Source organism: Carassius carassius, chromosome 1, assembly GCF_963082965.1.
Source record: "Carassius carassius chromosome 1, fCarCar2.1, whole genome shotgun sequence".
Classification (NCBI taxonomy): domain Eukaryota; kingdom Metazoa; phylum Chordata; class Actinopteri; order Cypriniformes; family Cyprinidae; genus Carassius; species Carassius carassius.
The window spans coordinates 17,795,600-17,867,688 of NC_081755.1; the positions used below are offsets into that span (position 1 = coordinate 17,795,600).

The 72,089-nt window shown below is 38.3% G+C and overlaps 2 protein-coding genes across 3 annotated transcripts; both read right to left on the reverse strand.

The window, feature by feature from the left end:
- Nucleotides 1-11,908: 11,908 nt before the first annotated feature.
- Nucleotides 11,909-13,954, reverse strand: LOC132140607 (suppressor of cytokine signaling 3-like). Its single transcript, XM_059549427.1, has 2 exons — nucleotides 13,800-13,954; nucleotides 11,909-13,429 (listed from the first exon to the last, which is right to left on the reverse strand). The coding sequence occupies exon 2, from the start codon at nucleotides 13,346-13,348 to the stop codon at nucleotides 12,719-12,721; it is 630 nt and encodes a 209-aa protein (XP_059405410.1). The 5' UTR covers nucleotides 13,349-13,429; nucleotides 13,800-13,954; the 3' UTR covers nucleotides 11,909-12,718.
- Nucleotides 13,955-30,964: 17,010 nt separating this feature from the next.
- On the reverse strand, nucleotides 30,965-54,479 carry LOC132140615 (cytohesin-1-like). Of its 2 annotated transcripts, none has more exons than XM_059549440.1 (13): nucleotides 54,239-54,479; nucleotides 45,194-45,276; nucleotides 42,534-42,598; nucleotides 41,796-41,862; nucleotides 41,581-41,699; nucleotides 39,848-39,928; nucleotides 39,268-39,380; nucleotides 38,374-38,522; nucleotides 37,985-38,096; nucleotides 32,174-32,250; nucleotides 31,987-32,055; nucleotides 31,701-31,855; nucleotides 30,965-31,086 (listed from the first exon to the last, which is right to left on the reverse strand). In XM_059549440.1, the coding sequence occupies exons 1-13, from the start codon at nucleotides 54,264-54,266 to the stop codon at nucleotides 31,008-31,010; spliced, it is 1,197 nt and encodes a 398-aa protein (XP_059405423.1). In that variant the 5' UTR covers nucleotides 54,267-54,479; the 3' UTR covers nucleotides 30,965-31,007. The 2 variants fall into 2 exon arrangements, with proteins under 2 accessions (XP_059405423.1, XP_059405432.1); XM_059549449.1 differs by lacking the exon at nucleotides 54,239-54,479 and adding an exon at nucleotides 49,745-49,903 and having other exon boundaries at nucleotides 32,174-32,252; nucleotides 37,984-38,096.
- Nucleotides 54,480-72,089: the final 17,610 nt, after the last annotated feature.

Consider the following 72,089-nt stretch of genomic DNA (forward strand, 5'->3'; position numbering starts at 1 on the left):
CTTTGTAAGTCAGGGTCCCAGAGTCTGGAGGAAGAGATGAGAGGCACAAAATCCACATTGCTTGAGGTCCAGGGTAAAGTTTCCACAGTCAGTGATGGTTTGGGGTGCCATGTCATCTGCTGGTGTTGGTCCACTGTGTTTTCTGAGGTCCGAAGTCAACGCAGCCGTATACCAGGAAGTTTTAGAGCACTTCATGCTTCCTGCTGCTGACCAACTTTATGGAGATGCAGATTTCAATTTCCAACAGGACTTGGCACCTATCAGAGCAACCTGGGCTCTCATAACACCTGAGCAGTGCCACAGACTGATCAACTCCATGCCATGCCACATTGCTGCTGTAATTCAGGCAAATGGAGCTCCAACTAAGTATTGAGTGCTGTACATGCTCATACTTTTCATGTCCATACTTTTCAGTTGGCCAAGATTTCTAAAAATCCTTTCTTTGTATTGGTCTTAAGTAATATTCAAATTTTCTGAGATACTGAATTTGGGACCTTCCTTATTTGTCAGTTATAATCATCAATATTAAAAGAAATAAACATTTTAAATATATCAGTCTATGTGTAATGAATGAATATACGTAATATACTTTCACTTTTTTGAATGGAATTAGTGAAATAAATCAACTTTTTGGTGATATTCTTATTATATAACACCTGTACTTTTATAATAAAAAAGGAAAAAAGCTAATAATGACAGCATTTTTTATTTTATTTTTGTGTTGTCTTCCAGTATTAATATAAAAAAAAAATAAATACATTTACTTGAGAAGCATAAATAAGTAAATTAATGAATTATTTTACATTTCACAGGCATTTAATGAACAGAAATGGACTAACACTCTTTCTATGGACTATGGACTTTCTTTCTTTCTTTCTTTCTTTCTTTACATATATATATATATATGTGTGTGTGTGTGTGTGTGTGTGTGTGTGTGTGTGTGTGTGTGTGTGTGTGTGTGTGTGTGTGTGTGTGTGTGTGTGTGTGTTTTGCTTCTCAAATGTATCTTCATTTCAGATATTTGTACTGTAAAAGTTAGTTAGTTAAGCCCAAACTCATTATAACCAACTAAAATTAGTTAAGCCTCTGTTGTTTCACTGGGACTGCCATCCTGCTCTTGAACATATTCAGGTAGTCCAACATTGAAGAGGAATGCAGGTACCCGGCCCGGGCGTCTTGTAGCCAGTCTGAAGCATGATCTGAGTGTGTGCAACACCTACCTAAGTTCGGGCAGTCGTACATTTTACAGCACTCTCGAACTGCCCACTGCTGCTCACTGACAAGAGAGGAGGGTGATCGGGATCCAGGATTGCCACTTCTCCCTGTAAAAAAAAAAAAAAATAAATGACAAAAAGATTCCCTGAGACTTGGTTTCAATTCTCTGAGATGGTACTCCTGAGATGAGCTCTGAGAACAAGTGCTTTCCACCCCGAGAAACCAATCGTCCATGCTGTGGAGACTTCCATAAACCCCAGCCCTCCTGGCGGCCAGGCTAAGCATAGCCATCATCTTTGGATCCGAATCCGAAACCACTGCCTCTGAAGCATGGTACTGCCAAAACCAGAGCTCTTCAAAGAGCATGCTGAACTGATTCAGTCATCCTCAAGCAGAAAAAATTGCTTTGGCTTATTTAGTTTACACTCAAAGTGGATTGGTCTCTAAGCGAGATCCCAATTTCTTCGGTCGCCGACATGACTCCTAGTGACCTACTGAAAGCTAACTAGCGTTACTTATTTGAAAGAATATCTCAGATATTTCGTTGTTGATTTAAAGTAATGCCTTACTTTAACAGTTACTTGAAAAAGTAACTCGTGTTACTTGTCATGCATTACTTTATTAAAATTGAGCAAAACTTGTAGTGAAGTGCTTTTAATGATGACTCTATTGGCCTGATCTGCAATAACAGTTATTGATCAGGCATAACAAGCAATTGTCCTGTGGATTTCAGATCAGGGGAGCTTACTGGAGGCACTAAAAAGGCTGTCAAAGGCAGCGTGTGAGCGTGCCCACTTCTGTGGCGTAAAGGCCAGTTAGCATGCATCATGTACATAATTTCTGAGAAAGAGGAAGTCCCTGGCTGTTGACACAGCAGCTGATGTATGAGAACTTTCGGTTGTTCTTGTAACTACAATTATACTGCATTCCACAAAGTTAAACATGAGGGCCAGGACTTCCTGTGTTCTTTCAAATTAGATCAAGTCAAGTTTTTTGTTTGGTTAAAAAAAAAACTAAAGCGTGAGATATGTGGGTTGGTAAAAGATACTAAGAGTACACATTTTTGAAACTGAGGTACCTGGAATTTGCATTTCATAGTAACAACCTTTTTGCTTAATTTTCTACATATTAATGTATTGAGAAATACAAAAATAATGACTAAAATAATGATTTACTGTAACTGCTTACCTTCTGCTGATTGGCAAACACTGTTACAGCCGATATCTGATTTACTGGTAGTTTGTATGCCAATCTATATATATCTATATCTATATATATATATAAAGAAATAGTTTTGTTACAAATGTGTTGTTGGATTTTAACTTTGTATTATTTACTTTCTTCTATGTGTAATTCCTTTTTAACATATGCAAGAAGGTTATTAGGTAAAAAGTATTCTATGCACAAAACTCTAGGCAATTTTTTTTTATGCCACTTCACAATTTATTTTTTACATGATTCATGATGTCCACCCTTTTTCTTATCCTATAACTGTTAAGATCAGACTGAAATGATTGAGGACCCTGTTCACTGTAACTTCAGCTACAACATAGAAAAAATAATGCATCATAAATTACAAGTGTTTAAGAGAACAGCTTTCTTTCTTTAAATTATCTCTTCTTTTATCGTTACCCTCTTTAATTTCTAATGTACTGATGATTGTTCAACATCATACTGCAGTGACACAATACCTTCGCATGCTATGCAAGTCAGCATCTTCCCCACTTTTGAAATATTGGCCAATGCTAAGAGTATTCCACTGTTACAAGAGAACATATTAAAAGAATGCTATTACTGTACTTTTGGGAAACACGGCCCGTATCTTGTCTTTTTCATGGTTTCAGATACAGATCTTTCAAGTATGTATGTATGTCCATCCATCCATCCATCTTCTTCCGCTTATCCGGGGCCGGGTCGCGGGGGCAGCAGTCTAAGCAGAGAACCCCAGACTTCCCTCTCCCTAGACACTTCCTCCAGCTCTTCTGGGGGGACACCGAGGCGTTCCCAGGCCAGCCGGGAGACATAGTCTCTCCAGCGTGTCCTAGGTCTTCCCCGGGGTCTCCTCCCAGTGGGACGCGCCCGGAACACCTTCCCGGGAAGGCGTCCAGGAGGCATCCGGAACAGATGCCCGAGCCACCTCAGCTGACCCCTCTCGATGTGGAGGAGCAGCGGCTCTACTCTGAGCTCCTCCCGGGTGACTGAGCTTCTCACCCTATCTCTAAGGGATCGCCCAGCCACCCTGCGGAGAAAGCTCATTTCGGCCACCTGTATCCGGGATCTTGTCCTTTCGGTCATGACCCAAAGCTCATGACCATAGGTGAGAGTAGGAACGTAGATTGACCGGTAAATCGAGAGCTTCGCCTTGCGGCTCAGCTCTTTCTTCACCACGACAGACCGGTACATCGACCGCATTACTGCAGAAGCTGCACCGATCCGTCTGTCAATCTCCCGTTCCATCCTTCCCTCACTCGTGAACAAGACCCCAAGATACTTAAACTCCTCCACTTGAGGCAGGAACTCTCCACCAACCTGAAGTGGGCAAGCCACCCTTTTCCGACTGAGGACCATGGCCTCGGATTTGGAGGTGCTGATTCTCATCCCAGCCGCTTCACACTCGGCTGCAAACCGTCCCAGTGCATGCTGAAGGTATGTGTATAGAGAAAAGAAAGCAAAATGAGCTCCGCTTCTTTGTGTCATTATTGCGTTGGGATTTGAAAGTCTTTGCTTTCACAAATGTTTTTTTTTTCTATTCAGACTTCAGAATTAAGTTTACAACAGAAATTCACCTCAAAATGAACATTCTCCTATTACTTAAGGATGGAATAGATTACACAACTTTTGGCCAGATTTTTGCCCTTATTTCTGAACAAGTTGATGCTAATATCAGAAAGTCCACGTTGACAGTTTTAATGGAAAATTACATAATGTATGATGGTCATAGACTTCGGACTATGATTCCATCCAGTCTGAGGATATTGAATAATGTCATGCATCTCCTAGTAACAAGGCATGTGTTTCAGCCTCAAGGTGACATATCATGAAAATTGGACTTTTCCATAAGTGCAATAATCGGGTCCCCAGTGTATCTACTAACCCAGTAAACACGGAAAAGTACAACCCAGTATTTTTTTGTCTAGTAAGCCTTTCTCTGCAAGATTGCGAAAAGATGGGGTGCTCAGATTTAGCTGCCCCCTGTGATGTAGAAAGGTGATATTATTATTATATTATCTCCCATTAATTAATCTGCAAGTTTCCAACCAAGGCACAGCCATTGTGTGTTTTCACAAGTTACAACGGTGTACCAGTTCGAGGAAAGCATGCAAACTGTTCTGTCTTTGGCTACACTGACGAGCACAGAACACTATTTAGAGTCCCATCGTCAGAGGAGACAACAGAGCAGTGGTATTATTTATCCTCTTTTATATGATGGTTTCAAGACAATAGCAGCAATACAACAATATCTGATTTTTTTGCAGGTGGGCAGCTCGTTTCCATGAATGCACCAAAGGCTGTGTTTGTAATGAGCTTTGTGCTGTGAGGTTTCCGTTGACGTCAGAGTCTCTGGCTGTAATCTGGAATTGTCACCATGGTTGCAGTGTATTTTTATTTTTTTCCCTTTCTCTGGGAGTAGTTCCAAGTTATTGCTTGTCTTTTCCAGTTAAAACAAGCAGGCCCCTTTTCTCTCTCTCTCTTTGGCTTGATCTTTTTTGTTTTGTTTTTTGGAGACTGACTCAGGGTCAGAGCTTTAATTAGGTATGTTAGCGAAAACTTTAACATGAGAAGTGAAAAAATAAAATAAAATCACTTATCATTCAATTGTTCCACACAGAAAAAAAAAGAAAAAGAAAGAAAAAAGGAAATTGCGAATGTTAAAAATTCTATGTGATTTATGTTTTAACCTGTTCTATGGAAGAGTCTTGGACATTCATAGAGAAATGGCATTCTCATTATTGTCTGGGCGTTTTATCTTAGACTTAAGGAACTTAAGGACTTAACTTAAAGAAGCTTTATAAAATAACACAAATATAGAAGAAACTACAAACAGTGAAACCACTGACATTTAAGAGGTAATGCAGAAGAGGGGAATTATTGTGTGCTAAACGCACACGATGGCACAGTGCTTTCCTCATTTATATGTATGAGCTTTATGTTTTTACCTGTATTGTTTAATTTTAATAAGTTCGGATTTGAAGCACAACCTTTTAAAGTGCGTAATTAAATATTAATGCATATTTCAGGAAAGGCTGTTTAATTATTCCATGTTTTAATGAGCAATGTTGATAGAGTCACTAAAAATTACATTATGTAATAGTTCTCACACAATACATGCTTTACATGACAAGCATGACAGATGAATTATCATACATAAGACAGGGTATTCAATAAATCTTTGATCTTTGAGAATCACTATGAATAACCTTTTTTACTCTTTTTCATCTTTTCTTTTTTTGACTTTCTACCTTAACCTCCTTGGTTTTCTTTAAAAACTTTTACGGTAAGCAGAAACTACCCTGCCTGCCTGTTTTGAAAATGAAACAAAGGGCATGAAATATTCTGACCTTTTCTATGTTTCTTTTGGTTTCATGAATGGCATTCATATGGTATTCATTGTGGTGCCACATGCGCACATATATGAGCATTTAGCCTTTTCTGTGGAACTAAAATAAATAGAAACATATAAGAGGTTTTCTGGGGAGAAATGACTGAACAATAGATACATAGTTAAAAATGAAGACAGCGATGCATTGTGACATTTCTCTTCAAATATGAAAAACTGGCTTCATATATCCACTTAAAATCACCAAAACACTGAAAAAGTGTGCCTGTGTGAAAACAAATCTTGTTTTAGGCAAAAACTAACATCATTCATTCATTCATTCATTCACTGATTGATTTAAGCAATAAGCCCCAAGAATCCATGGATTACAGTGAATTTATAACAGCTAAGGGGGTCCGTTTCGCATCGTGCCTAACAATGCTCCTTAACTGTTGAAAATTCACTGTAATCCATGGCTTCAAGGGATATACTGCTTTTATAAAACAGTTATTCCATACACGTAGTAAGGTTTCACGAAATAAAACAGAACAAACAAAGTGCGATCATAATAATAACATTATTTTTCCACCAAACAATGTAGTTCCTCAGAAACGGTTGTGGTTGCAACAAAGTGGTTGCCGAGCAACACACAAATGTAAACAAAGGTGTATGTTTGTAGAGTAATTTACAGCAGGTCTGAACGTGGCTCAGCCAATCAGAGTCAAGGACCAGAACTATTTGTTTTATAATCATTTATTCATTCCAGAAAACAAGAGTAAATATCTTAAACCATTTCTCATTTAAACTGTATCTTGAGACGAGACAAAAATTGTCTTAGTTTAATCTGTTGCATGTTAAACAACTACATTTAATTTGATATTTGTTTTAACTTCAATTAAGTTACGTGAATGAATATGTGAATATTAGATGTGTTTTGATCAATTAATAAATAAATAAATATAAACATTTTTACGGGTTGGTAATCTAAAGCTGTGTAAATACAGGTTGTGAGGTGTGGTCTGCTCATTACATGAAGGCAATGCATGACTTAGTTCAAATAAAGAACTGAACGTCCACATTTCTAATTCTGCCCTGTCTGAACACGTAATTGAACCACATGTTTCCACGAGAAAGCTAAATAGAATGAGTGGTTTGGAGAACATAACTATTATATTACCTTCCATCCAAACCAGCTGATGTGGTCGTCTGCCTGAAGTTATAATTAGTTCTCTTATTATAAATAGAAGTATTCTGTCGGATGAGGAAGGAATCTAGTGTGGCGGTTTCACTGGACCGTCGGGGATTCCTGTGAGCTCTTTATCTCTGCCTCAAACCAAAACAGAAGAACTGAAGCGTCTCAGGCCTTTTGACTGGTCCGTCTGGTATTTTTACCGTCATTCCCAGCGAATTTCCTCTGAATCAGGGCTTTTTCAGGGAAAACACCGCTTAGTTGTTTTCAATACAATTTTCCAAAATCTCAGACCAAATCTGCATTCAAACTTCCATGGAAACTTTCACTGATAAAAGATGGCAACATGCTTATCTACTGTACGTGTTCTGAGGTATTAATAGTCCACTGTTTTATAAGTTATGCAAATTGTTCTTTATTTAGAGTAATAAAACCCAGGTCAGTTTGCGAATGGTGGCATCAGCCTTCAGTGTTTCCATGAACTTTGTTACGCTACTAGATGTTGCAATGCTCATTTGGGTCTTCATATTGAGCAATGATGACAGATATGAACAGAGCTATAATGTCATCTAAGATGGTTAGTAATCAAGATTAGTAACTTCCTGTATGAGAGCATTTGCCCAATTTCACAGAAGCCCTCTTTGAGAAAGATTAGCTTACTTAGTAGGGATTGCAGTAATCTAAAATTCAGTGAAAAAAAGGCATCTAAACTCATCCCAAATCATTTGGCTTGTTGAGGATAGCAATTCTTAAGATTTTAGGCCAGCAGACACGTTATACATTTCAATGAAGAAGGGGCCTGAGCCATATACATCAGAAAGCCCTAGAGACCTCCCAAAGAAGCCTAGCAATAACTAGAAATTCCCCATAGAACTATATACACAGATGCCTCATTAGTGGATGTTTTTATGGGCCGCTATAAGTAAGCTGTCAGCCATATTGGAAAGGTCAAAGCAGGTCCATGAACACTTGAGAGCAAGTTACCATCCATAGCTATATGCATATATATGAAAAGAAAACACAGTAGTTATTTTTCCTCATGTAATCTGTAATCAGTAACTGATTACAATGTGTAAGTAATCCACCCAGCAATTGATAATATATATATATTTTTTCAGTTAATTGCATGATTTGGATATTATTTAGTCATAATAAAAAACACTACTTACATACCATTTGTACTGCAAATTGGGACACAGCTATATTTTTACTATAATTTTTAAATATTTCAATTAAAACATTAAGTTTTTTACATCAAAAAGAAAATCTCACCATTTTATTGTGTTTTTGAGAGCTCAGACTGTTCTGTGATTAGGTAACATGTCCTCACATGCTTAGCATTGTCATAAAACACATATAAGGACAATGAGCATGATGTATATGTAGGTGTGTTTATGTCTGCGTCTACTGCACTTGTATGAGTGGAAGCCAGACTTACCCTGCCTGACTCACTCTACAGATCCATTGACTACTCTGTATCACGGATACACACCAAACAAGCAGTCTGTTCATAATGGTGTGCTTTAAGTTATACACGTTTGGGGAGTAACCAGTCACAGTGTTTAAACACAGAGAGCACTTTCAAAATGTTGATGAAAAGCCTCTCACGAAAGCATCTTCCCTGTATAGAGATTACATCATTTCCCTATCGTCATACAGGAAAAGTGCAGCCACAGCTGCAGAATGAGAAGAATGACAATGAGGTGCTTGTAAGGGGCAGTCCCTTTGAACGAGACCGACGTCTTTCAGTGTAGTACATATTTTCATGTCGTAAGCATCGGTTATCTTTAGAGTTCATAAAGGCGTCATTTTATTTTCATAGACATCTGAGATAAGTGTTCTGGGAAGTTATGACATCTGTTGTAAAGTCAGGTCGGAAGTTGATAACAAAAGTAATTTATATGAATATTTATGTAGTTCTTTTTTCAGGGTAGTTTTTGGTAAATTCCTTAATTTTTGACCACAGTAGTGTCAATGAATCATTATAACGTCATACTTCCAAATAGCCATGCTGAAATAATTTTATGCATATACATACTTCCTTCTCTCGCTAGAGCGACTTTCGTTTGTTTTCCTTTATTTCACTGTAGTTCTACAACTTCCTTATTTCTAAAGAAAAGAACCTTCTCAAGGTGGCACACGTTAAGCTCAGGTAAGACAAAAGCAGTATAGAACATGGCATCTGAAAGCAAAAAAGGAATGAGCAAGAGAAGGTGTGAGGTATTTGTGACAACGCGTTACTATAAGAGCTCACTGGGTTGCGCAACTACAAAGAAGTTCTGTGGAATCACATGATCACTCGTTCGGGTACTAGAGAATTTCTCATTTGATTATGGAGTACACTGGAAAAGCTGGCAGCTGGCTTAGAATTGAAATGTGATATTAACTTTAGTAGAACTGATGAAAGGAGCTTTTGTGTTTTACCACAGCAATCAAAAATAAAAATGACTGCCACAGCTCACACGTAGGGTAAAATATTTGAACACACCCCTAACACTCAACTAAAAAAAATTACGTAACACATAAAACAAAGATTAGTGCTTTTGTAAAAGAAAGTATTTCGGTAAAATTTTCGTATTTTAATTAATTTTATTTATTGTTACTTGCGGTTTCTTTGTGATTGTTGATTAAATTTACAAAAATTGTATTTATTTTAAATCCATGTTGAAAAGTCTTGGTATGTAAATATATTTTTAATCTAATATCAAAGGTCTCTGGGAGGCAGATTTATGATGACTATGACTTGACTAATACAAATGCATATTAGTTTTATAGTTTCATGTTCATTCTTGTCTATCCGGGTAATTTAATTATTTATTTTTTAATGCTGCATATTATTAGCAAGGGAGCTGCAAACACATACTACCAGACCAGAAAGAATCTGCACCTAAACAACAGACTGTCAGTGAATTCTTGTAAATGCAGAAAGTTGAGTTGGTTCTGCACATGCATGCAGCAGCAGCAGCTGGTTGCACGCCTTTATGTGGCTGGTACGAAACTGTTTCCTGCTTTAGAGTCTCATAGTTTCACGTGTTGTGAGAGAAGCAAGTTTTTTTTTTTTTTTTCATTTTGCTGTAAACATCAGTATAGCAGGAAGAAGAAAAAGGCAAAGTGTTTTTAGTACATAATGTGCCTGTTTTTCAGAAGTACAAATTTTTCTGGGGTGAAACCTAAACCATGCGACCTCAACTCATTATTTAAAATTTGAATTTCTTTTCACTCAATCCATGGGCCTGAGCTCAAAGCATTTGCATTTGTGTTTTATTACCAAGCTCAGTAATTTCTTAAAGGGTTGAATGAAACGTATAGCATTTTTTGAGCTTGAACATGCATGGGCCACTGTAGTTAAAATTAATAATTAATTTGGCACATGCTATGTGAACATAGACAAAAATAAATAACAAACAAGCAAAATCATTTTGTTTATATCAACCTCAAATTTGGAACATAAATTGTTTCAATATATAGCATTTATTTTCTCTGAGTAGCATACATTTAAAGTAGAACTATTTGGGAAATATACATATATACTGTATATATATATATATATATATATATATATATATATATATATAGTGCAGTTTTCACAACAATAAACTCTTATACTGCATTTACGTTCACAATTTTAAACTTCAGCATTAATCTGCAAAGTGTCTTCTTTAAAAAAGCCCAACTTAATCTGTGATTTAAAGCATTCATGATTTACGACAGTTTAAGTTGGGAATTTTATTTTCGGGCCTATGCTTCAAAAATGGTTAACATGTAATAAATAGTATATAACCACTACATAAATATAATTTAGTGCCATAAAATACCCTAAAAATATACAAAATTAAAATAGTACATTCATTTTATAATTCGGTCATTTTTGACAGCCATGCGTGGAGCACTATAGAGGGCTAAAAAGTAACTCTATCAAGGTCTGAACTCAGATGTGAATTTTTTTTTCCCTCATTGTGACAACGTATTGATTCTGTTGATTTACCAACTTTCACATGGACATAGCCTTGCTCATACAAATACAATCACTCTCTATCTCAGACAAACTCTCTCTCTCTCTCTCTCTCTCTCTCACACACACACACACACACACTCCCCAGCTCTGTAAGTACAGTACATTCCAATCCTGTTTGGTTCGCCACAACACTGTGACTTTAGAAACTTGATTAGTTTCCCAGAAGACTGAGTTCAAAAGAGTTGCAGCAGTCACACCTCTTCCCCTTTAACACAGTCTCTACCAAGAAAGGCTACACTTGTTTAAAGAGCGAGAGAGAGAGAGAGAGAGAGAGAGATATCAGCTGTTGCTACTTTTTACTGCATTTTATATTTAATCTTTTCAATGGCTTCTGTTTGATTGAATTTTAATTTCATATAAACTATCTTAGTGTATGAATTTCTTCAATAAATTACTTTTATTGGAATGAATTAGTATTTATTTCATTTGTATCTATTTATTTTTTAGTTGAAATGTGAAGGTAAAACAGTCAGCAAGTGTGTGGCATACACATGAACTCCCTCAATGCTGTTTTAAAAGTCTGAAATGAAGTTCAAAAACTTAATAAAAAAAAAAAAACATCAATTTTAGCAATTTAAAAAAAAAAACACAATTAGTTATTTTTCTTTTATCATGCAATCCACTCATTTGTTCCCACATGCTAGATATTAAGTCACTTTTATTGTCCAAGGTTGTTCTCTTAAATACTGTTTAAAACATGAACTGTTATCCCGAGCTTCCTCATATCAGTCAAAGTCTTACTGGAAGAGCCTTGTCAGAGAGCGAGGGGTGGGGGGGAACATTCCCGCTCACTAAAGTGAATATCTCTGAATCAACTTTATCCCTTCCAGGCAAGGACACTCCGGGAATCTGAATCATGGGCGATGATTCATCTACATTTTGAATTATTGTGAATTAGTGTGAATCTGAGGTAAAACAGTCTAAGAAATGAAAAACCCAGAGACATTGAGTGCATTTTTACAAAAATATCGCTCTTTAATAAATTACTGAAATGTTTTCTTGCTTTCATAAATATAAATATGTAACATCAAAACATGGTTGAGATGTCTTCACAAAAGATAACCGATCTAAATTCATAATCTTCATGTATGTAAACAGCATCATGTGTGACAAGGTAAAACATGGGTGATCTGTAGACACAAAACACTCATGTGTGTTAATACATTCAAGAATGAGCAGTCTGCTTTGAACTGCTCCGGACACGAACCGCTAAAAAACACATTTGTTCCAAAGTGTCACTCTTTCAAGTACAAGCAGAATATCGACATGTGTCCAACCTGATCTGTGTTCAGTCCTGACTCCAGAAGGCATTTCTCAGTGGCATGTTCACTATGCCACAGTGCTGTGCTGTAACTGACATCTTCCTTTTTCTGCTGAAAGGCACAAATATTTACTTGGAAGCAGGCGGCGGCAGCTGATTTCTGTTAAATGGCTCGCTATCTCCCTGCTTGGCGGAGCTCACAGATTCGGGACAGTGCAAAGGCAGTGATTGGTGCCCACAGAGTGGATTACGATACTGGCACTGGTACGGGAAAACAGTACAAACGTCCATTCATCGAGACTGTTATGGCAAGATCGGTGCTTCAAGATCAGTCACTTAAGAATGCATCAGTGATAGTACTCATGACCGCACAGGGTTGATTGGAAAACTCCATGTACTCATGAACAGCTCAATACTTCTTGGTCCAACAAAGCGTTACCTCGCATTACACCTAGCTTTAGCTCCCTCAGCACTTCTTGTTTCTTCGCTGGCCAAAACTCTTTAAATGGGAGCATCATACTCTTGTAAGAAGTCTTTCAGCTGTTGAGGCAGCTGCTCTCTTTTGCTGGAAACGTCTATATGTCCATTGACAGTCTTCCTGCAGAGATGTTGCAGGGAGGACATGATGCAAGGAAGGGGTCTCAACAGCTCCAGAGGGATCTTCTCGCCCGCCGTGTAGATGTAGTACGAGTTCCTCGAACTCCCGATGGACAGAGAGCTTCTGGACGAGGGCATGTAGTGATGGACGAGCTTCAGCACGCAGTCGAAGCGAGGCACGGACTGCATGTTCTTGGAGTCCGTCTGAAGGAAAAAGGACTTGTTGTCGCACTGCACCCGTAGGTTCTTGGTGCCCGACTCGGTCTTGACGCTGAGCGTGAAGAAGTGCCGGTTGTCTGAGCTGTCTCGCACCAGAAAGGTCCCGCTGGGCTCTGAGTTCAAAAGGTGATTGGCCTCTTTGCCGCTGATGGAGCCCCAGTAGAAGCCGCTCTCCTGGAGCATCCTGACGGCGTGTTGCACCATCTGGAACTGCAGCTTCGAGCTGAAGGTCTTGTAATGGTGAGACGGCAGCCGCATGCTTGCATCAAACAGGCTGCTGCTCATTGCGTTGTCAAACTTGCTGTGGGTGACCATGGCGCTATGCACAAACCTCAAGCTGCCGGGAATACAACGCAGTTGTACAACTCTCACGGTGAAAGAGTGAGCCTCTTAAAGCTGGCAACAGAAGAAAGATTTTAGATTAGTACCACAGAAAACCTACATTCAGCACAACTGAATTTGAGTAAATGTCTATAAGCCAGTTAAACTAAGACGTGATGCTGTTGTATCAGTGTAGATTGAAGTACATGTAGTAAAACTACTCTTATTCTATTATAAAGTCATTTTAACTTAAGCTTGATAAAGTTATGATTTGCTGGCATTACTTTTTCTTACTCCTTCATGCATAAACAAGATACATATGTAAGATGTATGTAAATATATAAGGTAAGGCTTAATCATAAAATTATATACAGATAGACTATAGTGTATAAAGCACTTTCAAATTACTCTCATTTCAAAAGAAGACTCTTAAAGTCTATCTTACCTTTGAGTCTCTTTTGGGAGATTAGGAACTTTTTTGTAATATCCAGAGAAGTTTGTCTCTACTCCGGCTGGCTGAGAGCACTGGTGTCTTGTTCAGAGAGGTTAGTGTTACTTCACTCTGCCGTGCTGAGAAGTCCTCTGCTATTTGTAGAGGCATCCCAGTCATGTTCTAGTTAGCTCCGCCCTCACTAGTTTTCCAGTAAGGGTAGGTTGTCAGTAATACTATTCCTGGTACTACAAATGCTCTTCCCCTCCCCCTCTGTGCTCTTCCAGATCTGCCGCCTTACAGTAAACGTATTCCCTAACAAACACCTCCCTATTGTTGATGGACAGATTGTTACCAACCTTATGTTATTTTATGGTATTCTGACATATTTGTACCCAGAAACATGACTATACTATATGAAATACGACTCGTAAGCTATGACACGGTAGCTCTGACTCTCCTGTTAGTCATGCTAATACACGTCTATCCACAAGAAGGCGCTAATGTTGTCAGCTTAACTTTTATAAGCAGATAGGATACTAAGTAACAGTAAAATGGACAGTAGTAAAGTTTTATTTCAGCTCATAAACTTGAATGAAAAATTAAAATGCTTTACAACATGCATTTTAAACGACGCAGACATAATAATCAGATTTAGAATGAGCTTGAGCGCACAAACACAAGGAATTTGCTTCGGCTTTCAGGAACTCTGGCATATGCATAGCATATAGACTTAAAAAAGTAAGTAGAATGAAAAAAATAAATAAAACAACAATAAGCAAGAAATAGAAGACATGTACAGATGTGCACATTATTTACTGTGTATGGGCTATATCAAGAAATGCTTACACATTATACGTATCTAAAAAAAAAAAAAAATTTAAAAATACAATAAATATAATAACAGATATAACCCTAATGGTTACATACTTTAATGCACACACACACACACACAGAGAGAGAGAGAGGGGGGGGGGGCGGGGGCAGAGAAGGAAATTCATTTGCCCTACTGAAGAAATCCAGTGTACTTTTCTTGACAATTAAATTTGTGACACTTCCCAAAAATGCTTTTCATATAAGTACTGATTGCTAAATAAATGATAAATTATGTCATCTTGACTAATCCTTTTTAAAAAGTCAATAATAAGAGAAAAAAATATGGATTTGCATGTGTGCAGGCATGTGTCTATTTGTCATGATGTCTTCAGGCAGAAATGTAAGCTAAAATTAACATGAAAATAAGGGTAGTCCGACTGGCTGAGAAAAAGGAACAGAAAGACTCATCATGAGGCTTATTAGAAACTGGACAAAATATAGCTCTGTTACTAACTACTGGTCAGTTTTCCATTAACACTCAGGGAAAACTGGCCTGGACTTTCCACACCTTTCTCAAGCAGATCGTTTTGCATAAAAAGGAAAGAAAAATGATGTCACAGTTCTTATTTAAAAGCATTGTTTAAAACAACAGAAACACATTATCTGTGTCAGTAGTATATCTTCATAAGAAGTTTTCCTGGCTTCATTTTTCCCGCTAACCCTCATATACATACAAATGCCTTCAACAAACTATCTTTTTCACTTGGCTGCGTCCTCTGTTGACACAGGAGAATGGCTGCTCATCACAGAATAAGTGACTAACTCGGTCACTGCACTTACCAGATAGCATTTGCTCAGAGTAAACATGTAATGTTGATAATTGTTATAAGATCCAGGAATAGTTTTTATTATATTTAAACAAGACTAGTTGGACTGAAACTGTAGCCCTTTATCAATATTTTTTATTCATCTTGTAAAAGCACTCAGTTGCAGAGTAAAATAGATAAGGTCGGAAAGATAATAGTTGAATAAAAGGCTGGAATGAAACATTGTTTTCCTGGATATTGTTCACATTTGTGTGAAATTGTTTCATCATTACTAGGAATTTTACATTAAGGAAGAAATGTCCTTATTCTGACTTGTCACACAGGACTCTTTAGTATATTCTGTTCTGCTTCCTGATTTCCCCCTCTGCAATTTCTCAAGTAAAGGGAGGTGGTATTGGTGTGCAGTTTGTAAACTATCCATAAATTACCCATAGATTGTATCTATTCAAGTCAAGTCATCTTTATTTATTTAGCGCTTTTAACAATACAGCTCATGTCAAAGCAGCATTACAATATAACATAGCAAAACAGTGTGTCAAAAATGCAAAAGGACAATAGTAAAATCTCAGTTTTCAGTTAAAAGCAGTTCATCATTAAATTCAGTGATGTCATTGTCCAGCTCGGTTCAGTTTAAATAGTATCGGTGCAATCAAGACAACAATATCGCTCGATATTAATAGTTTCCAAATAAGCAAGTCACAGCAGCAAGGAACTGAAATTCCATCTGTGACAGGATGGAGAAAAAAACCTAGACAGAAACCAGGCTCAGTTGGGATGGGCAGTTCTCCTTTGGCCAAATGAAACCAACAGTTCAATTCCAGCCTACAGCAAAGTCAGATTCTGCAGAGGACTCAACTGGTTCCAGTGGTGTTTTCCCGGTGGTAGTCTGAGAAAAGGTCTTTACTGGGGATCTGTCTGGAGCTCATCTAGTTGTCCTGGTCTCCGGTGACATTCAGGGTTGTAGAAGTCTGGGCTGGGCTGGATACATGCTGGATCCAGGAGTGACTGTAGTGACCATCTGATCTGTGTACAGACGGGATCTGATGGCTACAGTGACCTCAGAATAAGAGAGAAACAGACTAATATTAGCATAGATGCCATTCTTTTACAAATGTAAGTACATTGTGTGTTATGGGAAGTGTTCCCGGTTCCAGTTGTCCTAATTAATGCAGTATAAAAATCCTTTAACAGATTTGAATATTATAAATGTGTACTGCCTCCCGAACAACGATAGGTAGATTATTCGAAAGTTTGTGTGTTAAATAGGAAAAGGATCTGCCACCCGCAGTTTATGTATTATCAAATTGCCAGAGTTTTGAGACTGCATAAATACCTGGGGTTATGTATCTTGTTATTTCTTCTAAAAGAGATGAAAAGTAATCAAATCTACCAGTTTTTAATGTTTTTCTGTAGGATAGGGTACTTTCCTGCCATGCAACATGAAATACTTCTAGTTTTGTTTTCCTCCAGCTGTGCCCCATTTTCTGGGCTTTTCTCTTCAGAGTGTGAGTGTGCTCAATACACCACAGTGTCAGTTTTCCTTATTTTTCATTAAGCATAAAGAAGCAATAAAAAAAATGTAAAATGCTAGTAAAGAGAGAGTCCATTGATACTATTATGACCACAATTATTTTGTGGTAGAGGTGATGGTTCTACCATACTTGTTAAAAGGAGTAGAATTTACAGTTTTAGCTATAAGATAGATAATGATAATGATCTGAGATATCATCGCTTTGCTGCAGAATTTTAACACCGTTAACATCAATTCCATGTGACAGTATTAAATCTAGAGTATGATTTTGAAAATTAGTAGGTCCTGACACATGTTGCCTAGCCCCATAAATGCTGATCCCAATGGATCTTTTTCATTATCAACATGAATATTAAAATCACCAACAATTAAGACTTTATCTGCAACCAGCACGTTTTTTTACTGATTTTACTGATATAAAATCAGCAAATTATTTAATATACTTTAGTCTGTATGGTACACTGGTGGCCTGTATACAGTAGCCAGTACAAACATCACAGGGGATTTATCAGTAACACTTGTTTCTCTGGATAAAAATATATGAAGCACCATTACTTTAAACGAGTTATACTTGAAGCCCGCCCTCTGAGAAATAATAAATAATAAAAATATTGTTAAATATGTTAAATAATAAATATTGTTAAAAATTGTAGCAACACCTCCCCCTTTACTTTTTGGAATGCGGCTCATGTTTATAACAGTAATCTTGTGGGGTAGACTCATTTAAAATAATGTTATCATCTGGTTTTAGCCAGGTTTCTGTCAACCACAAAAACAAGTATTTCTAAAAAAACAAGAGCACAGTTTATAAGAAATGTATAAGCATATGGTGCACTCTTACTGTACTGTACTCTTACGTATCCTTACTGTAAAACAATCATGCTGTAGTCAGGTCTCAGTGGTTTACTTCCTTCTAGAATATAGCAGTTGTTCACTCCTCTTCCTGTCATTGTGGACTCTGTAATCACATTTTGGGAAGCGGTATCCATATATTCTATGATATGCAAATATGAAAATAAAAACAAATTAAATGTTATTTATTGATTGATTGATTGATTGTCCTCATCGTGTAAGTATATTATAGCATTAACAGTGTATATCTTTATGGCAAAATTAGTAAAATGTTATACAAGGGAAAGTGATAATCATTTTCATTTCTGTGTTGATAAGACCGCAGTGAAGTTTCCTGTAGGCCTAGACCATCTGTGTTTCATCATGATTCATATCGAGGGGAAAACCATTTCTATGGTATGGTGGTGAGCTTCTTTTTAAAATAAAAGAGCTTGATTCGTTTAAGCCATGTGATGTCTGATGATGCCATGCTTTCAGATATGCAGAATTGTGGATGTAAAAGAACAAAAGCTCACTGCAAACCGGCAGACACCTGGGCTGGAAAAGAAAACACACCCACACATATTCTCCTGTAATTGTGTGATGAATCCACGCTATTTGTTAACCAACGCACAGTATTATTTGAACATAATAATGGTTGTCTTTTCTGTAAGGAAGTATGACATGTAAAGAACGCTTATCAGTTTCCTTTTGGAAAAAGAGGAAGATGATATCCTTTGGAAAAGAACGTTTAAAATTTGTTTAAGCAAATTTGATTAGCAAATTATTTTAAGGTGTAGTATGGCACAAAGAAAGAAAAACGTAATCAATAAAACATTAATAGATGATGACACACTGACACAGTTTTCATAATTGTGACTCTGTAAGCCACCAGAATAGGAATAAAATAAAACAAGATGAAACTGAAGTGCAGACTTTAAGCTTTAATTAAAGGGGTTGAAAAAATATATAACATTAATAGCTTTGAAATACATCCATTTTTATAAACAGAAACGGTTCTGGTACAGGTTTGTCTTAATTTCAGCCATCCAAAGAATCCTTTTCCTGAATTGCTCTGGCTTTTTTAGATGTTTTCTGCAAAGTCCAATCTGGCCTTGTTTGCACATTGTGGGATACTGTGTGTATTTGTTATCATGAAGTCTTAGACAGTGAAAATTCTACCCCCAGGAGAATGTTCTTCACTTGGCTGGATGTTGTGGAAGGGTTTTTATTTACTATCTGATCATCCATCACTGTTGTCCTCCGTGGACATCTAGTCATTTTTATGTTGCTGTGCTCCCTAGTGCATTCTTTTTTCTCATAATGTACCAAACTTTGTTTTGTTTTTGAATCCTAATGATTGTCTTTTTTGCTTCCTTTGCGTGATGTGGGTTCACAGCAACAGCTTCCATGTGCAAACTGAACACTAAGAATCAACTCCAGACCTATGGAATCTATCTATGCTATCATGTGTGTTTGTGTACTTGTTTATGGTATATTGCGAGGACCAAATGTCCCCACGAGGATAATAAAACCTGAATATTTTTAAATTGTGGAGACCGGAGAAGTCTATGGAAAGTCCCCACAATTTACAGAAACCAACGTGTGTGTGTGTGTGTGTGGTTGAAGTATTGTCTATGTTTTGGAGACCCCAACAAGGATAGTAATACCCCAAAAATTTGACCTTATGTATCCTTTCTGCTTGTCTTTGTTGTTGGCTGTTTGCTTTTTAAATGCATAAAGTTTTCTTTTGCATGTTTAGGAGTAGTTGCGTGTTTAGGAGTAGTTGATATACAGTTGTACAGTAAAAAAATAAATGAATTCATTAATTGTCTATGAGAACTCTGCAGAAAAATGTGTGTATGCTTGTGTGTGTAAATTTGTATAACCATATTTTGGGAGCACATTTGTGCCCAGAAGTGAGCTAAACCTGACAAAACCTCCCCAGAACTCCTTTTGGGGAAGATCCTCATTTAACATTATAAAAATAAAAATGCATAGTGAATAATGTAATTATTAAGCAGTACAGCAGTGCTGCTTCAGTCTTATGTTTAGCACTCTGTAGCATTGAATGGTATTAATTTCCGTTACTCATCTGGGCTGACCCATGTGGGGCCCTCATGGAAACCGAGGACAAAGCTGACTGGGCCATAGTTAGATAGGGGGCCACACATCTGGGCCCCACATGAGTTTGTTAGATGGGTAAACAGAGATATTTTGATGGACTTCTAAGTAAATGTGTGTGCACATGTGTTTATATTGAGGCATAACAAGCACAATCTAAATGACACAGAAAGCAGACAGCATGGCAGAGCCTAGTGGGATGAAAACTCACTGCTGCAGTTTCCTGCCTGGAATCTCTCAGATCTTCTAGTTCTATGGTTTCTGGCTGCTGTCTGCACTTCCTCCATGCCTCTTTTTTTCAGCCCAGAGAGAACAGCAGAGCAGTGTTCAGCAAGAAAGCATTTGACAGTTACCCAATAGTACAAGAACGCCTCCTTTATACTTATCAATATCTCTTGACCCTGAATACCAGAGAGCTGGAGCAGGCTGAGGCCTGTTATCTTGTGCCACTTCCTTGTTGAATATACTTCCTTGTCCCTGCATTTGTAAAGAAAGTTCCGGCCAACAGGAAGCTCCACTGGAAGCACGCCAAGTCACTCAGTCACAAAGGTTCAAGAGAAGCACAGAACAATCTGTTCCAACAATACCAACTTAAAGCAATCTGTTCTTGACCTTTGATGCAGTTGAGAGAAAAAGCATTTTTTTTTCAGTTTAAAGTATTAAAAGAGTATTTCAAACTTTTCAGAACGATGAGCTTTGTAAAAATGTAGCGTTTCAGAAAGGCGGGGCATAGAGGAGCTACAATAATGCACATTATGTTAATAATGTTAATAATGCATATTATTTTTTTTAAACCTTAAACCACATAAACACTTTTAAGCAACGTCATATGCCCCTTTTAACTTGCGGTTATATCTAGGTTTGTAGGTTAAGAGTTTTTAATCAATAGTTAATAATAGTTAAAACAGAGCAATAATATTTGCCATTAAGTCATTTCTCAACATAATGTACAGGTGTTTGCAATAAGGAAGGAAGATGTCAATGAACTTTAACATTTAATTCCTTCTGTGAAGCAGGAGGTGTAAGTTTGCCAGGCTGACCCTAAAAAGCATTGAATCATATTGAATTATTTTATGGCACTGAAAAGTAAACATAACCTATATTTTGTTGAGCGGGAATGCTAACGACTAGCTCTCCTCAGGTACTGCAGACCTCCTTGGTGTGAACTCATGGCTTTGTGAACTATATTTGTTATCTCCTGGGTTTCCAAGAAACTCTAGAAGCTTCTTCATTGTTATTCCCACAATGCATCCAGTGTAGAATGAAACACAGCCACTCTTGTGAGTTCAGCCTACAATAATATCTCTACAGCAGCCTCTCTCTCTCTCTCTGTCTGTGTGTGTGTGTGTGTGTGTGTGGAATCCACTGTTGCTGAATCAGGCAGGAGTGTGTGAGAGCGGGAGGAGCTCCTCTTTTCTGGGAAACAGGCTGTAGTTAATTGGCACATGGATCTATTTAGGAGAGGGGATGAGGAATCCCGCAAGCTGACATATCTGTACCCACTCCAGCTTGAGACATGAAACTCATGCTAGTCTCACAGCAGCGGCTGCCAAGCAGGCATTTCTCAGCATTTCCAATCTGCTGTTCAGTTTCCCATTCCTGTACAAGGAAACCCTCACACTTAGTTCGGGGACCGATGATGCAGTTTAAAGTGGGCAGGATATACCGCATGTACTTGTTTTAAACCACCCTCCATTATTGCTGCTGCCTATTAAGTGAAGCATGACTATTACAGAAACACATTACAACAGCTTCAGTTGTTAACATGCATTTGCTAACACAAGCTTAAAATGAACACACACACACACACACACACACACACTCCAGATCATCTGTCACTGGCAATATCACCTCATATACTGTATATTGGGTGGTATATGTCATATATTATATTCCCTTATTGTATTATTTATCAAATCCTCATTAAACACTGCATGTACAGTATGGTATATTTATGATGGCAACCTTTTTTTCTTAAAAAGCAGTTTTCTCACAGATCACTCCAAGATATTTCAGTAATTGTCAGAGTGAGATTTTCTATTTTTACTAGTTTAACATGTTTCAAACCTGTTTTGTTGGAGATTGTGCCACTGACAGAGTATTCAGCTAAAACAGCACACTAACAGCCCAACTGAAATAATTAATTATTATTTTATTTTGGGAAACACCCATTTTAATCTCTTAAAATCATCTTATACCCAAATTTAATATACATATATTACATAACCTATAAAAATCTTCTGTGAAAGTCGCTGTCGTAAATGTCTCATGTGTAAATGTATTATGGATATGTACAGAATATATGGTTATTGTAGTATTGTAATAAAATTTTATTTACATGATCCATTCTTAAGACCTTTTTAAATATTATATATGAAATATAAATAAAATACAAAAATAAGAAAAACATATTTATGCATAGAGATTCTTTTGTGTATACATGTTGTTTTCATAAACATGCATATCTAATATATATATATATATATATATATATATATATATATATATATATATATATATCACTAGAAATAATATCATATATAAATGCATAGTCAACTTTATTTATATAGCAATTTATGCTATATAAACACATACTATTTTGTATGGTTAGGTTTTTAACACCTGCTTCGCATTTCCTTCATAGTAATCATAACATATGCACTTGCAGCTAAACATTTTGTGACAACAGATTCAGATTTTTGCATGTTTATCTATCTGGAGGTCAGTATGTTGCACTGATGCCTCCTCACAGTATATCAGAAAAGACATCAAATACTGAACGGCAGAAATAACACTTACACAACAAAAGGAATATGATAGACCGTTCTATCACATCTATTGTTCAGTTGTCAGGTTTGTTAAAAAGGCCTTTATTGAAGACACACTGTGCTGTGTTTTCATGAGCTCACTTTCACATATCTGCGTGCAAAATTACCAAAACAAAACAGCATTCATTCTGGTTTCATTTCACATGCTGTACTCTCTCTCTCTTTCTCTCTGTCTCACACTTGTTCTGTACCCTTTCTGTTACTGGAAAATGTCACATTTCAACAAAGTGGATCAAACGCCCCTCTATTCCTCAGGAGAGCTGACAAGTGTGTGCAGATTTACAATAAGAGGGTGTCAATGTTGGGAGTATTGATAAGGAGTTCATAAAAGTCTTTAAATATAAATGACACAGTTTTCTTTAAATATATATGACACAGTATTCTGTATAGTGTGTTGCAATCGTTTTGAGACTGATGTGGAAAGGAAGTAATAGAGAAAAAAGAAATGTGTCACAGTTGCCCTTCCCAGACATCTTATCTTATATATATATAAAGATATATAACAATTAACAATTCACTACCTTGCCAAAGAATGTGTAAGTTTGAATTTATCTAATTATAATGTAGTTTTTATTTTTAGGTTAATGTATCACAATCCAGCATTCGCTGTTATGCCTCATGCAGCTCTGTGATTGTATTTACTGTAAACACATCTGTGGCATGAGTTACCAATGAAAATAGATTATCAGCTAAAACAATTAGTATTACACTATGCAGCAAGATATTTCGATGGTTTAAAAGCAGAAATGAGACATGCTTATCCATATAAAAAAAATAGCTGTTTGACATACATTACAAGTGTTTCCTTTAATAGTGTGATGACTCTATGACGTTTGTTGCATCAAAGACATAATAATGATGGGTTGAATTTCCACACCAGTTCATTACTCATTACTTTCTGGTATCCATGTGCAGCGTGTAAAAGTTACATGGTCATGATGGATTGAAAGAATCAGTATAATCTTGCCCTGACTATATTGGTATGTATACCAATCCAGTATCTAATATTTAGGTCTTGTGGGTGCATTTATATATTTATATTATTATTAATTTTTTTTTTATTATTATTAATTCTTTTTTTTTTTTTGTAATCTGGTACAATGCTCCAACGGACTTCAATATATAGTCAGTTATTGCAAAAAAAAAAAAAAACATTATATATATATATATATATATATATATATATATGTATATATAAATATATATATAGCATGCATATTACTAGCATAAGTTTTCCATTGATGTATGGTTTATTAGGTTGGACCAGTTCTTTACAGATTTAAAAATCTGGAATATTAAGGGTGCAAAAAACAAACAAACAAACAAACAAAAAAACATTCTAAGTATTGAGAAAATCACATTTAAAGTTGTCCAAATTAAGTTTTTAGCTAGGCATATTACTAATCAAAAAAGATTTTTTATATTTATGGTAGGAAATTTACACAATATCTTCATTAAAACATGATCTTTACTTAATATCCTGATAATTTTTGATATAAAAGGAAAAATATATAATTTTGACCAATACAATGTATTGTTGGATATTGCTATAAATATAACCATGTGTCATGATCTGCCTATTATGTAGGACCACGAAGTGAAGAAGCAAGGAGACGCAGAGACGTCTGGGAGAATCTTCAAAAGTTTTTAAATAAACAAAACCAGGGTTACACACACATAGGACATGGAGATGAAATTTGAGATTCGAAGCAGGACTCAGGAAAACACAGGGATTAAATAGATGAACTAAATGGGGAACACCTCAAATCAATGAACATAATGAAACACGGGAAAAACTGGGTCATGGGAAGCAAAACTAAAGACATGGAACACAGGGCCTCATAACTTCCAATGGGGGGGGGGGGGGGTGTTTTGGAGGCCCTTAGGGACAGGCTTACACAAAACAGATGGCCTCCAGGGAGGTACCAATTCTGGGACCCATGACAGATCAGGCTGTTCAGGGAGCAATGATGGAGTGGGCAGTTTAAGTGACCATGGCGGAGCAGGTGGATTAGGGAGCCATGGTGGAGCAGACAGTTCAGGAGGCCATGGCGGAGCAGACAACCCAGTGGGTCATGGTGGAGCAGACAGTTCAGGAGGCCATGGTGGAGCAGACAGTTCATGGGGTCATGGTGGAGCAAACAGTTCAAGAAGCCATGGTGGAGAAGACAGTTCATGGACTCATGGTGGAGCAGACAGTTCAGGAGGCCATGGCGGAGAAGATAGTTCATGGGGTCATGGTGGAGCAGACAGATCAGGAGGCCATGGCGGAGCAGACAGTTCAGGGGTTCATACCGAAGCAGACAGTTCAGGGAGTCATGGTGGACCAGGTAGACTAGGGAGCTATGGCGGAGCAGAAAGTTAAGGAGGCCATGGCCATGGTGTGTGGTAGGCGTTCTGGTGCAATATAGCTGCCGTTGCATCATCCAGGTGGATGCTGCACACTGACGGTGGATGAGGAGATACCCCCTGACTATATAAAGCGATTTGAGTGTATAGGAAAGCGCTATATAAATGTAATGAATTATTATTATTTTTATGGTGGTGCAGGTAGACTAGGGAGTCATGGCAGAGCAGGTAGAACAGGGAGTCATAGCGGAGCAGACAGTCTAGGGAGCCAAGGCAGAGCATACAGTTCATGTGTTTTTGGTGGAGCAGACAATTCGGGAGGCCAAGGTGGAGAAGACAGTTCATGGGGTCACAGTGGAGCAGACAGTTCAGGAGGCCATGGTGGAGCAGACAGTTCATGGGGTCATAACGGAGCAGGTAGACCAGGGAGTCATAGCGGAGCAGACAGTTCAGGGAGTCATGGCGGAGCAGGTAAAATAGGGAGCCATGCCGGATCAGGTAGAATAGGGAGCTATGGCAGAGCAGACAGTTCAGGAGGCCATGGCGGAGCAGACCGTTTAAGTGATCATGGTGGAGCAGACAGTTCAGGGGGTCATGGCTGAGCAGACAGTTCAGGATTTCATGGCTGAGCAGACAGTTCAGGATTTCATGGCTGAGCAGACAGTTCAGGGTTACATGGCGGAGCAGACAATTCAGGAGGTTATGGAGAAGCAGACAGTTCAGGGAGAAAAGGCGGAGCAGACAGTTCATGTGTTCATGGTGGAGCAGACAGTTCAGGGTTTCATGGCTGAGCTGACAGTTCAAGGTTTCATGGTGAAGCAGACGGTTCAGAGGGTCATGGTGGAGCAGACAGTTCAGGAGGTTATGGAGAAGCAGACAGTCCAGGGAGCCAAGGCAGAGCAGACCGTTTAAGTGATCATGGTGGAGCAGACAGTTCAGAGGGTCATGGCTGAGCAGACAGTTCAGGATTTCATGGCTGAGCAGACAGTTCAGGATTTCGTGGCTGAGCAGACAGTTCAGGGTTTCATGGCTGAACAGACAGTTCATGGTTTCATGGCGAAGCAGACAGTTCAGAGGGTCATGGTGGAGCAGACAGTTCAAGAGGTTATGGAGAAGCAGACAGTCCAGGGAGCCAAGGCGGAGCAGACCGTTTAAGTGATCATGGCGGAGCAGACAGTTCAGAGGGTCATGGCTGAGCAGACAGTTCAGGATTTCATGGCTGAGCAGACAGTTCAGGGTTTCATGGCGGAGCAGACAATTCAGGAGGTTATGGAGAAGCAGAGAGTTCAGGGAGCCAAGGCGGAGCAGACAGTTCATGTGTTCATGGTGGAGCAGACAGTTCAGGGTTTCATGGCTGAGAAGACAGTTCAGGGAGCCAAGGCGGAGCAGACAGTTCATGTGTTCATGGTGGAGCAGACAGTTCAGGGTTTCTTGGTGAAGCAGACAGTTCATGTGTTCATGGTGGAGCAGACAGTTCAGGGTTTCTTGGTGAAGCAGACAGTTCAAGGTTTCATGGCGGAGCAGGTAAACTAGGGAGCCATGCCGGATCAGGTAGAATAGGGAGCTATGGCAGAGCAGACAGTTCAGGAGGCCATGGCGGAGCAGACAGTTCATGGGGTCATGGCGGAGCAGACAGTCCAGGGAGCCAAGGCGGAGCAGACCGTTTATGTGATCATGGTGGAGCAGACAGTTCAGAGGGTCATGGCTGAGCAGACAGTTCAGGGTTTCTTGGTGAAGCAGACAGTTCAGGGAGTCATGGCGGAGCAGGTAAACTAGGGAGCCATGCCGGATCAGGTAGAATAGGGAGCTATGGCAGAGCAGACAGTTCAGGAGGCCATGGCGGAGCAGACAGTTCATGGGGTCATGGTGGAGCAGACAGTTCAGGAGGCCATGGCGGAGCAGACAGTTCATGGGGTCATGGCGGAGCAGACAGTTCATGGGGTCATGGCGGAGCAGACAGTCCAGGGAGCCAAGGCGGAGCAGACAGTTCATGTGTTCATGGTGGAGCAGACAGTTCAGAGAGCCAAGGCGGAGCAGACAGTTCATGTGTTCATGGTGGAGCAGACAGTTCAAGGTTTCATGGCGAAGCAGACAGTTCAAGGTTTCATGGCGAAGCAGACAGTTCAGAGGGTCATGGTGGAGCAGACAGTTCAGGAGGTTATGGAGAAGCAGACAGGTGGAGCAGACAGTTCAGGGTTTCTTGGTGAAGCAGACAGTTCAAGGTTTCATGGCGGAGCAGACAGTTCAGGGAGTAATGGCGGAGCAGGTAAACTAGGGAGCCATGCCGGATCAGGTAGAATAGGGAGCTATGGCAGAGCAGACAGTTCAGGAGGCCATGGCGGAGCAGACAGTTCATGGGGTCATGGTGGAGCAGACAGTTCAGGAGGCCATGGCGGAGCAGACAGTTCATGGGGTTATGGCGGAGCAGACAGTCCAGGGAGCCAAGGCGGAGCAGACCGTTTATGTGATCATGGTGGAGCAGACAGTTCACAGGGTCATGGCTGAGCAGACACTTCAGGATTTCATGGCTGAGCGGACAGTTCAGGATTTCATGGCTGAGCAGACAGTTCAGGGTTTCATGGCGGAGCAGACAATTCAGGAGGTTATGGAGAAGCAGACAGTTCAGAGAGCCAAGGCGGAGCAGACAGTTCATGTGTTCATGGTGGAGCAGACAGTTCAAGGTTTCATGGCGAAGCAGACAGTTCAAGGTTTCATGGCGGAGCAGACAGTTCATGTGTTCATGGTGGAGCAGACAGTTCAGAGGGTCATGGCGGAGCAGGTAGACTAGGGAGCTATGGTGGAGCAGACAGTCCAGGGAGCCAAGGCGGAGCAGACCTTTTATGTGATCATGGTGGAGCAGACAGTTCAGAGGGTCATGGCTGAGCAGACATCTGCACTGATGCCTCCTCACAATATATCTGAAAAGACATCAAATACTGAATGGCAGAAACACTTACACAACAAAAGGAATATAATCGACCGTTCTAGCACATCTATTGTTCAGTTGTCAGTTTTGTTAAAAGGCCCTTTACTGAAGACACACTGTGCTGTGTTTTCATGAGCTCACAAAGTGGATCAAACCCCCCTCTATTACTCAAAAGAGTTGAAAAGAGTGTGCAGATTTACAATAGGAGGGAGTTGGGAGTTATTGATAAGGAGTCTATAAAAGTCTAAATATATATGACACAGTTTTCTTTAAATATATATGACACAGATTTCTGTAGAGTATGTTGCAACTGTTTTGAGACTAACGTGGCAAGGAAGTAATAGAGAACAAAGTAATGTGTCACAGATGCCCTTCCCAGACATCGTTTTTTAATATGAGTGCTGTAACAATTAGCTCCCTTGCCAATGAATGTGTAAGTTTGTATTTTATCCCATTATAATATAGTTTTTCAATTCTGGTTAATGTATTACTAACCAGCATTTGGTGTAATTCATCATGCAGCTGTGTGATTGTATTCACTGTAAACACACATATGGCATGAATTTCCCATGAAATTAGCTTATTAACTACAGTAAAACAAATAGTATTACATTTGGATGGTTCAAAAGCAGAAATGAGACATGTTTATCAAAACAAATTGTAATCTTGGTATGAAATTAGCTGTTTGAGATACAATATAAGTGGTTCCTTTAAGGGTAAGATGACTATACTGTATAATGTTTGTTGCATCACAGGCATAATTATGGGTTGAGTTTTCCTCACCAGTTCTTTACTCATTACTTTCTGGTATCCATGTGCAGCGTGGAAAAGTTACATGCTCATGACAGACTGAAAGATTCAGTATAATCTTGCCCTGACTGTATTGGTATGTTTACCCATCTAATCTTATAGCAACATATTTAATGGGGGTGCAGTCAATAGTGAGAACTGGTCCTTAAACTAAGGTGTTACCATTTGTTTATTAAATAGGTCATCAGTGTTCGGGGGTAACATATTACAAGTAATGAGAGTTACCTAATCAGAGTTACAACAAAATAGCTTCAGTTACTTTGTCCCATTTATTGACTTCCTCTCCTGTGCAGAGGCAGAGGACTTTACTTCAGATTTCAGTTTATTAATTGCACTTTTGGTGTAAAAGGGCCTTTACAGTTGCCAAAAATATAACTTTTGAGTTTTTTTTTTTTTTGGTTAAAGTCCAGTCTAGGTGACAAAAAGTAATGCAAAAGTAACAAGGAACAATTTATTTATTTTTTATTTTTAACAAGGTAGCTAAATATTCTAATCCATTTCTTTTAAAAGTAACTTTCCCTAACTCTGTTTTCCTTTTTGTAAAATACATGAGCATACAAAACATGAACAAATTCATTCAACAAATTATGACATGGTTTCACCTTTGTTAATACAGTCCGTCATTCAATGCAGGAATAATTTCTGCCTTTTAAGTTAGTATTTCTTGCTTTATTCTAGATAAATACAAATGGTACAGGGGAAAGTTTGGTTTACACAGATCCTCACTGAAAACCCTAAAAATGTACCTCTGAATTATTAGTGGGAACTCTATCAAAATTGTTGTTATGCTGCCACCTACCGGTATTCATTAGATATAGCATACAGATCGTATACAGAAATCTGTTGTTTTCTGCTTTTCCTTTCTTTTAAAACCGTAATCACCACTCATTTTGAGGAGATAAAACCAGCTGTTCTGTGATTAAATATGTGATTGAATAAGATAAAGTCAAAAAGCAAAACAACCACAGCTGCTATAATATCTTTATTTCAGCATGATCTGGCCGCTACTATAATGGTATCGGCCTCCAGAACACAAAAATAAAAAAGAAAGAAAATGGCACTCGACTAGTACAATACTGCTACATACAGTACACACATTTATAAAATGGAAACCAATATTCTCTATACACTAAAGTATGTACACCTTTGATAAATTAAACTAATACTGCTATATATATATATATAATATTTTGCTTGAAGAATAACTGCTAGACCGATGGAAACCTAAGAAAGGAAGGTGACTGGAGAAACGCAAGCAGGCACTTGAGCATCTTCTGATTGAACTGCCATTGACAGTCTTCACTGAAACTGAACTTGAATTGTTATTAGGCACATTTATTCATTTGATTAAAAGCATTTTATGGGAAAGTCCAAACACTAGGTTCAATGACCTCACATAACAAAAAATAAAACATTACAATAAGCTAATTACGGTCTTGTCTGTCTGAGAGGTAGTACCACTGCATGATATCCTGGTAATGGTGATATCCCATAATCCCTAGCTGGCCACCATCCAGTCTTTCTTCTCATGTGTTACTGCAAACCCAGCTGCCAAGCACTGCAGCAGCTTCTCACAACATGCTAAATATGCATGTCGCTTCTCATGAAAATAAACGAATGCCCATGGAGCCGTTTAACGTTGGGGCAAATTAAATCTACCAATAAATCTAGGGTGATTTCCCACCCTCCCTACAAAGTTGGATTTCTTTTGCAAATTATAGAAGTTTCTTGGAAAATATTTTTACAATTGAATACACAAATAAACCTCTGAGGACTAAGCCGCTTGTGCACGGTTAAAAAATGTAAAAATACACTCATTGCCTGTACATACTCTCGGCGTGTAGGAGCTTTCGCTTGGTTTTCCACATTTTGTCAGACCTGCTGATTTCAGATAATGCAAGAGTGTGCGCGTGTGCAAGAGACAAGAGGCATAGAAAAACAACAAAGGGTATTTTGGTTAAGCATCAAGAAAAATGTTCTCTTTGGGGGTTTCAAGAAAGCAGCAGCAAGACTTCCTTCCTTCCTACACACACACACACACTTGAGCTGAGCGAGAAGATGTTTAAAAAGAGATGCTTTTCTGCTGATCCGGTCTGGATTGTTTCTGAAGCAGGGTTTTTCTTTCTCTCTGCGTGGTAGTTCCAGTAGCCCTGAATCTGTAACACCAGCGTCCTGAGCAGCTCAGTGTCTCTTCATAGAGGAGACCTTCTTCTTCCTCGCTGCCAGCACCTCGTAGAAAGGATCTCTACTGATGGCCGCCCTGGAGATGAAGAGGTAAAATATTATGAGAACAACTTCTCTTCTAATGTTAGAGCTAGATACTGCTCAGTTGTGGTTAAATAACCCTTAATGCTTTCTAATATTATCAATTTGACTGATTCTGTTGGATGAGAACAAAACATAGGGCCAGATTCATTAAACAGGGCAAATAAGCATTAGAGGACATTTCCATAAAAGTGAAAATTTAAAATAAACACCTTTTCGATCTGATATGTTGATGAGGGAAGAAAGAGAGAGGAATGAGTTCAGCAAAAGACACGTTTGTGGACAGAGTTAGTGTAAATAGCTTCTGCCAACAAGATGGCTATTTGAGCTTAGTGTAAAAAAAACACACTAAAACATAAATATCACAACTTAAATTTACATTAAATATTGACTTATTTCATTATTTGAGAAAAAAGTGAGAGATATGATGAGAGATACGAAACTATCCCAGCTATGTAGGAAATCACTTATGTGGTCAGTTATACATGTGTTATTATAGAAAAATACCTGACTCCAAAATGGAAATGATCTGGATCTGACCACAAATGAATATTCCGTGAACATAAATGAGCTGTATTTAAACCTGAACATCCCTTGAGTAGCACTCACTTAATGCTGTTCATCCACTCGTCTTTCTCCTCGGTGGTGGGAGCGGAGATGCGGTAGAAGGTGTGATTTCCTTCAACGACCCGTCCGTCTGCCTCGGTCTTACACGCCTTGATCACCTGGTCCTTATTGTCAGGGATGAAGAGCTCAAAGCAGTTCTGAGAGGCAAACACATGCAGACAATCACATATCTGACCACCAGGGGGAGACACGCTGTCAAACTGTCCCAAGATAATCAGGAAAAGATCCTGTCTCTGCAGTTTAGAAATAGCAGAGAAAGAAGTTTTACCGGCTTCTTGTCCTCCACTTCACGGATGCTGAGGTTTTCCAGGGGGATGATGCCTCTTGGTTCTTTATCCTACATGAAAAGAGACACAAATGAAGACGACAAAAACGGTTTTGCATGTCAGATATCACACACACACAAAAGCCATGAATCTCTCCATATATCAAGTTATTTTTTCTTCAGTACTTACAGTAGTGTATTCAAAGTAGTAAAAGCAGTTATCTGTGAGAATGAACCACCGTCTTTTCCAGGTTTTGACGCGTCCCCCTGAGGAACAGAAGCTGAGAGTCAGTTTTCTGTGTGATGAGAACCGTGCAGCTGAAGAGTTGAGCGGCAGAAGAGCAGACAGACAGATGAACAGACGATGAGAGCTCTTCTACAGCGACTCCATGTCCAATAAGGCCCAAGCACAGCATTCCTTACCAGCAGCAGCAGCAGCACACCATGCTCAAACCATCCACGGTCCAACACACTCCACGAGCTGTCCTTCACAACTGACAGACATCACCTGAGCGTTAGCATTTCTCTTAAACCCCTGCTCAAAAACTCTGCTTACCTCCGAAAGGACCAGCCAAAGGTAAAACGTGTTTAAACAGAGCAATATAAATATAAAAGAACTACTTGATGTTCGCTTTCCAGAAACATGTGAAATACACACAGGTTGCCATTCCCCGGAACCGTCTCCTCCTCATTATTTCTTGTCCTCTCTTTTATATTCTTAACAGTATAATCGGCAAAACTGTCTAAATATTAATAAAATGTACACTTGAATGGCAATGCCTAAAACTTGTTCATTTTTTACACTTCTGGTTAACACAAGCTAAGGAAATGCTAACATTTTATTTGAAAACATACAAAACATACAATATACAATACAATACATCAATAAAACTTTTATGTTGACTTAAAAAAAAGGTATTACTAGACTTAAGTCCTGTTAACACCAAGAACGATATAAACTATAAGAACTATAAAGTTAACGATATTAGCATCCAAAGCAGCAAATGATATCGTCTGTTTATTCTAAGCGCACGCACGTCGGTCGCTTTAAGTTTTGATTGGATGTCCATGTTTGTATCGTGCATCAGCTGGAAAATAAATAGTTCTGAAAATGTTATTATTATCGTTATAGCTGTGGTGTGGCCTCTGCTATTCCTTAATATTGAGAATGTTATCGTTATCATTATATTTATCGTGCTTGGTGTGAACGGCCCATTTAAAAAGTCAAACAGGCTTTGATTGTGAAAACCGAACAGATAAAGTCATGGTGTACTACATTTAGCTTTTTATTTCTGGCGATTGTATTTAAGCTTTGAAACGTTGTTCATTTGTGAAGATTATCTTATTTTCTTAATAACCCGAAAGCTAATTGAAAACACTTTGTCACGGTAACCCGGGTGATGCAAACAACTGGACTGGCCAACAAAAGTACGCCAACACTGGAGCGCTCTATTTGGCGATAATAATGTTAAGCACCTAATTAACTGACAGACTGTGTTAGTAATATGCTGTGACAAACTCTGAAGGCGGATCAGTGCAGTACATTCTTAAGCTCACATTCTTGGGACATTTTCCCACGTCCCTCTCTATATAACACAGCGCTCAGTGATCCGAGGATGACCTTTGACCTGCACCACCCTCGTTTCCTCTGCAGGGAAACCTGATCACACTGGCAAAAGAGATGCAAACAAAGTACAGCCAAAAACACATTTAACTGTGTTTAAGTGTACTTGATGTCTTTAGACACCTTTAAGTAAAAAGTAGGACTAATTTAGAATTTATTTTATTATTTTTGTCAAATCTCATGTTCACTATGCATTCATTTGATTAAAAAAAAACATTATTGTGAAATATTATTACAATTTAATGTATATATTAGCAGCAATACTAATTGATAACTGAGCAGTGGATCTGCATATTAGATTTATTTCTGAAGCATCATGTGACACTGAAGACTGTAGTAATGATGTGGAAAATTCAGCTCTTGACATCACAAGAATACATTACATTTTCAAATATATTGAAATAGAGAACCAATCTTAAATTGTTATAATATTCCACAACATTGTATAATATTTTACTGTACACAACATTACACAATACTTCAATGTATTATATTATATTATACTATATTATATAACAAAAAAACATTTAAAAGAAATTAACTTTTAAAATATATATTTTTTACAGCAGTGAAAAAATCATATTGGGCTATAATTACATGTAAAACATAAAAAATCAGCTTCAGCACAAAATCCATCATCGTGACAGGTCTAATGTTATTCAATTAGTTTTCTATGCAATACAGCACACAAGCAGGTCATGTCAAGCACCCAACAGCATTTCAAGGATTTCTGCTAAACAGGAAATGATCCTCTCGCACTTCAGACTGCCATTGTGTTCTAATGCTGGCATGAGCGAAAAACAAAACAAACACGAATCAGAGCAGGTGAGGGTTTCTGAGCAAGCTGATTGGCTGATAGAGTTATCGGATGTGATTAATGATCACTCCAGCTGCGGGCGTTCGGCAGAAACAAGGAGGCAGACTGACTGATTGACAGACACTGGGTGAGTAAAGGGCGTTCCTAAACAGGTCTCTGATGTGACAACAAAAAGGCTCAATCCTTCATTTCTTTTAGAAATCTTTTATTATACTAATATAAGTGCTTATCTCCTTATATTCTTGACTAGATTATGGTTTAATTTTGATTTCAGTGATTCAGGAAAACCACCCTGACCCAGCATCCTGGTGGTGAGTCCGATATGACCAAGCACAGACACACACGCACACACATTTTCCTCAGCGCTGCAATCCAGCATCACATACACACACACACACACACACACACATCTACAGTATACTTTAAATACAGCATGAATAACAGCAGTCTTTGGTCCAGATGCAGTTTTCTGACTCAGTCTAACCAGACCAAACACCACATCCTGTTGCACCCCAGACATTCAACCATTAATGATTGAATATCATTTTAAAAGAAACAGTATACAGAGAAATAAACATTCTGTCATCATTTTGTTCCAAACCCATATGAAGTCCTTCAATAGAACACAAAAGACAATGTTTAGAAGAATGTCCCAGCTGCTCTTTTCCAAAATCTTATATAACCAAAATCGTATGTGCAACTTTATTTCACGATAACAATATTATTTTTGCTAAAAAGGTCATTTTTGCCTAAAATATGTTTGTCCTGACCATTTTAGATTTTCTATTTATTTATTTTTTAGAAATTTTACAATTCTTGCACTGCAAAAACTAAAACTAAAAAAATACTAGCTTAACTCATACAAGAAAAAGCTCAAAAGTAAACCTATAGTAAGAAAATATGAACAATGTAAATTACTCGGGTCTATCTGTTTAACATCCATCTATAAAACAGACAACAAAACAAAAACTACAAAAAATTTAATGAAAGGTTAAAAACTGCATGGTCTTTTATACATGCATTGATTCTTATTAAATCAGTAATTTTCTCTTTGTCTTCTGTTGCATCATTACACAGACAGTAGCAGGAATTTTGGGCTGCCGTCACTTTAAGACCTAATGCACAAATCTAAAATAATGTACTGATACACATGATTTTCTACCTACCGAGTAATAACCAGCTGTGGTTTGTGTATTTGCCCATTTAAGCACAATGCTTGCATCTGAGAAGTGGTTTTTGTTCACATGCTTTGGGTTTGTTTTAGGGCTGTAGCTATGGAATATTTTAGTAATCGAGTATTCTAACAAAAAATCCATCGATTAATCGAGTAATCGGATAAAATGCGTTTTAATTAAAGTGCAATATTAATTATGCAAGAGAAAAAAAGACTCCTGGGTCTCTAAGTTTCCTTTTTTAGAAAAAAAAATATTTTTAATTTTTTTAAATGCATAGAATGCAATGCATACATCAAAAATAAACATTTAATTATTACCCATTGTTTCTCTGTCTGTACTTGTACTGTGAACAATGACATTAAAGTTGACAGATGAACTAAGTGCATTTAAGTGCCATTCAGTTGGGGTTTTAAATAAAGCATTTTCTGAGATGCACATTAAACATTAAACACATAAAACATTTATTTAATATATCTTTTAATTATTGAAAATTAAGCAAACTTAACTTTTTGGTAAACAAAGGGGATTTACTATTAAAAATAAAACATGGAAGAAATGTTGTGTGATTAAACCTTAAAACCTTTTATTTATTTTTTTTAGTAGGCTATGTACATTCTGCTGAACAGCAGTAATAGATATCTGGCAAATAATTGTCTTTAAACAGGACTTTTATTTTGACGGATTGACGTACCTTTACAGTTCTGTGTATGTGATGTGATGCTAGTTTTACTCAAATCAAACGGTCAAATGCTAATGAAGTTACTCTCATTGCAGTTCTGGTTGTTCATGTGTTCACATCTTATTTAGTGAGACAGCAGAAGCTGAAATCACCAGAGCATCGCGCGCGCTTCAGCATGAGTTAATAAAGGAAGTCGCGCTTCTGCTCCATTCATTAACAGAGAGAGTGCTTGGATGGTTTAAAATTACTTGATTTATACATTTTTGTAATTGATATGGCTTAACTGCAAAGATACGATAATCCAAAATCTGTAACAGTTGACAAATTTATATCAATTTATTGCAGTGTTTCGCTAACTCCTACATAAAATGAATCTGAATGGAGACATATGGCGTGTTCCTCAGGAGAATATCATGTGAGTTTGAAACAACATGAGGGTGAGTAAACGATGAGAGAAGTTTAATTTTTGGGTTGACCATCCCTTTAAACTATCCCTGTTTTCATTGGTGTTTGTTGGGCTCCGCTCAGACTGAGAGGAAACAGAAAATACTGCAGCTCCCAAAGTAGAAATGACACAGAGATGACATTTCGAACACCACAGCAAACAGAGAGAGGTGCTCTTCAATACGGTGGTCACAAAATCAAAAACCTAGCACCCGCCACCACGCAGACACAGGGCGGCACATGGACAAACATCGCTAATTCAATTAATAAAACGAGCGAACAGACAAACATGTAAAAACTAGAGTAAAAACTCATGGAAAGACAAACCCCATGGAAAAAAATGAATGTACCTATAGCGACTAAAAACATAAAGAGGAGACAGGAAGCAAGGCTGATCACCAAAAGCACCTGAGAGCGAGAGATGAGCGATTGTGTGGGAATAACAGGTGTACATACCTCCTGAGGGAAAGACAACAGCCAAAATCATGGGAACAAACAAACAAACGAGGAAGAAAAGGAAACAAAAATAAATAAATTAAATAGGATATCATTCTCCCCACACGCTGATCAAAGGAAGAACGTGTGCATTTCCTGTTGCTGTCAATTAGGGAGAACCATTCCAAAATAAAACGGGATAAAAGTACAAATATACACTGCATAGCATTCAATTCACAGAGTTTAACACAGCTTTTTCTGTTCAAATCAATGAAAAGGGAAAATGTCTCGGTGCAGTTTTGTTTTCAAGGGTCTTTAACCATTTTCAGATCATTTTAAGCATGGTTTATAATAATATACTATACTAAAATACTAATGAAGGTACTTTGTTTTGATGCTTATCAAAACTATTTTATTTATTAAGTCTATGAAGTCTCTACAATGCTCTGAAGCTGTGACTCTCAACTAGACGGCTTTCAAGAACTAAAAAAGTGTGATTTATAGACCTGGAAAATCCTATAAATTAACAAAATTCAACTGCTTGGGAATTTTTCTACATTTCACAAAATGCACTCATATATATGTTCAATCTCAAGCAGTTGATTCATTGTGATCATGAAATGTGAGAACATAGGGGAAAAATGCTACTGTATAATCTGATGTGTAGAAGTGTTGTGAAGATCATAGAAATGGGCTTTCTGGAAGTGTGTGTAAACCTTAAATCTCACACCCAGTCCATGTGTTTCGAACAGGACATCTCTTACTAAAGTTTAAGTGCATGTGAAGGTAAAAATGAATCCAAATTTTACTCATGTAGTCCCACCTACCCAGTTTGAGAAGCCAGCCCTCTCTGTCTGGGTTGAAGAAAGTGTGTGTCAAGTCATTGCCGTCATCTTCAGGGATTTTGAAGGGTTCGTTCTTGATGCTCTCATATAGATTCTGCATAAATCAGAGCAAAATACTATAAAGCCACAAATATCCTTATATGGTGAGACAGAATGCAATAAAAAGTGTGTTATTTATTCAGAATGGTTGGGCAAAGTCCTTTAGAAAGCCTCTAAGACCAGAAATGAGGAAACCTGGTCTAAGATAGGGATGCATATATAATACATTAAGAACACGTGAAATAAACATCACTTAGAGAAAAACACTACAACAACAATATAGCCTAAATACGTCTCCAGACATAAAAAGAAGAGAGAGCGAGGAGACCAACCCTGAGCAGCTCTTCTGGCAGGTCTCCTCCATCATTAATGCCTCTGTTCATGGAGATGAAACGCTCCACTGTGGGCTTGTCCTTAACGTTTGGGTTGTGAAGGCTGGTGTTTAACATGATGACGGCGAAGGACAAGATGTAGCATGTGTCTGCAAAAAAACATGCTGTTCGTCACAACCATTTACAATGACATTCAGCACCTTTCCATCACTGCCGTTTAAATATTTCATGTTCATACTGTAAGTCGAATGAATATGGAAGCCCGTTTCTGCCACTGAATAAAAAATAAACAAAGGTTATTGTGAGTTTTTATCTCACACTTCTGACTTTTTTCAGTTGCAAGCTATAAAGTCAGAATTGAGACATAAAAATCAAAATTGCGAAATAAAAACGTTTTTCTGGTAATTCTGACTTTTTTTTCCTCACACAATTCTAATTTTATAACCTTTTTTTTTAATTCAGTGGCGTAAATGGGCTTCCATAAATGAACGCTAATAAGTAGTGGTATAATAATGAAGTTACTGAGGGTGAACATGACATCCAGGAAGTGTCTAATACTTACACAGCAAAAGACCAAAGAGAGAACTTAAAGGGTGTGTAGGTTAGCAATGTGTAAATAATGTGTGTGAGGGCATTTTAACAACTTGCTAGCATTTACACACAATAACATTTTTAAATTCCATGGAGATTTCTTTTAACTGTGTTGGAAATATAAGCTAGAGGGGTAATCTAATTGATTTAGAGAAGAATGCCTCTGTCCACTTCAATATTTCAAACTGTCAATTTGTGAGCTTTACTGTGGAACAGTATTGACAAAACACAGCTCATTTCTTGGAAATGCTATAAATGCAGGATTGAACACAGAACACAGACTACAATGTAAAGCAGAGCCACCTGTTGACTGAAAGACTCCTGGGTTGCATTGACAGTAGCGCTGGGCAAACGCCTCCATCATTCTGTCAATCTTCTGGGCCTCACCAGGAAGTCTGAAACTCCAGAGAAACTGCCTGTGTGGAGAAAAATATAATAATGATATTTAAAACACATTATATACCAGGACATTCAATATGTGTGCGTCAGGATCATAACAAATAAGCAATGTGATTAAATTACACATGTTTCTTGTAAAATAGATTTTATATCTACAATGAAATACATATTTTAATACAGTAGTTACAGTAATCATATAGTAGTATTTTTGTAAATATTTCAAACAGCTGTTGCCACATTATGATCTCATTATGTTGGTGGTCTGATATCGCTGATATGACAGCTGATATACTGGGATACTGTACCCAATACAGTGTGTTGTCTGCTTACTGCACACAGTGGAAAATATAGTAGGTCTTTCATAATTCCAAATGTATCACTTCCACACATTATACATAATGCATGTTATTTTCTAATGAAAAGAAGGAGGTAGTATGCCATTGGGAACATTCCAATAGAAACTGATTGAGCCCTTGAGGTTTACCTGAGAGCCTGAACCAGGTTCAAATCTGTGAACTCATGCAGCTCCACAAAAGCGTGAAGGACTTGGATATTGAAGTCATCCCTGTTGAACAAAGCGAAAATGAGAAAACCTTCATTTTTGATTCAAAGATGAGTCTAAAGGGTTTGTAATGACATGAGGGATGAGTAAATTACAGACTTTTCCCTTTTGGGTGAAGTTTAACTATCCATTTGAAAGAGTGACTCACCCACAAATAAATATCATGTCATTTTTAATAACACTCGTATTGTTTCGAACCAGTATGATGTACTGTACTGAAATGTACTTTGTATAAAAGTTCATAATTTAGTCTCTTGCATTATTCAAGTCAAAGAGGACGTGGGATCATTCAGCACTGCACCATTTTATTTTTCAAAGCCTTACCATTGACCCCTCTACAAGCAGAAGATGTGATATCCCTCATGGGGATGATGGCAATCTTGATATGGTGACAATGCACTCACTGAACAAAGCACCACAGACCCCTCCCTAACCAGAGGAGCTGTCTTAGAGAGCCCTCCTTTCCATTTCCTGACTTTTTCAGGAGCCACACCCAGACTGAAGCAGTAGAGAAAACAAGGAAGCAGTGGGAATGAATCCAAGATGAGACAAAGAAGGTAAAAAAGGAATTCTTGTGCATATGCAACCCAGCCACTAGGTGCTGCCCAGTGAACTAGAACAACACGCCTCTTTAAATTACCGAATTTTAGTCCCGTTTAAGTCAACATTCCTTCAATATGAATAAATGCTAATCAGAAAAAAAACACATTATCCCGTATCTCTGTACAAATTGCAGTAAGCAGATGACACCGTTTTACAGGAATTTAGTACAAAGACTGGCTGACAGATATTAAACTAATCTAATGTTTCTACTTATGGTTGGTTTAAACGTATAGAAGTAATTTAATGCTGCTTACAAGTTTTAAAGTCAAGATTATTCAATGATATTTTATTGATTCAAATTATATTTAACTAATTCAAATATGCAGCTCCAAACCAAAGGATTGACTTGTCTTTTGAGACACGTCACAGTAGGGGTTGCACAGACTAGTCGACTAGTTGTCACGCTTTCCAAGCTTGACGTCGACTAGTCGCTGGTCCTATAGAGGGCGCAACAGGATAAGAAATATTTGAAGGACTTCCACATTTACACTCTTTCTAACAGTTAAAATGACAAATGTATATAAATGTATACTCTGAAAGCTCCGCAAGACATGTGTGATTAAATTACTGGATGCTCGAAATTGAACGGGAGAATGCACATTCTAAAAGGCTTATTTTACAGGTAAGATAATCTAATGCGCTGCTGCACTGTAATGCACACACATAGGCTACCGACAGTAGCTTGCATTGCATTTTTCATCCGGAATCTGTTTGATCAGTAATTTTGCATAGGAGGACAACATTTCCCCACACAGATTTTTCATCATGAATTGACCAGCAGAACGCTGTTTGGGATGAAGCAGATTTCTGTGGGAGCGGTGATTTGTGTGCATCTCCACACTACTGACAGTGGACACAATGGACCTTTTAACAAGTGAAATTACACTAATTTCAGAGTCTTAAAGAAAGAAAGATGGATAGACTGCAGCTACCGATTAAAAGCTTGAACATTGAAAAAATGACTTTCAATAGTCAATCATCACTATCACCACTGGATTCCATCATTTTATTTTCTATTGAGTATGGACATGCTCTAATATCCACACGCTCACCTCTCTCCCAGGTAGTCTCCTATTGCGGTCTTGTTAAGACCTTCACCCTTGTAGAGAAAGCGTGCAATGTCTTCACTGGTGTTCTTCACAAGGTCATTTTCAATGAGGAACTGGATCCCCTACAAAAACACATGTATTGAAGTACTTTAGCCTTTAAAAAAGACAAATGATATAAATGAATTCAGTGAATATGCTTTAATAGACTGCTTAATCACCTTTTTGGGGTCCATGTTGAATTTCTTGCGGCCCATTGCCACTTGTTTGTTCCTCTGCATGTTTTTCCTGCAGCGACAATAATGATTTATGATGTTCATAAATGTTTTTTATGCCCTTTTACAAAATATTTCATAAGGTTTATTTCATATACAGAAGGAGTGTGCCATATCAGACCATCCACGATAAGACCAGTATACATTTTTACATTATAAAAAAGTGTGGTATCAATGATATAGTGACGCAATGATGTATGCCAAATATATGTTCCCAAACCCTAACGCCCTGCAGACCAGGCAGTGTAATTAGGGTTAAGTAAGGGGTAAGTCACTCTCGTCATAAATATCGTTATCATAAATATTCTTGAAATATCTTAATGGATTTTTAAGGCTATATCCCCCACCCCTAATATACAGCTATAATGACATCCTCCATAATCTGTGAATGCATCCAAATGTGAAACTGAATTAAAACGTGTTTTCCCATTTTAAATCAGCTCCATTTGTTTTAGTTTCTTTCTTTCTTTCTTTCTTTTTTTTAAAGAGTACTGGAATCGTTTTTAAATCTCACAGAAAGAAAGATGCTGACAGCGCTCTGGAAAATCTATATGGTGCTTCAGTTTGCAGAATTACAGATTGTGTAGCTAGATGCTAAGATGCTAGTCAGATTTGACCTTACGAATGACTCACAAAGTGGAAGTGAAGTGCGTGTGACTAGTCTGTCAGGGGATGCCCACTCACCTTTCCTCTGTGGAACCCAGGTTCTCGATCTCACTAGTCACTTCGGCTATCTCATATTTCAGACGCTGTGGTGAGAGGACATGAGATGGTTCAAATCAAACAAGACTTCAGAGATAACAATAACAATACTATAGTGGTTGATAAAGATGAGAAATGGAACATAAAGACGTGCACATTCTGTTTGGAGTTGTGTTGAGAGTAAAGCAACCGCATTTGCTTTTACAGTAACTATGGCCTAAAAAAGAGCGATGTAATTTTTGGTCTTCAAAGAAAGCTAAAATCAGCATGAAGCAACCAAATCAACCAGTCAAGGTTGGCTGTTTAAACACACACTTGTCTGTGCATGATTAGGACGATGTGTAAAGCTCTATTAGAAGAGAGTACTGTGGCTGTCCCACCTCACCGAGGTCTGACATTAACAGCTTAAATCTAATTCCTGTGAATTAATCGTTTGCTCTAGACTGCTCTGTTTGATATAAATGTCATTAAAGGAGGACAACTGGAGAGTGGCCCCAGAGTCAAGACTAGAAATTGGATTATTTTACCATGTGTTTGTAGAGATAAATGGAGTTAGGATACAGGCCCATCTCTTCTGCCAAGAGTTTAGTAACAGTCTGGAGCCAGACCGGTCCTGAGGTCAGACAATGAAGAGCTTTCACTCCTCGTATTAATTTTTCCCGTTTAATCATAGTGGTGAAATTCGCTCAAGTGTTTATTCTTGTCTGTTTATATATCTAAAACATTCACTAGCAAAGAAAAGGCTGTTTTGGATTTCCCAGACGTTCGTCTTCCCAAAGGAAAACAGAACCATTTCTGTTAGAAGACCTTAAGTTTGTTTTAGAGAGGGCAGGGAAGTTTTCTTTAATTTGTTAAACTGTAAGAAATTAAACATTCCCAAGGAAAAAGTCATTTGGAGCAAGTATGTTGTATACTGAAGGTCAGTGCCATGACAGATTGAATTGATTTGACTGTGTCACAGTAGTAAAGCTGAAAATGATCAGCCTTCAGCTTGTCTATGAGTGTCTTTTCCTAAACTATTTCGCCCTGTTCCTGTCAGCTTGAGTCATTTCCTATTTGGACAAATTGTTTTCATATTTAGTGAATTACTGGTCAGATTCTACATGATCACCACTTACACCTCATATATTGTTTCGATTCCTGAAGTTCTTAAATAGGAGCTAAATAGCATAAGATGAAATAATAATATAACTAATGCCTTTATTTATTTAGTTATTTATTTAAGCAACTTGGCACATTAATACAGAATGTGAATGCCAAAGAAAACCTTTCAAAATAACTAGCAAGAGTACAAAATGGGACATCAGTCTGTCTTTGTTTTACTATAACTTGCCATAAACGTGTGACCACTGGGGAATATCGAATGTCGAATCACCATAATAGGGATATTTCAAATTTCTAAATCTGGTTTATGTCATTTTGTTAGTTGTTTTGTTGCTAACAAGGCACTGCTTGCTTTAGCAAATCTCTGATGGGTAAATAAACATGTGCTTAGGCCTAAAAAAAAAATTTGTTTGGTTCCGGTTTCCGACCGACCCTGTCAATTTATGTGCGACCCAAATTTATTTTATGAGACTGGGGAAGAACGGTCTTTCACACATCGTTAATTAAATTACAGTTTCCTTTAAATGCTGTTTTACACTTAAGTAATCCGTTAAAAACCATTAAGTATTGCATCAAAACCCTTTAACTGTCAATTCCTAAAGTGAGCTATAACTTAAGGTTTGGAAATCGTAACATTAAGAGAAACACGGGGGGAGGGGGGAGTCAACAATATATCGCGGAACAGAGAGGGCACTGACAACATGCTGACAGAAAGGACATTAACATTACCAGCTTACTTTTAATATGAAACAAAGTCTCATTTGGTTATTTCACCTTTCAAATGTGGTCATTTTTTAAAGAAATGTAAACAATAAATACCGTTTTGTGGCTCTTGAATGTGTCGAACAGATCGCTGTAAGTTAGATCATCAGTTAAAACTAACTGATCGTCTCTTGCTTCTAGTTAATTTATAGCATCAAAATCAAATAAACCACATAAATGAACACAACAAAGAATGTTGTTTGACTACAAAAAGATGTCTGTACACTCCGTTTTTCAAGTTCAAATCCTCCATGTTAATCTACTATGAGATCGCCTGTCAAACTCCCGCGAAGGCTTTTTGTGTGTGTGTGCGTTTTGCGTGTCTATGGCAACAACAGACTTTAAACGGGAATACAGAATCACTGTCGTAAAAAAGTACCGGTACTGACATTTAAAATCAGCGCGTGTGTGTGTGTGTGTGTGTGTGTGTGTGTAAAACTGCCACTGGAGAATAAAAAATAAATAAATCCCTACCGACCAATGACCTCAACTGACAACCAACCGGAACCAAACTTTTTTTTTTTTAGGCCTTATGAATAGTTAGTAAGGTAGTTGTTAAGTTTAGGTATTGGGTAGGATTAGGGGTGTAGAATATGCTCATGCAGTCTATGTGCTTTAAGTACTCATAAACACTCAATATGTTAATAATATGCTAACAAGCAGCAAGTTAATAGTGACAAAAAACACTCTCAAACATGACTTGTAGCCTCTGCTACACATTTAGCTCATATCAGAGCTGGAGCTGAATGAATGGTTCACTCCGGTTCTTCATTTACCTGAATGTCGTCCAGCAGCTCCTGCTTTCGCCGGCGGATGTTTTCCAGTTCTTTCTGCTCCTCAGGCGTGAGGTCGTCAGGCACTGAGGACAAGAAAAAAGAAACCATGAAAAAAGTGCTGATATTACAAGCTAACAGGGGTGATATGGTAAATCAACACAGCAGTGAAATAAAAATATTACTGTAAAGAAGCCTGTTTTTTTTCCACGGTTCAACAATGTGATGAATTATGATATTGTAATCTGATAAAGAGGAGGTTGAGTAGTTAATTGTAAGCTGCTCCAAATATGCAACAGTGGCACAAAAGAGTAAATAAAAATATCCGTCAATACCTGCAGATGTCCCCAAGAGACTCAAACGGATCCAAATGACAATGCACAAATCAATGAAAACCCTCCTGAGTCACAGCAGACCAGCAAACCTGGCTAAATCATGCCTTCAGCATCTCAGAAATGGGCTTCTGCTCTCTAGCCAGACGCCACAGTGTCCTCGCAAACTTTAATTCACCATGTGACTGCTAGATCTCACTCACAGTATCCTCCTGCTGTAGCCATGGCAATCCATCACTGCCTCAAACCCCATCTGTGAGGGTGCCGAAAACCACACATTGAAACATTCAGCTACTGATTGAAACTGATTAAAACTCGGAGCTTTCTGCACAGGCCATCAAAATTATTGCGTTAAACTTACCTGCTGAATAATTCTACGATAGTGATAAATAACATGGTTATAAATCACAACTGTAAGATAGACTACTACATGCATTAAACCTGATTATCTACAGGAATTCAAATGACTGAAACATAGCTACAGATTTATAGGAAGTACATATTTGCACAAATTCTTTGTTCAGACTGGGTTGAAGCACTAAAAAACCCTCTGAAACTTTAGAATAATGAACCTAAAAACACAATCACCAACAATGCACAAATACTGCACAGAATGCATGAAACCTGATGAAACTTGATTTAAGCATGTAAAAACCCTTGTAATTCCTGTGAGTCTGAGGGAAAGACATGGTGAACCACTTCACATACACACGGCTGTAGTCTGTCTCCTGTACTGACGCAGTTCGATGATGGAAAACCCCTCAAAATCATGCAAGCTACCAACAGAGACATGTCACAGTTCTGCATTCTTCAGCAATGAACAGTGAAACGAGGTGAAGAGAGAGCTCTGTGTTTGCTTTGCTCAAAAAGCCCACATGAGAAGCATGAATTCACTGTAATGCCACAGAAGGATGGCTTTCCCACACAGGTTCTTTCCCTTTACTGTCTAAACATCTTCTGGAGTTTTTTTTTTCTTTTCCTTGGCACAACCGCCTCTGACTTGCTCACTAGGGGCTGTAAGATGTAAATGCATGATTTCCTGTAAGATGCTTTTAAAAATCAAATTACTTGACATTAATCCAGACTGATTTAGCACAGCTACAAAACTGATAAACGATGCAATCTCAGTTTAGGGCTGCGGGATCAGATCAGGTCTCAAATGGAATAATTTCAATAACAATCAGGCTGTTAATCAGATTCACCCATACATGCTACAAACAGCCCCCACACACAGCTAAACTGTCAAGAGTCACAAACAGAACCAGTCATTTCACTCTTTCTGTCTCTATCCATCTTATTTTGCAAACCGAAAGTAAACCTTTTTCTGTCAATGTGCAAGACATTCAAATGATTAGCCACTAGTGCAGTAAATGGTAGAACTATTGGTACTACAGTTAAAGGTTATGGCAATTAATAAAATATAAGCAATACCATTATGAAATGAAAAGCCGTTAATTCGATTTTTTTATATTTTTATTTATTTATTTTGTACATTGCTGCATTTAGTATCATATTTTAGCATTATTATTTTGGTAGCCATGGAAAACATGGAATATGATCAAATAAGCCTAAAAGCATTTTCATTAGTGGTCTCAGACTTTGAGGAGCTTCTCAGATGTGCTCTAAATAGTGGTTGCGTATAAATATAAAACATATTCCAACTAAACAAGAGAACGGTAACTGAAGATTCAAAGTGCCAAAGCCAGCATCTTTCGTCTTACATGCCCATGTCCTGGATTTGTGAAACACAGCTCAGCTGGTTTGATCAGGGTGTTATCCAGAACATGCTCTTCTGCTTATTCACTGATCTGGTTTATCATGGGCTTTTCGCTGACATATTTAGTGTGCATGCTCACATTTCTCCTCTGAGGAGTCTTTATTGATCTGCTTGTGTGGTCTTTATTTTAGGCCTGAACAGTGAAGACTCTTTTGCTCTGATTAGTCACTAAAGCAGCTCTACAGTTGTTCAGCGTGAATGGAAGGGTGGGGATCTTCTTAATAGGCAGAGGCACCATAACCCAGCTAAGAAAACCACAATTACCCAGAGCCTCTTGACATAAACAAGCCCTTGAAGACCAAGCCCAATTTCCATCTTGTCAGAATTGGCACACACTTATTTTCCATCCAGAACCACTGGAGAACTCTCCTCTCAAAGTCAGAAAATTAATGGTCGAGGATCTCCTCTCATGGATCTAACCCAGTTTAGCTTGCGCCTGTGGGAGCCCAAGGCTTTACGGTAAAGTAAAATGCCCATAAATAAGCTTGAGTGCTATGAATTTAGTAATGAATGACATACAGAGACATACAACCTCTCCAAGTGCTCCTGTTTTTATTCCTGATCATTGCAGACACCTCCAGTAACGGTAACAGAATTACATTGTTAAGGCAACAGACATACATACCAACAGCTGGATGACATTTGTCTTGGGGATTGGAGCAAGAACAGTGGTACAATCTACAAAGAAACTCAGAAGCTCAAGGCCAGAGTGTAGAAGGTTCCAGAAGGTTCTTCTCCAAAGATCAGTACGCAAGCTTTTAGTACCTCAGCACTTAAGGGAGACTATGCCTGCAAGTGTGCAGTAAATCTCTTTGAAAGAATGTGGTGAATGGCAGCGGTATGGCTTAGTGTGGAGAACTGTAACATCACAGCAAGAAGGTCCCTGGTTCGAATCCCTACTGTGTGATGTTTCAATGGGTTTTTTCTGTCCTTAATTACTCACCCTCACATTGTTTCAAACCTGTAAGACCTTCGTTCATCTTTGTAACACAAATTAAGATATTTTTAATGAAATCTAAGAGCTTTTTGACCCTCCATAGACAGCAACACGAGTTGCAGAAAGGTAATAAGGACATCGTTAAATAGTCCATCAGACATCAGTGGTCCAAACGTGAAGTTACCAAGAATAGTTTTTGTGTACAAAGAAAATGAAATTAATGACTCTATTCAACAATTGGTTCTCTTCCGTGTCAGCCTTCAATGTGCATTCAAGAGAGTACCATGACTCATGTATGTCTAAAAGTTATTATTTTTTACTTTTTGTTTGCACAAAAAGTATACTCATAGTTTTATGAACATAAACTATTTTAACGATGTCGTTACTACCTTTCTGGGCCTTGAACGTGGTAGTTGTGCTACTAACACACAGAATAACACATAGAATGGCCCTTGCAAAGGTACTGACACAAACCTGAACTCTAGTAGCACGACTCTAAAGCCTCTTTCACACAGAAATTCTGGAAAATAAATGGATAATGTGTCCAGGGATTTGTCCCGGGATCATTTGATTGTGGTTCAATCACTATGCCAGTGGTTTTCTGGAATCTGTGTGTGTGTTCATACCTTCACAAACATCCCGAAAACACACGTGACATTACGATGTGGCATGTAATGTGATGGTTCTGGCCTTTGTTCACACAGAGCTCGTTCCGGGACTGAAGCCTGCAATGTTACTACGTCCCCAACCCTGTGATTGCGCTAACACAGAAGGCACTCCGGCAATTTTCCTGGACCAACGTGCAGAGGGAAAGGGGATTAAGAGAATGAAATACTGGGAAACATGCACTGCATGTATAGGGTCATTGTTCAAAGCACTGGCCTCACTTTAATGGAGCGGGGACCAATTCTAACCTGCTGAAAAACACAGAGTCCAGCATTTCCAAGAGCCGCGGGGGACTACTTGGCAGATAAACACAGAAGCAGTGAGAAGATCATTGATCACTGAACTCCATAAAGCCAAAACTGCAACTATTCTCTGGAAAAATTAGATGAAACCTTTCTTCACATCACTTTTTCAATCAAACATATCTTGACAGCGTATCACACAAACATCCTTGGCTCCAGCTGACCACATATTTTCTGTCCTCACATTCTTCATCTAATTAGTGCTCATGCAACTCCTCACAGACATGCAATAACTCTTGTGGACGGATGAAATGAAGGTGATGGTTGGCCAGTGACATAGCAGGAATGGAACAGAAGCCACGTGCCTCTAACCTCACATGCTCAATAGACACTAATAACCACTGAGAGTTTGCTCAAGTCCACAAATGATCCTTCTAAATGCCATAAAGCCACTCGATATTTAAGACAGACATATTACAGACACTCGCATTCAGTCTACAGCACAGAAAATGTAACATGTCATACTTGAAACATCGCAAAGTCTCAACATTTCCAAAAACCCAGCCAAGTACAGCCATTAAAGTATTAAAGCAAACTGACCTGGTTCTGTAATTTTAGTGAACTCAATCTGTCTTTCTGATATCCGACCACTTCTGTTTGCTCTTCTTCATTTTCCAAGTTAGCGACACAACCACAGATAAACTCAACCCAGACTACATATCCAGGTAAGGAGCGGCAGTCGATTGTTTAGAATGACAGAGACAGCAAACTGAGGAACAGGAAGGCACATTTCACATACTGCTGAAGTCCATGTGTACACTCCTCTCCATCGCACACTCTGTCTATCTCTCTCTCCTCCCTCCTCTCTCAGACATTATGCCATCACAAACAAGGAAGCCCCATCTAGTGGTCATTCTCAAGTCTTTATTGCTGTTGTTCACTCCTAATTTGTTGTTCAGCACATTTTACAGATCCAGTTACTTGGCCCCAGTTATATCAGTGCCAGCCAAAGGACAAAGACAACGATATGTGTTTTTTTTTTATCATGTTTAATTTATAATTTTGTCTCATATTGTCATTCTGGTCACATTGCACTTTCCACATTCAACTCTCAGGACATATAATCTGACCAACCACAGTTTGCTTGATTTAGCTGTAGCCCATGTACTTCCTATAACAGTCTCTTGAACACTCATTAATATTTTGCAAAGCTGCATTATATTAGAGCTATATTACCTTGTTGTCTGAAGGGCGAGCATGGGAGGAAAGGTCATCGGTCTCACACAGGCCAATGAGTCACATTCACGTCACTCACACGGAATATTTTTAGTGTAAATGTAACACTGACGTAGTTCAAACAGAGCATGGCACTATCAATGAAAAAGGTCATGGGTTTCTTTTCCTTGCAAGGTCCTACAAATTTATTTCGACACTAAAATACCATAATTCTATTGTAAAAAAAAAAAACAGTTAATTGGTTAATTGTAAATTCCCTTACTTAATATACAGTGAAAAACTATAATATATCAAATGGAACATTCCATGTAATTTTACAGTAAAATACTGGTACATTTAAAGTTTTTGAAAGTTTCTCATTAGTTATGCACAATTTTATTTTAATTTGTGTAGCTTGTTTCAGAAACCCTCCATCTTCCCCAGCTCCACCTATATAGATCTGCTACAAGGTGATCCATGTATTCTATATGGGGGTTATTTCATGCATGTTATATTTGTAGCAGAAATATATTTCTTACATGCTCACAGCAGCATGTTGTGGATGTACTGGCAGTGGCAAGCCTCTGTACTTAGATGTATTAACTTTAAATGTGTTTTCCTGGAATCCATCAGCTTCAATGCGTCCTGAGAGCATATTAAATAAGTCAAGGGCAGTACTCCAGAGAGATGACACATTTCTGTGTCATACACACTCTTATTCAATATCAAACGACTCACGTGAGCGAGTGAAAGCCAGGGAATAAGTGCACCAGACATAAGCCAAAAATAACACAAACAACAACAACAGACTGTTTCAAGCTGAGGAAGGAAGACTAACTTATTTTTATCATATAGCCTAGCTAAACAATCATGGGGCAGCAGAGGGTATTCCTCCAGATCTGATGTGCGATCTGTGAGGCACAGCCCAGAGTAGACGGGCCGCTGTGCTGAGCAAACATCCTAAAGCTCTGTAGAGTAAACATCCTACTGTTCATGTGAACAAATTAAAGCTCTCTGATAGTGACAATTACCCTGGGAATTAACAGCAATTATTCACAAAATTTTTATTTTTGAACATGTTCTACATTCCTAATCCTACCCAATACCCAAACTTAACAACTACCTTACTAACTATTAATAAACAGCAACTTAGCAGTTTATTGAGGGAACATCCTTAGCTAATGGTTTGTTAATAGCAAGTTTTGGACCTTAAAATAAAGTGTGACCACATTTTTTTTTATTTATGAAGAGGCATTTAGCCACTGCTTTTTATAATATGTCTAAAGAGAATGAAAATTATGTCAAACATAATGATATCCCTTGATTGTATTGAAGAAAAGCAGCATGAATATTCAGTGAAAGTGAAGCAGTGGGTTTCAGCTCTAGGCTTTATGTAGGCCAGTTAAACTGGTAATGCAGCACCCGCACTACTCAACAAAACAGTTCAACCGTTGTCTGACATAAGCACAAATTTAATTCAGTAGCCTACCCAAACTGACCCGTTTAACAAAACCCACCATCCAAATGTTTTGGAGGGCTCCAGCACAGCTATTACATGCATCATAATCACACACAATGACTTAAATGTGAAACACGATATTAAATAATACAAACAATGAACATAATTAGATTTTTAAAAATGTATTAGCTATTTAAACCCACAGTTCATGGGATGGGGTAATGTCATGTGAGAATAGAAAAGCATCATCCTCATACTGTTGATGACATTCTTGAGTTCACACTTAAGCTCTATGTATATCATGCTATACATAGATGTCACTGATAATAAAGTGAACCAGTCTACGTTTACATGCACCCTCATAATGCAATTATAATGAGATTTGGGCATTCCCTCATTTAAACAATAATTTAATCAAACTTATCATTAATAAGTGCAGTAACCATAATCATAATAACACGTGGCCTATGCGGATTTTAATCACAATTAAAGGGCATATGAACACACAATACCATAAATGAACTACGTGACATTCCGAAACTTTCCATCACTGTGCTGTGATGGCAGAAATCGTAGTAAAAATAACCACTTTACCAAATTCAAAGCTTCTTAAAAATTGCATGTTAAACGGGAGCATCGATGTTTGCTCATGTCATATAAACATCTACAAAGTCTGATTAACACAACTTTTGCTTGATTTTATAAATGAAGGATGAATGGATTCACTTATTTAAAGTGACAGTCAAGAGCATATCACAGATGCTTGCTGTCCATATAGGCTAAATATACCACTATAAACATCTATGTCCTGTTTATGTATAGATGATAACAACTCCGAAACACAGTCAACATCCCACATGCCCTTCACTTGCTAAACACAGGAAGTCATGTGACCACAGCGGTCACAAACGGCACACAGACAGGAAACTGAGCAGAGCTGAGCTGAGAAAGTAAAAATCAATACAACCACATTGTACACTGCAGCTCAACTAACTCAAGTCAAACCCTAATAATATTAATCAGCGCTGCATTTCCCATGATCCTTAGCTGCACTAAGTTTTAAAGGGCAGTGAGATGGAGGCTTCTTCCTGCCGGGGTTCAGTTTAAGGTGACATTTCCTGTCAAGTCTCTTTCTCAAGTGGGGCTTTAGTCAGCCCACACCCTTACTATGGGAACGAGCTCCAACCAGATGTACTTTTCAACACCCAGCCATACTGCAATAGGAAATTACAAGTATATACAAAAACGGATGATCTGTTAACCAATATATTTCAAACAGACGAATATCAATATTTCATGAATATTTATTTAAATTAAAAAGTATAGGTGGAAAAAAGTACAGCCAGTCCTGCTGTGAAGTGCGTGGTGTTATGTTTACATTAATTTGTTTAGCATTAATTATAATTATATATTAGTAATAACATATAATAATTATAATTATATATCAGTAATTATACCCTTACATGCTTTGGGATCAAACATAAATTTATGAAAGCTTAAGAAACTGTTTACATGCTTTTAAAGCATGTAAACAAGAAATGCTCAAGCAAAGTTGCATGTTGTGCTTTGTGCTTGGGCCAAAATGTATTCTGTTGAAATTCTTCCTTCGTGGATGGTTCTGGGAATGCTTGCAAAGTGAAAAAAAAAAAACGTTTTACGTTGATACGTGATAGTCAAAATCTGGCTATGCAAGATTGATATATAAGCATTCAGCATTCTCCTAGAAAACATCCCAACCCCCTTCAACGAACCCAGACAGCTGAGCCACATTCCTCACCATCAGACAACAAGTGTTACAAACACACACGTCTGCAACATGTTACAATATAGTAGAAGCGAGGACATAGTTGTCAAAAAAGGTTTAACACCCATCCAAAAACAAACTTTCTACAGCGATAAAGCACTAAGTAAGTAAAATAGCATATCTGCATTTGCACATAGACTATTTTAAATAAGGATCATGATAGAACAATAAAACACATTCATAGTGCATTACTCTTCACAAAATAACAACCCAGAGCTACAGTATGACAGCATTACACTCATCAGATAGTTATTGACTACCCTCAAAACGTACGTTTTTTGGTGATTAAGCTATGAAGCACACTGAAGTTAAAAGTGTCAACATGTGTCAGAACATATCGCTTGAGAACCGTAAAATAAGATTTACCATCATGTTTATTTAAATAACAGTTTGTTCCCAACTAAATCAAAACAAAAACATTGTGAACATAAAACGCTTTGTAGAAGAGAACACATGTCAACTTCTAAATGAGTTAAAGACCTGAACAGTGAATCAAATGTGAACTTATTGTAATTTATCTCGAAAGTCACACTTGACAGAGGCAAACAGCGCGTGTTTTAATGAAGAATGAGTTTAATGAAGCAAAAGTAACATCTGCTGATCGTCAGTCACTCACCGACACCGTCCTCGGATTTCAGCACCATCGCGCGCTCTGAGTCTGTAGTCACTCGATACCGTAAATAAATCAACAGAGGGTTCAAAATATCTCGCGTTACAACAACAACCCAACTTTACCGTCAACTTTCGACAACAGAATCGGGTGTTTTACATAACAGTCGAGAGCGGAAAGATTGCGGTCGACGAAGGGTGTTAATCCGTGAACATGGGAGTGTCTTTAACCGTAACAGGCCAATCCCGAGCGCGTACCGAGACCGAGAGGAAAAGCGACTGAATCAACCCGCTTCCGACACGGAACGTGTCTCAAATCCCGGCTCAGCCACTCACTCACTCAATATACTGTTGCGGCTGTAATAAAACGCGTGAACATGGTCGGTTTTTGTTATATTACCAATAAATGCTCAAATTCGAGCATGAATGCATCTGGAATAAAGCTTTTATTTGTAAATATGATAAATGAGTAACTTTTGAACAATTAAAAACGTGATATAGCTACAGTAGCCTAATTTCTCTCAGTTTTAACACCAGCAACTTGTGTTTTCCTTGAGGCAATTCCTCCCCCTTTCTTCTACAGCAAAGAGAACTTAAATGAATTAAAACGAATTAAGTTATATAAGATAAAGGCATAATATCATAATTAAAAGGTTGAATTAAGTTATATAAGACAAATACCTATTCTCGTAATAAAAATGTTAGATCACAAACTGACCTCATGTTTTACAGCTATTTTTACAGAAACCAAAACTTTGTTATGGTTATTGTGTCAATCATCACATTTCGGGAGTGACTCCTGTGTTAGCATGCCCTAAACAATAATTTAGGAGATTCGCTCCTGATTGTCACTCCCAAAACTTTGCAGTGTGCTCTGTACGACATTTATGTGTGTCACGCCTACAGCAGTCCTCATAAACTGCTATAAATTACTCTCATGTCTGATCTGGACGTATGCAATTAACAAGTTCTTACTTTAATAAGCACAAAAATACTTTGGAGGTCTTGAGATGTTATCATTGGGAGCTTCTAAGTTTAAATGCCGTCTAAGTAGGGAGCTTACTAGGGATTGACACAAGGCCACAGTGTTGAGTTTCGCCTCCACACCCTGTGCTGCTGTGAGGAGTGTGTGTGTGGGGGCAGGGAGACTGAATGACGAACGCAGACAGAGAACGGCCCTGAACATGTGTGTGTGTGTGTGTGTGTGTGTGTGTGTGTGGCCCTGAGCCGAGAGCAACATAAGAAAGATAACACCTGATCGGTAACTAAAACAACTGTACAAGGTGCACTGTTCAGAATGATCCCTTGTTTTATCTGTTTTACAGGTGTAGGCCTACTTGTATGTAGCATAAGACCTTACATAGGCCATACAATTGCACATTTCTACCTAATAGCTAAATTGAACAAAGATCAAATTAATTTGATTCATCATGCTAATAAAAAGGGTGTGCACAACAAAACTACAAGATTTGGTACAGTGAAAATGGTTTCTTTAATTATGTAAGATTTAAGTCACAAAGCACTTGTTGTTCTGGAGAAACACACCACACCTGTTGCGTTATCTGTCAGATATATAATTGGAAACGTGATATTTTTTCTTGCTTATTGTAATATAGTTTATACTTTTAGCCATTGTGGTGAGTACAGAGAGTAGTGTACTAAATAATCAAGATGCCACGGCCCATTTGAGAGTAAATCTAAAGTCTTTGTAGACAGACACTCATGCATGCTGAGGTGAGAGGAGTATTGTGTTTCACAATAAATAAAGATGTAACAATGTTGGAGGGCAGCTCTTTAGACTAAGTGCTTTTAGGAACAGAAACTGAGAAAAATAAAAAAATAAAGGAAGAGGAAATTTAATTGTAATTAGTTGAACTTAAGAGTGCTCATCTTTACCTTGACTGCCTTAGTAAAATCGAATGTTTTAAAATGTATTTGAAATTCATATATTTCATGCTATACTACAAATACATTTACATATTTATGTACTTAATACAAATACCCTGCATTTGCACATTTAGTATATACTAAACTGGTAACCTTAAAGTCTGCTAAATTGAAACAACTAATTTTAATGCACTCTATCTGTGCCAAAGTAATACTGAAGTGCAACTAAAATTATATTTGAGTGTGCTAAAGTGGATCTATTGCAAGTATACTTTATGTACACTTTAAATATCTTGCATTTAAAGACAGATATTATTCAAAGATCATACAATCCTCATCAATAGAGACATTCAAGTGTAATTACAGTTTTTATATCAGTAAGTCTATAAGTAAATATATGTTATACTTAGTATTTCAAATTCATTATTTTTTCACCAGGGTTAAGAACATCTTTATATACTATTTATTTTGTTATTACTGAAAAATGATAAAACTGTTGAATGTGCCAATAAGCATTTATGGTAAACTAGTATGTACTTAAAAGTAATTTCTATGAAAACTTGTGTTTCATGTAATATATTTGTAATTCCACATTTTTAATGAAGTTGCAATTTAGCACATTTAAAATATTACATTTAATCCAGTTAAATTATGATCAAGTATCTTACATGTGCTTCAGGATATTAGTCAACACATCAAAACAAGTGTACTTTTTCAAATCACATCCAAATATTATTAAAATATAATTATTTTAAAATGTATTTATGATTGATAATGATTTAATTTAAAGTACAAGTGCACATTTTGATACAATACAGGACACTTCTTTTTCACAAGGGCTAGAGAGCATTCCTGTGTAGTTTAACAAATATCTCGGCTGTGTCCCAGTCAAACAATGCGTCCTCTGTCCAGCGGTGCCTGCTGCATATGAAGAATGTCTTCGGAGTGCGTCAAATGGCCTACATACGTCAATTATACCAGACAAGAAATCCTTGTTTTCTAATGTCGGGTCAGTTTTACAATAAGCAAACTTTCAGACTGGTATGGAATAAAGAATTATGCAGTCCATTCAACATACAACTTAGATGTCTAGAAGTTTGGGCTGGAAATCTGATTTATGTTAATATTATGTAAATCTCAAATTGACATATGATGTGTTGTTTTCCATGCCTACTGTTACCATGTAAAATGCATGAGCTGTAATATAATTTCAGATTATACATGATCCGAAGAAATGGGAAAATGGAACCATCTGTAAGATGCCTTCACCCACAAAGTGAATATTACATATATGTGTGGGGAAGTCATGGCCTAGTGGTTAGAGAGTTTGACTCCTAACCCTAAGGTTGTGGGTTCAAGTCTAGGGCTGGCAATACCATGACTGAGGTGCCCTTGAGCAAGTCACCCAACCCCCAACTGCTCCCTGGGCACCGCAGAAAAAATGGCTCCCCACTGCTGTGCGTGTGCGTGTGCGTGTGTGTGTGTGTGTGTGTGTGTGCGTGGGTGGATAAGTTAAATGCGGAGCACAAATTCTGAGTCTTAGCTAAATCTATTACAACTCTCCTCAATAAGCCACATGGTTATGAGTCAAGTTAATTCTTAGGTTAAATGTTTGTTTAAATCAAAATTATAAAATAAAATAGGTCTGTGTGTTCCGAAATCTATAGGATTCCTCAACTAAACCAAATGCACACTCTCAAACTGCTTTGTAAATGAGATTGTTGACTTGTTATCATAGCAGCACAAACGTAGCTATTTGTGGAATGTTGTTTTTCCTTGTATTGTTTCTCAAGGCAGTGTCAGGAACACTGGAATGTGGCCGTGGGAACGAGGGCCAACTAGGTCGGGAACGCTCTCACACAGATCGAATCCAGCATCTACCTACTGCAGGTGCCAGCTGTCAGACAAACATTAGACAGCACACAGATAAACAGGCCCTACTGCCAAACAACTAGCAGTAGCCACTGACTACCATACTCATTTTTGTTCTATAGTATGGAAGTCAGTGACCCCCGACAATTGTTTGGATTTCAACATTCTTCAAAATGTCTTCTTTTGTGCTCACTATCTTATCTTGAAAAAAAACCTTCCATATTTAACAAGTAAATATTTTCAATATACACAAGGACAATCACTTTGGTGAATCCCATTCAATATTAAAGCAGGCAAAGACACTGTGATCTCAGGCCAAGATCTGTTGAAGAGAAATGCACTGAGTGACCTCTGCTGGCTCTTACTGGAAGCTTACAGCACAGCACATGACATCAGATCCAGCCTCAAAGAAGCTTTCAGGAGGCGTTTACCATGAACAGAAACACATAATGAAACACAGGTATTGCAAGTGGGGGGTGGGGGGGGATTATTTATTCCCATTTTGTTCCAAACACATATGTTGTTATTTTCCCTAGAAACAACAAAAGGGTATAAAAGGCATGCAATAATGATAAAATATCTCCAGTTTATTACCACTGTTCTGAAATTTATTTATTTACTTATTTTTGAATTCGAATTTTGTTTTGGACATAGTTGAATTAAGTGAGCAAATAGCATACAGTGAAGTTCATAACTCAGATTTGACGTTGATCGGAAATCAATTGGAATTGTGGTTATTTTGTGGCCATAAGAGCCTCAGTAATCCACTAAATCCTGGATTTGGCTCTCCATGTGGTTCCTCTCCGTTTCGGACCTTACTAGATAGATTAAAGCAGTGGGTATTTCCTGGAAAAGGCCCCACAGGAGAGAGGCACAGTGTCCCATGCACTTTAGGACACACATACATATTATATGTCTACCTTTTAGAAAAGTTTCCTCCATTTCTGACCTGATAAGACAAGGTTTGGTTCTATTTTTTAATTGGTGGTCTTTAAACACGTGCAGGTGGATGTTCCAGTATCTAGTGGAAAACCTTCCCAGAAGAGCAGCAACTGATTTTCCTCCTCATAGCATTGGAATTAAATGTTCATTAAGTCACAAGCTGTCAGTCTCTGATGGTAATTGATGATGATGGGGTCTGGCTCACTGTTTCAGTTCATCTCCCTAGATATGAAAGTATGTATATTTATCTGATTTTACAAAATTTGTAGCACACTTTTATTCTTTTATTTATCTCCCTAACAAACCTAAAGCAGCTATGACAAATACAACAAGTATTGAATCATACATCTTAAATCTAGAATCTCCGCCACTTCCACAACCCTCTGTGTTTTTCCAGCAGTCAGAGTAATGAGCCCTTGTCTTCATCTGTTCCTAGCATTCAGAGCCGCCTCCAGCTGTCTCCAACCAAAAATCAAAACGTAAGGAACAATTTCCACGTCACACAGTGGACGGTAGCTATAATTTCAAAGCACCTGATCTGAAATGAAATACACAGGGATTTAATTAAAGTAATATCATTCTCCCAATTGTCATCAGAAGCAATTAAAGCAACACGATCATCGGATTCATTTCACATTTTCATCACACTCACCCAGTTAGATGGATGTAGTATTTTTTTGGAGGAAACATTCACAGAATACCATTGGACTGGATGAGAGGCAAAATTAAGGCCTTGTCAATTGTCAACTTTTAAATAGATTTGTATTTTCAGTCTAGTCATTATAAGGAGGAAAAACTTTATTTTAACCAGTAACATCAATAACTCATATATGACTAAGTGTATGAAATTGTGATCCAGACATTAGATGAGTCATGCAAGTTTCTCTGACAGCATTCACACATTAGTTTAAACTCACTGCCGTCATTTGGGAGGAGGGTGATGGAGCTGATGGAGTTACAGAGTTTAGCAACATGACCTCACATGAACGGTAACAACACCAGATGATGGCATTTAAGAACAAAGCTCAATTTCCCTACATGATAGGAACAAATCCCCTGTGGTCCTCTGTACATTTACAGTACATCACACCAGCACAAGCTGTATTCAGGTTCAGAAATTCCTGTTCCATTACTACCCTCTTCCTGGACACAGTTTTTCTTCTGACTCAACATAGTGACAAAATCCTAGAATCTTCTCCTTAATCTGGCAGCCTGGAGAACATGCTAACCCTGGACCAATGAAAGCCCACCAAATACCTAATGCATGCAATAAATGTGTGTATTTAAAAGAATGCTGTTTTTCTTTACCGCTGTGAGTCCACTGTGAGTTCCCGGTTAGGTACTACAACATAACCCACAATTCTGTATCTGAGTTCCACATTAACTAATTTGAGACACATAGAAAAGGGAACCGCAAGGCTAACATTACCAGGAAACATTTGTAATCTTACAGAAAAGCAGAAGAGCAAAGGTTGGTATTTTCTGATAAGCAAATACAACCCGAATTCCGGAAAAGTTGGGACGTTTTTTAAATTTTAATAAAATGAAAACTAAAGGAATTTCAAATCACATGAGCCAATATTTTATTCACAATAGAACATAGATAACGTAGCAAATGTTTAAACTGATAAATTTTACACTTTTATCCACTTAATTAGCTCATTTAAAATTTAATGCCTGCTACAGGTCTCAAAAAAGTTGGCACGGGGGCAACAAATGGCTAAAAAAGCAAGCAGTTTTGAAAAGATTCAGCTGGGAGAACATCTAGTGATTAATTAAGTTAATTGATATCAGGTCTGTAACATGATTAGCTATAAAAGCTTTGTCTTAGAGAAGCAGAGTCTCTCAGAAGTAAAGATGGGCAGAGGCTATCCAATCTGTGAAAGACTGCGTAAAAAAATTGTGGAAAACTTTAAAAACAATGTTCCTCATTCCTCATGTTCAAATCTCATCATCTACAGTGCATAACATCATCAAAAGATTCAGAGAAACTGGAGAAATGTCTGTGCGTAAGGGACAAGGCCGGAGACCTTTATTGGATGCCCGTGGTCTTCGGGCTCTCAGACGACACTGCATCACTCATCGGCATGATTGTGTCAATAACATTACTAAATGGGCCCAGGAATACTTTCAGAAACCACTGTCGGTAAACACAATCCGCCGTGCCATCAGCAGATGCCAACTAAAGCATGCAAAAAGGAAGCCATATGTGAACATGGTCCAGAAGCGCCGTCGTGTCCTGTGGGCCAAGGCTCATTTAAAATGGACTATTTCAAAGTGGAATAGTGTTTTATGGTCAGACGAGTCCAAATTTGACATTCTTGTTGGAAATCACGGACGCCGTGTCCTCCGGGCTAAAGAGGAGGGAGACCTTCCAGCATGTTATCAGCGTTCAGTTCAAAAGCCAGCATCTCTGATGGTATGGGGGTGCATAAGTGCATACGGTATGGGCAGCTTGCATGTTTTGGAAGGCTCTGTGAATGCTGAAAGGTATATAAAGGTTTTAGAGCAACATATGCTTCCCTCCAAACGTCTATTTCAGGGAAGGCCTTGTTTATTTCAGCAGGACAATGCAAAACCACATACTGCAGCTATAACAACAGTATGGCTTCGTCGTAGAAGAGTCCGGGTGCTAACCTGGCCTGCCTGCAGTCCAGATCTTTCACCTATAGAGAATATTTGGCGCATCATTAAACGAAAAATACGTCAAAGACGACCACGAACTCTTCAGCAGCTGGAAATCTATATAAGGCAAGAATGGGACCAAATTCCAACAGCAAAACTCCAGCAACTCATAGCCTCAATGCCCAGACGTCTTCAAACTGTTTTGAAAAGAAAAGGAGATGCTACACCATGGTAAACATGCCCCGTCCCAACTATTTTGAGACCTGTAGCAGAAATCAAAAATTGCATAAAATTGTAAACTTTCTCAGTTTAAACATTTGCTATGTTATCTATGTTCTATTGTGAATAAAATATTGGCTCATGTGATTTGAAAGTCTTTTAGTTTTCATTTTATTAAAATTTAAAAAACGTCCCAACTTTTCCGGAATTCGGGTTGTACACTAAAGAGACATAAACATCCAGTCAGATTTGTTTACATTATTACATTGGACTGAGTCTTCATAAATACACACTTGTATTTTCATCATCATGATGCACTTTTAAAAAGTTTAATGTTTTGAATCATCTTGGAGCTTGTTTGTTTGGTTAATGGCTTAGAACTTGTTTTTGTATAGATTTTTTTCTGCATAGTAATGAAAAATGTGTTCGGAATCAAGGTCACTTAAAGTGGGCTGTCTTTGTGGCTTCAGAAGGATAATAAAGCATTGCTTATCCGTTTTGAAGCTTGTCGTAAGTTTATCTTGTTGGCTAACATTAGCATTGGTGTTGGTGAACCTGAAACAGCTTTAATCAATCTGTCTCTGCTGCAGCCTAGATTTAAACTGCTGGTTTTGTCTGGCCAGAGGAGGCAGACACGCTATTTCGACACCCTATTGCCCCGTTTAATACTGTAAAGCTGCTTTGACACAATTTGCATTGTAAAAACGTAGTGACATGACTTGACTTAAGTAAAGACCATCTCTTAAGACTTAGACCAGTAAAAGACTCAAGACCTATGGTGCAAGTTATGTCAGTTAGATTGTCTTTACGAGTTGCACATACATTAATGCCACCAAAAAAATTACTATGATGAGAGGAAGACTCTCAAGTTTCTGAATTTTAAATTGCGAGAAAAAAGTGAGAAAACATGTCGGATCCAATGGATGCAGCAAAAGACTATAGATATGCATCATCTGAATTGATGGTAAATTTGTTGAAATTAATAAAATTATAATTTTATTTATTTTTTGTCATGTACAATAAATCTATATAAGTTGCATATACAAAATACCATATAATTATACATGTTGCCAGTTAACAAAATAAATAAATTGACACAGAATTAATGTTTTCAGATTTGCTAATTTAATTTTGTATTTTAATTCAATCTGTTGTATAGATTTTCTTGTCTGGATGTGATCTTGAGAAATGTCAAATCAATGGTTCAACAAATAACAGGTGTTGTTTCAATATCACTCGATTTACAAAGATAAAAATCAGATTCACCACACGGGGTCACTAAAACTGCATTTTCACTCCAAACGGAGGTTTCAAATGAATAATAAAAAAAATAAATAAGCAAAACTCAAATAATGTGTCAATTCTTTCGAATATATAAATACTTATAATGTTAGGGCACACTTTTAGGGTGAAAAAATACTTGTTAAGACCACACAAAACACGGCAGTGGCACCCTAAACAAACACAGACCTACTGTCAGCATTTCCATCATATGAATTAAACAATGCTTCATGGAAATCAAATATAAATGTACAAAGGACATTGTACACGCTCTTCAGATACGTCATGCACTTAGACATCACAATTAACACTTACCGAATTCTGTTTTACCGAGAATCCGGAACACTTGTCACGTGCAATATCACACAATCTCCATTCATCCAAATCCCTAACCATAAAATACACATTGTACATACACGGGATTGAAACAAACACATCTTCTAACATCAGATTAAATGAATGTCATCATATGTACATAAATGATGGATTTACCTTAGGATGACACACTATTGCCTTCTTTCATGCACTGCATAAACTGTCTGTCTCTATATTGCACTCTGAGTGCGTCATCAATAGCAGTCACTCTCTTAAAGGGGAAGTGCACTACTTGCGTACCTCACACTCTAATACCACACGGTTACATTCTCCCCTGCCGACCTGTCAACGTCCTCGGTGACAGTGTAAGAATTTCTTAGCTCTTTGACTGCTTCTCTAAAGAACACAGTTCCCAAATGGGCTATCATCTGAGAAACAGCACTATGACTAAGGGCTGATCTAGGCTCATGGTGTGGATTTGAATGTTGACCCACATTAGATCTGGTACTCCTTCGAGGTGGGTACAACTTTGCTCTTGAGACCCTTCCCCAAGTTCTATACTGGCCTGAATTGTGGAATCAACAGGTGATTCCTCTGAAACTCCCATCTCATTTTCAGCTTCAGGGCATGTGAGACTTTCATCAACGTTTGGACTAGTACATTCCAAGAGCACTACACATTCCCCCAAACTCTCATCATCCACATCCCCCGTTGAAACCTCATCCACTTCCCGGTTAGGCTCAGCACACCTTTTGGTGGCCGCTCAATCAGGGATGTCCACACATGGTCTGAGATCCACCCGATTCACTCTCTTGATGGGGCCTCCTTCCAACGGTTCAACGGTATGCGTAGTCCCTTGAATCTCTATCACTCGATATTGGGTCGGATGCCAGGCATCCTGTATTTTATTCCTTCCAAGGGGCTGATTTCTGAGGTATACGATCTGACTAATCTCAATAGGGGGGCAACACACCTTATCATGGGAAAGCTCAATACGCTCTGCTGGTTTTTTCTCAGCATAGGCCTTGGCACGTTCATGAGCTTCCTTCAGCCGTCTCTGATGGACTGCTAACCAGTCATGAGTCATCTCAGCTCCCGATTCTTGTCCCACCAATGCATCCACTGGCAACTGAGGGTCCACATCGAACATCAGATAGAAAGGAGAATACCCTGTTGTTGAATGCAGGGTAACGTTGTATGCGTAGACCAGTTCTGCTAGATGTTCAGGCCACCGTCTTTTGGTCTCAGGAGTGTTCGAAGCAGCTCATGAAGAGTGCGATTGAAACGCTTCCACTGGGCATTTCCTGTAGGATGATGGGGGGTGGTACGGCTCTTCTTAACCCCATATAGCTTGCACAATTCTGCAATCACCTCACTTTCGAAATTGTGCCCCTGGTCAGAATGTAGCCGTTCCGGAACCCAAAATTTCATGAACCACTCCCTCAAGAGAACTTTAGCTGTGGTGTCAGCCTTCTGGTCCCGCATCGCAAAAGCTTGTGTTAACTTGGTGAACACATCAGTGACAACTAAGACCTTCTCCCTTCTATCAGTAGCTGGTTCCAGCAAAGTGAAATCTACTGCCACCACTTCTAGAGGCCGGCTAGCGAGGAATGACATCATGGGTGGGTACACTTTAGGCTGAGGCATTTTTGTAAGAATGCAGCGCTGGCAATTCTTACACCACTGCTCAACGTCTCCATGCATTCCAATCCAGTAACATCTTCGCTTCAGCAGCTTCAGGGTTCTTTCAATCCCCTGGTGCCCCATCACAGCATTCACACTCTCCAGCACCTGGGTCCTTAAACAAGCTGGGACTAACAATTGGAAGCACTCCCCATGGCGCACATCCTCCACTACCCGATACAACAATCCCTCCTTTTCCCTTAATCTGGTCCACTGCTTCATCAAGGATTGCACGGAATTAGGCAGGATTTTCACCTCCAAACCTGCAGGTTTACGTTTCTGATCCCACCGCGGGCTCCCCTGCCAAGCGCTGCCTAGACAAGGCATCTGCGGCATGATTACAATTACCTGGTCGGTATTGTACATCAAAATCAAATGCCGCAAGCTGCGCCACCCACCTTTGTTAGAGGGCTCCTAGCTTGGCTGTGTTTAGTTGACATAATGGGTTATTATAGGTGATGACTGTAAATTTGGAACCCAGCAAATAGCTCCGAAATTTTTCAGTTAGCGCCCACTTGAGACTCAGCAGCTCTAATTTCATGCTGTTGTAATTCTAGTCATTCCTTTCAGCATTTCGCAACCTTCGGCTCGCGTAAGAGATCACCCTTTTCTTTCAATCTTGCTGCTGCAGAAGGACAGCTCCTAAGCCCTGATTGCTTGTGTCAGTCTCAAGTATAAATGGGGCAGTGAAATCAGCAAATCCGAGAACAGGCACACTAGTTAGTTTCTCCTTCAAAACATCAAAGGATGCCTTACACTCAGGACTCCACCCACTGATCACCTTTTGGTTAACTTTAGCTGGAGGTCCCTCATTCAGACATTGATTGACTAAATCATGCAGTGGCCCTGCGATTTTTGAGAAGCCAGGGACAAATCTTTTATAATACCCAATGAACCTGAGGAACGACCTAAGAGCTTTCAGAGTTGTGGGTACTGGCCACTGCTTAACACTAGAGATCTTGTTAGGGTCGGTGGCTATACCCTCGGCGGATACCTGGTGTCCCACAAATGTCACAGTAGGCTGTAAGAAATGACATTTCCCTATTTTAACTTTAAGTCCAGTCTCATGTAGCCTCGTTAACACAGTCCGCAACCTCTCCAAATGCTCAGGAAATGTTCTGGAGAACACCAACATGTCATCCATATACACAAGCATAATCTGGAAGATTAGATCATTCATTGTTGTTTGCATTAATCTTTGAAAAGTTGCAGGCCCGTTACACACCCCCATCGGCATTCTTAGATGTTCATACAGCCCAAAGGGCGTGGTAAAGGCCGTCTTGTGCCAATCCTTTTCTGCTACAGCCACCTGGTGATATCCACTGGCCAGGTTGATACTCGAGAAGAACTGGGCATCTCGTAGCACATCAAAACTCTCATTCACTCGTGGCAGTGGAAAGGCGTCACGCTTAGTTTTCAGATTTACCTGCGGTAGTCAACGCACAACCTAATACTACCATCAGCCTTTCTCACTAGCACCACTGGGGATGCATAGGCGCTTGAACTCTCTTGGATAACACCCTTTCTCACCATATGCTCCTTGGCCTCTCTGTATTGGTTAGGTGGAATTCTGCAATACGGCAGGTTAACAGGCAAATCATCCACCAAATGAATTTCATGTTGTACCCGAGATCCTAATCCCCTACGGCAAACACATGAGCATATTCAGTGAGTGATGCTTTCAACTCTGCTTGCTGTTCTACCGTACCTCCAATGTCCAGCTGAGACACTACTTTAGACCACAGCTCTTGATTTGATGGTGACTTGGCACCCAGAGAAATCTCTTCGGCATTAGTAGAAATGCGATGGAAAGTTACCTCGTGTCCTGGATCATTATCCACCAGCACTACTTGTGACAGAACACCAATTCGAGTCCTAGGGTGCAACCACACATCCTCATTAGACATGTTAAGAACTTGAACTGGGCCCTCATTATGGTGTGAGCTTACTACTGTCAGCATAACCAGCAAACCCCCTGGCAGCGGTAGGTGTGTTGGCTCTAGCAGCCACTGGCTTTCACCTTCAACCTTCTGATATTGTACTAACTTGGCTGCCTGTGTCCAAGAGACATGATACTTCTACACCAAGAACCTTAATATCTACTTGGGGGCATGCTCCCACTGCCTACTTCAGCAGTTCTTCTTGACTTGAGTCTACAGGCTGCCCCCGGATTTCTCGACTCACAGCAACGTTAAGCGTGACCACTAACAGGGTCATTTCGTGCCTACTTCAGAAATCCACAGGAAACCGATGTCACCACTCGTTCTGCTTTATCACGTCCTTGCCAACCACGTCCCGTCTCTGTGTCAAGCCCTCAGCACCACCGTCACTGGCTCCTTCCACACAGGAGGCCTCTTCGCCACTACCGTTTTTGCTCACCCGTTTGCCACTAACAGTTAACTGTCACTGGCAAAATTAAAATGTGAAAGACCCCACTCCTGGTACCAAATTTTTTTTTGCCAGGTTACAAAATAAATCAATTGACACAGAATGAATGTTTTCAGATTTGCTCATTTATTTTTGTATTTTAATTCAATCTGTTGTATAGATTTTCTTGTCTGGTTGTGATCTTGAGAAATGTTAAATCAGTGGTTCAACAAATAACAGGTGATGTTTCAATAACACTTGATTTACAAAGACAAAAACTTACTAGAACCAGGATGTATGACCATATTAGCCCAGTCCTGTCAACACTGCACTGGCTCCCTATCAAACATCTTATCGATTTTAAAATATTGATTATTACGTATAATGCCCTGGGGTGCGTTTCCCAAAACCATAGTTGCTAACTAAGTTAGCAACTTTGGTTGCAATGCAATTTCCCATTGCCAACCAACTAAGTTGCTAAAAGGTTATCATTTGAATGAGCTCTTGTTACATTATAATCCTCTATGTCCGCTGCATTCTCAAAACTCAGGCAATTTGATAATACCTAAAATATCAAAATCAACTGTGGGCAGCAGATCCTTTTCCTATTTGGCGCCTAAACTCTGGAATAACCTAGCTAACATTGTTCTGGAGACAGGCACACTCTTGCAGTTTAAATCTAGATTAAAGACGCATCTCTTTAACCTGGCTTACACATAACACATTAATATGCTTCTAATATCCAAATCTGTTAAAGGATTTTTAGGCTGCATTAATTAGGTAAACCGGAACCGGGAGCACTTCCAAATAACACCCGAAGTACCTGCTACATCATTAGAAGAATGGCATCTACGCTAATATTAGTCTGTTTCTCTCTTATTCCGAGGTCACCGTAGCCACCAGATCTAGTCTGTATACAGATCAGAGGGTCACTGCAGTCACCGAGATCCAGTACGAATCCAGACCAGATGGTGGATCAGCAGCTAGAAAGGACCTCTACAGCCCTGAAAGACAGCGGAGATCAGGACAACTAGAGCCCCAGATACAGATCCCCTGCAAAGACCTTGTCTCAGACGACCACCAGGACAAGACCACAGGAAACAGATGATTCTTCTGCACAATCTGACTTTGCTGCAGCCTGGAATTGAACTGCTGGTCAGAGGAGAACTGTCCCCCCAACTGAGGCTGGTTTCTCCCAAGGTTTTTTTCTCCATTCTGTCACCGATGGATTTTTGGTTCCTTGCCGCTGTCACCTCTGGCTTGCTTAGTTGGGGTCACTTCATTTACAGCGATATCATTGATTTGATTGCAAATGATTGCACAGACACTATTTAAACTGAACTGAGATGACATCACTGAATTCATTGATGAACTGCCTTTGTCATTTTGCTGTTCATATTGACACACTATTTCCCTAATGAATGTTGTTCAGTTGCTTTGACACAATGTATTTTGTTTAAAGTGCTATATAAATAATGGTGACCTGACTTGACTTGACACCTAATATCGTGAATACAAAAAGGAGTGCGTATTATGGAAAAAATGCACTTTAAAAGAATATATTAAATGAAATAATAACATAGTTTAAATTCATATTAAATGCCATTAGTTTAGTATTTTAGTCAACACATTATGATAAATGCACTGCCATGTTTTGTATGGATTTTAATTTATTCCATGTGATTAGTCATTACATTTACATTTAATCATTTAGCAGATGCTTTTATCCAAAGCGACTTACAAATGAGAACTATAGAAGCAATCAGATCAACAAGAGAACAACAACAGTATACAAGTGCCATGCAAGTCTCAGTCTAGTACAGAACGCATAGCCAACAATTATTATTATTTTTAAATATGAAAGACAAGAAAAGGAAAAGTGCTAGTATTAGTTGGTTAAGCGCTGGAGAAAAAAGATGAGTCTTTAGATGTTTCTTGAAAATGAGTAAAGACTCAGCTGTACGAATTGAGATCGGGAGGTCATTCCACCAGTTGGGCAAAGTCCAGGAAAAGGTCAGTGAGAGTGATTTTGAACTTCTTTGGGATGGCACCACAAGATGTTGTTCACTTGCAGAGCGCAAACTTCTGGAGGGCACATAAGATTTAACCAGTGAGTTTAGGTATGTTGGTGCCGTGCCAGTGGTCATCTTGTAGGCAAGCATCAGTACCTTGAATTTGATGCGAGCGGCTACTGGTAGCCAATGTAACCTGATGAGGAGAGGAATAACATGAGCTTTTTTTTGGCTCATTGAAAACAACTCTCGCTGCTGCATTCTGGAGAGAACAAAAGCTTGGACAAGAAGTAGGGTGGCTTGCTCTGACAGGAAGGGTCTAATCTTCCTATTGTTGTATAAGGCAAATCTGCAGGACCGGGTTGTTGTAGCAATATGGTCTGTGAAGCTTAACTGATGATCCATCACAACTCTTAGGTTTCTGGCTGTCCTGGAAGGAGTTATGTTTGACAAACCCAGCTGTATAGAGAAGTTGTGGTGAAACGATGGGTTAGCTGGAACAACCAGAAATTCTGTTTTGGTAAGGTTGAGCTGAAGGTGATGGTCATTCATCCAGCTAGAAATGTCACTCAGACAGGCTGAAATGCGAGCAGCTACCATCGGGTCATCTGGTTGGAATGAGAAGTAGAGTTGGATGTCATCAGCGTAGATAAAAAAAGCCATGCTTCTGAATGACAGATCCTACTGATGTCATGTAGATGGAGAAGAAAATAGGTCCAAGTACTGAGCCTTGAGGAACCCCAGTAGCAAGTTGTTGTGACTTAGAAACATCACCCCTCCAAGACACGCTGAAGGATCTATCGGAGAGGTAGGACTTCAACCACAGGAGTGTGGTTCCAGAGATGCCCATCTTTCTGAGGGTGGACAGGAAAATCTGGTGATTAACGGTGTCAAAAGTAGCGGAAGGTCCAGTAAGATGAGTACAAAGGATTTTGAAGTTGCTCTTGCCAGTCGCAGAGCTTCAGTAACCGAGAGCAGGGCAGTTTCAGTTGAGTGGCCACTTTTGAAGCCAGATTTGTTGCTGTCCAGGAGGTTGTTCTGTACAAGGAACATAGAGAGCTGGTTGAACACAGCTTGCTCAAGTGTCTTTGCAATGAATGGAAGAAGGGATACCGGTCTGTAGTTTTCTATTGGTCATTGTGAAGTTGTCCTCAGTCGGCAGTGTGGAGAATTGGTCACTGATGGTTCTTGTCTTATTTGTGAAGAAGTCATCAGCTGTAAGGAGGAGGAGGTGGAGGCGGATTAAGAAGAGAAGAGAAAGTTTTGAAGAGTGTGCGAGCATCACAATAGTTGTTAATTTTGTTGTGGTAGTAGGATGTTTTAGCAGTGAAGAAGTTTTTTTTTAAATAAGTTTCTTCTGCTCGTCAAGCCTGCATTTATTTGACCAAAAATACAGAAAAAAATGTAATATTGTGATATATTATTACAATTTAAAATAATTGTTTTTAAATTTATTATACTTTAAATCATCATTTATTTCTGTGATGCAAAGCTGAATTTCTAGGATCATTATCACATGATCCTTTAGAAATCATTCTAATATGATGATTCATTATCAAAGTTGGAAACAGTTCTGCTGCTTAATATTTTTTCAGAACATGTGATACTTTTTTAGGATACTTTGATGAATAAAAAGTAAAAAAAAAAGTGTTTTATATGTTTTTAAAATATAAATATTTTGTAATAACAATATATACTACTGGTCAGTAATTTGGGGTCAGTAATTTTTTTTTCTTTCTTTTTTTTAAATAAAATTTATATTTTTTTCAGCAAGGATGTGTTAAACTGATAAAAAGTGATAATAAAGAAAATATATTATTAGAATATATATTATTAGAATTTTTTTTTATTTTGAATAAATGCAGTTCTTTTTAACCTTTTATTCATCAAATATATTAGACAGCAGAACTGTTTCCAACACTCATAATAAATCACAATATTAGAATTATTTCTAAATGATCATGTGATAGACTGGATGTTACATGTGACACTGAAGGCAGGAGTAATGATGCTGAAAATTCAGCTTAGCATCACAGGATTAAATTCTTTTTTTAAAAGTATATTCAAATAGAAAACTATTATTTTAAGTTGTAATAATATTTCACAATATTCAAAAAAAAATTCTGTATTTTTGATCAAATAAATGCAGGCTTTATGAGCAGAAGAAACTTCTTTCAAAAACATTAAAAATAGTAATGTTTCCAAACTTTTGGTCTGTACTGTACAGTCGTGGCCAAAAGTTTTGAGAATTACATAAATATTAGTTTTCAAAAGGTTTGCTGCTAAACTGCTTTTAGATCTTTGTTTCAGTTGTTTCTGTGATGTACTGAAATATAATTACAAGCACTTCATAAGTTTCAAAGGCTTTTATCGACAATTACATGACATTTATGAAAAGAGTCAGTATTTGCAGTGTTGGCACTTCTTTTTCAGGACCTCTGCAATTCGACTGGGCATGCTCTCAATCAACTTCTGGGCCAAATCCTGACTGATAGCAACCCATTCTTTCATAATCACTTCTTGGAGTTTCACAGAATTAGTGGGTTCTCTTACGAGAGCTCTCTCGTACTGCGTCTTAGCTAAGATGCTACGGGAAAAGTCTCTTTTCACGAAATACTGAAGCAAAAAATTATCCTTAATTTTGTATTTTTGTAA

What these genes read in the sequence shown, in the direction of transcription:
- LOC132140615 (XM_059549440.1), bottom strand. Translation starts at nt 54,266, where the DNA reads ATGGTGCTGAAATCCGAGGACGGTGTCG. An exon ending in GAAATCCGAGGACGGTGTCG is followed by an intron (nt 45,277 to 54,238) that starts GTGAGTGACTGA and finishes TCTTGTCCTCAG; the next exon opens with TGCCTGACGACCTCACGCCT. An exon ending in GGAGACTACCTGGGAGAGAG is followed by an intron (nt 39,929 to 41,580) that starts GTGAGCGTGTGG and finishes TTTGTTCAACAG; the next exon opens with GGATGACTTCAATATCCAAG.
- LOC132140607 (XM_059549427.1), bottom strand. Translation starts at nt 13,348, where the DNA reads ATGGTCACCCACAGCAAGTTTGACAACGCAATGAGCAGCAGCCTGTTT.